Source organism: Thamnophis sirtalis, unplaced genomic scaffold (assembly GCF_051295495.1).
Source record: "Thamnophis sirtalis isolate CommonGarterSnake01/CBP01778 unplaced genomic scaffold, rThaSir2_p1.2 scaffold_12, whole genome shotgun sequence".
Lineage (NCBI taxonomy): Eukaryota > Metazoa > Chordata > Lepidosauria > Squamata > Natricidae > Thamnophis > Thamnophis sirtalis.
Window position 1 is genome coordinate 38,428,807 of NW_028261392.1, and position 72,089 is coordinate 38,500,895.

The window sequence follows — 72,089 nt, forward strand, 5'->3', positions numbered from 1 at the left end:
CGGTGGTGAGACCCCTCCTGAAGAAGCCATCATTGGACCCAGCTAGTTTGAACAACTACCGTCCAGTCTCCAACCTTCCCTTCATTGGGAAGGTTGTTGAGAAAGTGGTAGCCTCTCAACTCCAACGGTCCTTGGATGAAGCCGATTATCTGGACGCCTTTCAGTCTGGATTCAGGCCTGGCTACAGCACGGAAACCACTTTGGTCGCACTGACCGATGATCTCTGGAGAGCCAGGGATGGAGGTCATTCCTCCATCCTGATGCTCCTTGACCTCTCAGCGGCCTTCGATGCCATCGACCATGGTATCCTTCTGCGACGGTTACGAGAGGTGGGAGTGGGCGGCACCGTTTTTCGGTGGTTCTCCTCCTACCTCTCAGACAGGTCGCAGTCGGTGTTAGTTGGGGGAGAGAGGTCGACCCCTAGGCCCCTGAAATATGGGGTTCCTCAGGGTTCAGTCCTATCCCCCCTTCTGTTTAATATCTACATGAAGCCACTGGGTGAGATCATTCGACGGCACGGGATCAAATACCATCAATATGCGGATGATACTCAGCTGTATCTGTCCGCCCCGTGCCAACTCAGTGAAGTGGTTGACATGATGTGCCAGTGCCTGGAGGCTGTCAGGGTCTGGATGGGGGTTAACAAGCTTGTACTCAATCCAGACAAGACCGAGTGGCTGTTGTGTTTTCCTCCCAAGAATTTGGCCAGTATTCCATCACTCAGGCTGGGGGGTGAAAATTTACGCCCCTCAGACAGGGCGCACAACTTGGGAGTCCTCCTGGACCCACAGCTGACTTTAGAACATCACCTGTCGGCTGTGACCAGGGGGGCATTTGCCCAGGTTCGCCTGGTGCACCAGTTGCACCCCTACCTGAACCGGGAGGCACTCGCAACAGTCACTCACACCCTCGTGACCTCAAGACTGGACTACTGCAATGCGCTCTACATGGGGCAGCCTTTGAAGAGTATTCAGAGACTTCAACTCGTCCAGAATGCAGCCGCGCAAGCGATTGTGGGTGCACCTTGGTACACCCACGTTACACCTATCCTCCACGAGCTGCACTGGCTACCGATCGGTCTCTGGATACGCTTCAAAGTGCTAGTCGTAACTTATAAAGCCCTTCATGGTATTGGACCTGGGTACTTGAGAGACCGCCTGCTGCCAATTACCTCCCAAAGACCCGTCAGATCTCACAGGGTCGGCCTCCTCCGGGTTCCGTCCACCAGCCAATGCCATCTGGCTACTACCCGGGGGAGGGCCTTCTCTGTAGCAGCTCCGGCCCTTTGGAATGAACTCCCCGCGGAGATCCAGACCCTCATCTCTCTCCAGGCCTTCCGGAAACCCGTCAAAACCTGGCTGTGCCAGCAGGCCTGGGTGTTGATGAGTTCCCCTCCCCTCTCAACTGGCTGTGTGATTTTCGTGTATTTTAATTATGTGTACTGTTGTTTATGTTCCCTTTCCCCCCTGAGTTGTTCGTCGCCCTGAGTCCCTCCTGAAGAAGGGCGGCATACAAATAAACCAAATACAATACAATACAATACAATACAATCTATCCAGGAATTGGTACTTGTAGCTATTAAACACTTGGAGACCTTTGAAATAAAGCAGCTGTTTCTCTTATCTTAGTGACTCTAAACCACAATTGGCGAACCTTTTCGGCACTGAGTGCTGAAATTGGAGCACACCTCCGTGTGTGTCGGGGAAGGACCAGAAACTGGAAGAGCAGCTCCCCAGTGCCAGAAATTGGAAGAGCAGTTCCCTGGCACACAAGCTAAGCTTCCAGTTTTTGGTGTGTGCATGCATGCCAGTTACCTGGTCTTCTGATTTTTGGCATGCATCAGTGGTGGGTTTCAAAAAATTTTAGGACCTATTCTGTAGGTGTGGCCTGTTTTGTGGGAATGGCTTTGTGGTCATGTGACCAGGTGGGAGTGGCCAAGTCGATGTCACTGAATTCTTTGCCCCAAAGAATGACCTACAAAAAGAAGATATAAAAAAAGGAAATTTATTATTTTGTGCACTTACTACTTAAATAAGAATAAAATAAGTATACAAAGCAATAAAATAGCTACTTGCAGAGGAAATATGGCTGTCCTTGCCAGTCTTCAACATTACTGACCACCTTACACACACACTTCCAGCCCCTCTGCCTCTTCCCTCATCCTGGATTCACTCAGACATTTTTAAAACTCACAGCCTGTGCACAGCACATACACTTCTAGCCCCTCTGCCTCTTCCCTCTTTCTCAGATGTACCGGTTGAAACCCACCCCTGAGATAGATAGATAGAAAGATAGATAGATACACATACATTTCATTTCCTCCTTCTCTTAATTGAGGGTAACAGGTTTATATTTACTTCAGAGATTGTGACAGATGACACCATGAGTAGACATTTTCTGCTTGTTCTTTGCTCTTTGTTCCTACACATTTCAAGGTTCATAGAGGTGACGACAGCCACGAGTTACCTTGAAACTGTCTTTGATGATTTGGGGAGTGAAAATAGTGATGGTATGCCATGCATGCATGCACGAAGAGCAGCTGGCCAATGCACATGCACACGCCAGAAACTGGAAGCTCAGTTTTCCGGCATGCACATGCATGCCAGGGAACTGCTCTTCCGGTTTCTGGTGCTCCCTCGCACACAAAGACCAGCACATGTGCATTGGAACCCAGAAGAGCAATGGGTGACAGCTGACATGCCTGGAGAGATGGCTCTGTGTGCCACCTCTGGCACATGTGCCATAGGTTCACCATCACAGCTCTATACAGTTCATTCTTCATAGAATCCTAGAGACGAGTCACAATTTTTTCCTGTAAAATATTCATTGTTTTCTAGGAAATCTTGGAGACATGGATCTTAATGAGATATGAAGTTGGACAAAGTCCTTTATACATGAAAGAATGAGGGGGACTGCCTAGACGCAGCAGGCAGTCATTCATTGGAACCAACAGTTTTAATTAGACTTGAGTCGAGGATCAACTTGGATGAAAAGAATATCAAGAAACCAATGAAGTAGGCTGTTGCAGAGCCATCGGGTTACTCAAAGTTTATCAGTCACTGCTCTCAACTGAATCCTCCCCAATCTGTTACCAGACCCTGGGACCCACTACTTTCATTTTGCTAAAAGCATAGAAAAGGGCATCTGAAGAAAGGGGATGTCACAGCCTTAGCAACCCAATGGAAGATCTTGAGACACCGGCTTCTAGCCAAGGTCAGCTCAAAGCATCATAGCTAATCATAACTTCTCTATAAGGGAAGAGCTTGTATAAAGTGTACAACGAAAGGAAGTTGCTTCAGCTAGTTAATGAAATCCTGAATGGTCACATGTGAGCTTAGTGCAGATCAGATTCATCACTCTCTGAGATTTCCTCTTTTTTTTTTCTAGCATGCACTCAGCTATCTTCAATCTTCAATCTGCAAAGTGAAAATGATAATTGCTGTCATCCAGGGATCTTGTAATAATGGTTTTACAGCATTTTTAAAAGTAAAATTTAAATGGGAAACATCTGCCAGGCACTAAGCTTTGCTCCTGTGTAGTTCATAGGCAGGCAGTTATCTCTTGCTGCCTCCCTTTCCATGGCACGCACGCACATGCACACAGACACTCAGTATTTGCTTAATGTTTAGTAATTGCAAGAAAAGTTAATATTACAAAGCATCATTTGGATTTGAGGATTAAATACACCCCTCCAAAAAAAAGTTTTCCTCCTTTTTTTTTTGATACAATACTTTCATTATCATGGCTTAAATAATTTCTAGGACACAGTGGGAAACTGTAGTGAGCTGTTGCTGTGTCAATTTCACAGAGCTATATTTTTGCGCTCATTATTATTCTTGGATGTCTCTAATTTACATCTAAATGTAGTGACTAATTTTGATTCAATCATGTCAAAAGTGATAGGTAATGTGTGGGAGGAGATGACAGCCCTACCCATCAGGAATTGCCAGAATGTGAATTCCTTGGGGCAATGATTTAATGCCCAAGTCAGGCGCTGCTGTCAGAATTGGAGGCCAAATTATGACACATTATGCTGTACTATGGACTTGCACATACAATACATTCGAAAAAGTGATGGAGATTGGAGTCATTAAACTATGCTTTAACCATCACTACATTTTTCCCCTCCCTCTCTTTCTTTTTGCTCACCACATATGTTCGGCATCCCTAATCGCCCTACTGAAATCTCATCTGTAACAACCACCCTCCCAAAACCTTTGGAGAAAGCCCCATGTGATTAAAGCAGGTTGTAAAACTGTGGCAAACCTGATGTACATTTTTGCTTATCTCTTCCCTTTAAATCATTTACGTTTCTGAAAGCAAGCGACATGTCAGCGGGATATGCACAGGCAGACCAGGGATTCTTTTATTGTATTGTGTTTTCCTTCTCCACCTGGGTATTTTAGAAATCCTTTCCTCCAATAACTGGTAGCTATTTTGGATAACTCGTTCTAATTATTCCCTGTGCATTTCCTTATTTTTTTTTTAGCTTACGGGGAATTTGTCTGTCAAACTTTGGATTTACAGATTGGAAATGTATTATGCTCATAGATTTTTAAAAAGCAATAAGATGGGATAAGGTGCAAATGTATTTATTACAACTAATTTTGGGCATGGTGAATTGTTTTTAATATGATTTCTTTGTATTGGCAGGGAAACAGCTCCTTATGATACTCCCAAGCAGCATGTTTTTACTGTGAATGTATTTTAAAGGCAGATATTTTCAAAATGTGTAAATGTATGGTAAATATTTGATATGAATATTGCATTGCTTTGGGGACAATATGGGACTTTTTTTCCTTCTCTTTTTTCTTCTTTCTCTACCTCATTTTGCGTAGTTCCAGCTGATATAGTAACAGCCCGATCACACTGAGAAATGTTTTTCTTCCTTCTGACTTGCTCTACTGAATAATCTAATATGAAGAAAAATGAGCCCTTGTGGAAATGTTATTAATTTCTAGCGCTGACACTGTGAGAAATAAAGAAAGAAAATAGTCCTACCACTATAATAGTAAAAAATATTATGGTTGGATTGTGTGTAGTGTTAACATTTGCTCCTGAGTTTTAGAAATGTTAATTTAGTCTAGTTTTAATTTTATCTCCTGGAGTGCAGTTTATAAAATAAAAAGGGAAAGGATAAAACACAACTGTTTCAACTAAGGGTTTATTTTTTTCTTTGACTTTATCCATGCTGAACTGAAAGTATTTTAACTAACTTGACACCGTGCAAATATTTTTCTTTGATATTAAATCTTACATTCTGATAAAAGAGGAAAAAAAGAAAATATATATATTTGCAGCGTAATTGTAAAATCTTTATTATAATCTAGTCTAAATACATGAAGAGAGAAGTGGGACTAAGGATTCATATTCCACATTCTGGAAATCCCACATACTTAAAAGATGGTCTCTCCAGGAATATTGGCAAGTTACGAACTGGCTCTCATTAAACTTTGCCTCTATCCAATTTTGAATCTACCTCTTATCAAAACATGTTTAGTCTTCTTTAAAAACTTCTAAAGAAAAAGAGTAACCGACATATTACACATACATGTATGGGACAAAATGTGTGTTTTATTTTGATTAGTTGGAGACCTGCAGCTTTTCCTGACCAATTTTCTGCTAAAAATTTCCTCCTCAGGTAATTCAGTCCCTTGAATTATTCAGATTTTGGATAAGGGTCATTTGGGAACAGATTAGGAGTAAATTTAACTGGAAAATGGCCAGCAGGAAAAGTAAATGATTAAGCCTTGTACCTCAAAACTACTATGCCAGTTAAAAACAGAAACAAGAACTGGTTTGCCTCACAGCTATTTGCTTGTTGTGAGCTACTGCAAATAAATAAATATCACACCTCATATATAATTGATGCACTTTTGGAGAATATTATGAATGATTATTGGAAATTGCATCAAAGGAAAATGTTCTGCCTTTTGAATGGTTGCGCTCTTGGTTGATCACTCTTATTAAAAACACAACATATTCTTCCTTACATTATACTTTTAAGTTGCCTCCAATAAATAAATGGTTGCAAATCTGTAATATATGTTCTATTGTTTAGAGCTTTCTCACTGCTAAAAGAACATTACTGTTAATGTATTGCCCTGTATTCTTCACACACTAAGTAAATGCCTAAATGGGCACATTAATTGCATATTGGTCATAGGACCACATGGAATTTAGAGGTTTCCCCCCTTTAAATCTATATTTAACTCCTGCAGCACCATATGTAAGTAATCTGTTTTTTGGTATTTTAATATATAGCTGGAAACACCTCCAAAACATTTTTTATTAAGAAAATGGAAGCATCTGCTAATTCTAAGCTTTAAAAGATGAGCTAGTATCATTGGCTTGCTGTCTGTATCTTTATCAGCTTTTTTTCACAAACTGTTTCTGAAACATTGAAAGTATTTGATTATTACAATTGTGCAGGACTTCTGGAGGCAAGTCATTCCACTGATTAATTGTTCTTCTATAATTGCCAGGAAATTTCTCCTTAGTTCTAGGTTGGTTCTTTTCTTGGTTAGTTTCCACCCATTGCTCCTTGTCTTGCCTTCAATTGCTTTGAAGAATAGGTTGGCCCCTTCTTCTTTGTGGCAGTCCCTTAGATATTGGAACACTGCTATCATGTCACCCCAGTTCTTCTTTTAATTAAACTAGACATACCCAGTTCCTGAAACCATTCTTTATATGTTTTAGCCTTCAGTACCCTAATCACTTTGTTGCTCTTATTTTCACTCTTTCAAGCGTCTCAACATTTTTGTATATTGTGGCGACCAAAATTGGATGCGGTATTCCAAGTGTGATCTTACCAAGGCATTATAAAGTGGTATTAACACTTCATGTGACCTTGATTATATTTCTTGGTTAATGCAACCTAGGACTTTCAAAAAAAAAGTTGATGGAATTGAACACCGCCAGGCAAAGAAGTTGGTGAGTTGAAGGACACTAACAGTGACATAGACATGGCACTTTGAATAGATATCTTACAAATTCTCTTGCTGCATTTTTCAAAAGAACTTTTTACTTTCTACATTGTGGCTGTACCAGGCCAGATGTGTTTTGTATTCCAAACTAAAACTTATAACAGGCATTAATTTTGAGTGCTATCAAATAATTTGGCTCTGGTATAGCTTCTATCCAAAGCTATAGATTTGATTTATTGCATTTCCAAGAGTTGTACTAAGGGAAGGTAATCCCTTCTGAAAATGCTGCATGCTGGCAGAACAGGAAACCAATTAGAAATCAGTAGATGATAAATGGGCATTTGTAGCAGCAGTTTACTTAATATCCCCATTAAATAAGCCTCTTTGCATTGATCATTTAATTTCCTCCCAGTCTTTGTGGTTCTTTAATTGCTGTCTAAATGAGCCTTGTGCTGAAGTCCAAATATACTCTTGGATTGGAAGGGAGTGATCCTTTCCATTCTTCGTCTTCCTAGTTGCCAAGATCTGTCAGGAGTGATCATGTAAATTTCCACTTTTCTTATAGTTTCACTGGAGAAATGGAAAAATGATGGGCGAACAACTTCTCAAAAGAGATGAGCTTTATTGCAAGGACCCTTCTTCTCAATTGTGTTTCTTGATCTTTTTTTTCTCTTAACATCATCCTGTAAAATAAACTAAAGTTGTAATGTTGCATGGCACTTTTTTCATTTTGGAAAAGTTACTGGGGGTTGAACTAAATTTGCGGCTGTAGCAATGATGTGCTACCGAGATTTTGCAACAATTTCTGGATAGAGGTGACTGGAAGTATTATGGACAAAACATGAGATTGGGAGAGAGAATACAGCTATCAGAACTAAATAATGATAGCATAACATAAAGAACTCCAGAGGAATAGCTTTAGCTTTTCCTTTTATTTTTCTCTCTCTGTTAAACTAAAACTCTGAGACAGAGAACGGATCTCCAGAGACCAATAAGTGATTAAAAACTGTGTGTTTATTTTACTTTATTTTTATTTCCCCCAACTTGAACATCTGAATGTGAATAAAATTTTAATATTTTGAAAACAATAAAAAGAATAGGCATTTTGAAGCAGAATTGACAAATTCAATATGACATAATTTTAAAGTGATACAATAATATGTAAGTAATTTAAGGTAGCACTTATTTTTGCCTTTTAAAAATAAATTTGTAAACTATTTAATGCAAAGCCCCCCCCCAATATTGCTATGCTGCCTTATTGTGGCATATCTCTCTGTGTATTAATGGGAGAGATGAATGAGGAATGTCAGGAATACTGTATTTTTCCGAGTATAAGACGCACCAAGGTTTTGAAGAGGCAAATTAAAAAAAAATACAGGGTAGGTAGATACAGGGATAGAGAGGGAAAGAAAGAGAGAGAAATACAATAGGTAGGTAGGGAGAGAGAAAGAGTAATTAGGTAGAGGGATAGAGAGAGAAATAGAAAGAGATAGAGAAATACAGTAGATAGGTAGGGAGAGAGACAGAGAGTAGGTAGGTTGGTAGATAGAGGGATAGAGTGAGAGAAATAGAGAGAGGGAGAGAAATACAGTAGATAGGTAGGGAGAGAGAGAGATTAGGTAGATAGATTGAGGGAGGGAGGGAGAGAGAGAGAAATACAGTAGGTAGGTAGGGAGAGAGAGTAGGTAGGTAGGTAGATGTTTCCAAGTGTATTTATCTATGTGCTGGAGAAGGAAATCGCTGACTATCTGTAGCACCTAAGACTTTTTTTCTGCTGGCACAGCACTTGATCAATGTAATTCTCATCAATCAGTTAAAAAGGAAAAAAAAGTTTTTGCACTCTGCAAACCTCTGCAAAACAGCCAATTTTTCATGAAAACATGCTCATTTTTTCATTAAAAAAGGCATTACTAGACTTGCAGGGGCTTGCAGAGTGCTCCTTGGGGGATGGGCCCCCACAAAAGAGCAAAAAATGGCCCGTTTTTTTGCAAACATGGGCCTGTTTTTCATCAAAAAAATTGATGCATAACCTTATGGAGACTTATAGAGTGCTGCTGGGGGCTGGGGGGGACAAAAAACAGCGCATCTTTTGCTCATTTCTACCTTCCCTGTCCCCCAGGAGCTCTCTGAAAGCCTCCATAAGGGTATGCACAGCCATTTTGGTGAAGGGGGTAGTGCTTTAGGAAGCAAAAATGCTGTATTTGATGTATAAGACGCACCCAGATTTTCAGCTTCTTTTTTGAGGAACAAAAGGTGCGTCTTATACTCTGAAAAATACGGTATATGTCAATAGTGTATATTCCCAGCAGGATCACCCAATATATGAAGTTCATCCCAGCTACCCAGCTAAAAGAAGGAGGCATCTATACTAGGCAGCAACTATATAGGAAGATGCCAAAATTACTTTAATGACAGCGGTAAAAGCATCAATTCATACTGTGCAGGAGAAGCAATAGCAAAGAACTCCTGTTTGTAAAATATAAAGTGATTGATGACATAGAGTTGGATGGCCTTCAGGTTTGATGGCACTCAGTATGTAGCTAAGGAAGAGCTGAGGATCTTTAGGAATACTAATTATGATCAAAGACTTCAGGATATCAAGTTCCTGCTGTTACCATACTGGAAAAGAATATCAGAAGCTGCAAAGGTAGAATTATAGTAAAAGGTAGAATGTAAGAAGCATGAACATAAGAAAGCTCAACATACTCGAAGGTGAAAAAGAAATGACTAAAAAATGACTTCTTAGGCAGTGAATTGAGTGAATTGGGGTAGACTGGGACTGGACACTTTTAGTCAGAAGATCACACCACTTATTATTTGGAAAAATAAAAAACAAAGAATAAGTGTTGCTTTTATAGTTAGGAAATGCAATCAATGCATGAATAACATTGATTAGACTTCATGGCCTTTAATATGATGATAATTCAAGTTTATGCTCCAATCACTGATGCAGAAGAGGGAGTTGATAACTTCTATTAGCAGATTCAATTTGAAATGAATGGAAGATGTGAGGAAGACTGGAGTGCCCAATTTGGAAACATGAAAAAAGAAAATTTAGTTGGATTATTTGGTTTAGGAAACCAAAAGAAACCAGGAGAGCAATTTATTAATTTCTGCCACTCCAATGATTTCTTTGTAGGTAACACTATCTTCAAACAATAATGCCTCTATGCATGGACATCACCAGATGGGTATATAAAAATCAAATTGACTATATGATTGCTAAAAGGAGATAATGCTCAGTATTATCAAAGACATGGTATTGGAACAGATCATGAACAAATGATGGAAATTGCCAAGAAAAACAAAAATCTCAGAAAGGAGTTTCTGCTTGAAGAGAAAAGAAACAATAGTACAACATCTGTATAAATGTTGAATATGGAGACAGGCATGGAAAAACAAGGAAAGGTTTTCACAAGTTTATCTTAACTCAGAAGGAGTTTTCAGTCTCAAATAGGTATGCTGAAGAATGTCAATGGACAGATAGTAACTGATTCAAAGGAGATCAATGGAAGATGGAAGGAATATATAGTTAGGAGTATACTGAAACACAATACAATGAGTCACATACAAAATACCTTAAAAGATATTCCTTACTTAAAAGAACTTCTAGTACTTGGAAGATAAAGTTAGATTAGTACTGGTCATTATCCAGTCAGGAGGCTACAGGAACTGATTCAATAAAGGAAGAAAAATCAATCAAAGTTCTAACCATGTTATACCAACAAATCTGGAGAATGATACAGTGGCCAAGTGATTAGATGAGGTCAATGTACATTCCAATATCAAAACAATGAGACTTAACAGAGTGTGCAAACTATTGTACAATACCCTTAATTTCACATGCTAGCAAAATAATGCTTAGGATCATCCCTCACAGATTAGAGCCCTATAAGAAAAAAGAGATGCCAGATGTTCACAGTGGCTTTAGAAAAGGCTGAGGAACATGGGACGTTATTGCTGAGGTACACTGGATAATTGGGAAAGTCAAAGAATACCAAAAAGAAGTTGGTGTGTCCATTGATTGTGGTAATTACATCAAACTGTGGAAAGTACTCAGAAAATTGGGAATCTTAGAACATCTTGTGGTCTTCATGAGAAACCTAGAGTATATATAAGTCAGGAAGCCACACTATGATAGAACATGGAGAAACAAACTGACTCCAGGTTAGCGAGGGAGTACAACAAGATTGCATAATTCCCCCTTATTTATTCAACCTATATGTGGGATGTATATTAAAGGAAGCTGGACTAGAAGATGACTGTGGTTTTAAAATTGGAGGAAGAAACATCAACACCTTGCTATGCTGATGATACTGCCCTGATAGCCAGAAATACAATTTGGAAGTCCAAGTGCTAAAATACGATTTGAAAGTCCAAGTGCTAAAAGTAAAGCACAGTGAAAAAATGGCACTAAAATTAAATACGAAGAAGACAGAGGTGGGCTGCACATATCTTAACAACCGGTTTGCTGGTTGTGAGTGGGCATGCGCCTCTTTGGGGCTGAAACGGAGCTTCAAACATGATGTCAACTTGTAAAACATTGCCATGACTATTATCAGGTTGGCATTTGAGAGAAGGATTCCATGCATACCTTCTGCCAGAGTTGGATCTCATATTTCTACAACCTAGTTTGTGAATATGATTGCATGACAGAAGGGAGGAGATAGAGGGGTTAAGTTCAAACACAATTAAGTGGAAGCAAGTTTTGGCTCCACAGGAGTACATGCCAGAATGTTGATCCTAATAAATGAATGGATTTCTTTTGAACCTTGTCTCGAGGCTCATAGATTAATTAGGTCATCTTCTGGGAACTTCACAGAGAGCCAAAACTGACTTTTAAAATCTATCAGGATTTCCAGGCTTCCTGAATCCCAGGCTCTCTAGTCACTTCCTGATCTTTGGAGTGCTTGGAGGCAACCATGGCAGAAGGTAGATTATTGGAAGAAAGCCTGATTTCAACTGAAGGAAGTCGACCAGCCCCCGACTTCAGGGCTCCAGACTTCCACACAGCAATGTCTTTCCCAGCAGCAGAAACAAGGAAGGATGAGTACTGGAGGAAATTAGCCCCTAAGGCACCTGAAGTAGAGTTCCCTTACCCCAATTCACAGATACAGGGAAGGGTCTCAAACAAGCTGGGAAGGGTGGACTGGAGGTGGGACTGGAAACAAGCCAGGCTCCCAAAGCCCCAGATGGAATCCCTGGGGAGTGCAATAGAGCAACTGAGGGAGGATTTTGACTGGGGCCATCATGCCACCCAAAAGAGAGGGGAGGGACATCTTATCCTGTTGAAGGGAGGAGATGCAGACTGGAACACAGCCCCCTTCCCCACCTGATAGAAGGAGAAGAAGCCCAAAACGGCAACCAGTGCCTCTCCCACGCAGCAGGCAGGCTGCCAAGAACAGGCAACCCCCTCCCTCTCTCCAAACTAGGGTTGAAGAAGATGATCAGCCATATCAGGCACAAGCATACAGAGGCTGACAGGAGGTTGGAGAAGTAGGGCTGAATGACCCACCTCAATTCAGGGGAAAGTTTGACGGAGACTCAGACCAGCTAGCTTTATTCCTTGATTCAGCTGATATCGACCTAAAATGCTATGGGCACCTCTACCCATCCCCCAGGGCCATGGTGAATACCATTGCAGAGGGTCTAGAGGGAGAAGCAAGGGAATGGCTAGCAACCCTCCACAGGAGCAGAGGCCCCCAACTGCAAGACATAGATGACTTCCTGCAACTGCTAGAGGCCAGGTTTGAGGAGGGGGAGAAGGACCCATATGCAGAAGAGGAACTCAGCAACCTAAAGCAGAGGGGTCACCCCATCAAAGAGCACATCTGTGAATTTAGGATGGTCATAGGAAGGCTACTCCCTTTACCAGAGCGGCTCCTGGTGCATTTTTTCAGAACAAGCCTGGATAAGCAAATTGCCCAGGTAACCGCATACTGCGACATCCCAAATCGACTCTCTGAGTGGTTCCGAGTAGCGACAAGAATCGACTGCGGGTTACGCGCCAACAACATGAGAAAGCAACCGGACACAAAAGAGAGAGGTAAACCTGACCTGAAACCACCCAGCTGGCGGGGAACCACAGCACCACAGCAGGCCCTGAGACCAGCCCTTCCTTGAAGTCCACTGAAATACTACAGATGCGGGGGGATGGGCCACATGGCAGCTGCATGTCCAACCCCAGCCCCAAAACCAAGGCCAGATCCACCGCCCAGGGCATGACCAGAACGAGGCCCCAAACGGACCACCAACATGTCTGGGAAAGCCCTCCAGGCTGCAGAGGCCCCTTCCCCCTCAGGCGAAAGTGGTGGAACACCAGACAACGACAACCAGTCACCCGAATCATATGACAGTGAGGACGAGGGAGAAAATGACCCAATGGTGAGTGAACCAATTCCCCCTTTCCTTTTTCCAATATGCCTCACAGCCCCAAAAACAAGAAACCAGGGGGATTTCAAATCCTAATAGACTCAGGTTGCACAAGGTGCTTGATCAACCTAACTACAGTCCTGAAACTGGGGATCAGAGCAAAAAGACTTGCTCACCTGATCTGGTTCGAGCAGGTTGATGGGTCCCAATGGGGGGAGCCTATGCCACCCACCTGACTGAACCAGTGAGGCTAGAGCTAGCGGATCATTGGGAAGTAATTCAATTCATAATAGCCCCCAAAATGACAGACACAATCATACTGGGACTTTCCTGGCTAGACAAGTGGGGACTGACCATCTGGTGGAAAGGGGGTACCCACAGACTTAGGATATCAAGGGGGCCCCAACCCCTCCCATACCAGCTAGCAGAAACACGACCCACACAGAAACCCCTCAAAAGACCCCATAAGAACAACTGGCAACCACATCTGACAAAACCCCAGAGGCCAAACTGATTCCGATAGAATATCAGGACCTCGCAGAAGTATTCAGCGAGGCCGAGTGTGATGGTCTGCCTCCTCACCATGAGACAGACTGTGCCATCGAAATCATCCCCTGGGCAAAACTACCCAAGCCCAAACTGTATGCCATGATGCCCCGGGAAATGCAAGAGATGTGCAAATACATAGACAAAAACCTAGCAAGGGGGTTCATTGAGCCAGCCAAGCGATGAGTCACAGCACCAGTCCTCTTCAAAGAGAAAAAAGATGGGATTGTGTGTGGACTTTTGAGGGATAAATTGGGTGTCCGTACACAACCTACACCCTCTCCCCCTCATGAAGGACATACTATCCCATCTGGCCAAGGGAAAAGTCTTCACCAAACTAGACCTCAGAGAAGCATACTACCGAGTACGTATCAGAGAGGGAGATGAATAGAAAACAGCGTTCACCTGCCCTCTAGGGAGCTTTCAAAACAAAGTGATGCCTTTTGGACTGCAGGGGGCCACAGCGGTATTCATGCAGTTAATAAATGAGGTGCTGCACGAGCACCTCTACAAGGGGTCCTTGTCTACCTGGAGACATTTTTATCTACACTGAGACCATGGATGACCACATACCTCTGGTCTGCCAAGTATTGGAAAAACTTCCATCAGCCAACCTGTATGTCAAGGTATCAAAATGCGAATTCCACCGTGCATGGTTGGGTTACTGAGTGCCAAATGAGGGAATAGAGATGGACTCAGCCAAAGTACAAGCCGTCTTAGGCTGGCAACCTCCTCGCACCCGCAGACAGTTACAAAGCTTCCTAGGGTTCATGAACCTCTACAAGCAATTCATCCCCTCCTTTGTGAAAATTACCAACCCCCTAACAGACCTCCTGAAGACAGGGAGCCCAAGAACGAAACCTCATCTGGGACAACTGCTACAGTGGGACCTAACCTGTCAAGAGGTGTTCAAAACACTAAAAGAAATGTTTACAAAGAAGCCGGTGCTGAACCATCCTGACCTCGAGCAACCCTTCATTATCCAGGCACCTCAAGTACTGAGGAACCAAGGAAACGTACAACCCTGTGCCTACACCTCCCGCAAGCTCACAGACACAGAGAGACAATGGGCTGCATAGGAAAAGGAGGCTTTTGCAGTGAGATGGGCACTGCTAACCTGGAGACAGCTGTTGGAAGGGAGCCAAAAACTGTTCGAAGTCTGGACTGACCATAAAAATCTGGAGGTGCTTAGGACCCCACGGAAACTATCACCCAAACATGTCAGGTGGGCTCAATACTCCAACCATTTTGATTTTGTTTTAAAGCACATTCCAGGGGGGAGGAACTTTCTAGCTGATGCCCTCTCCTGCATGCCCCAGTACAAATGCGAACGGGAGCACGTAGTGGACCCCATCATTCCCTCTACTCAAACTGCTGCCCAAGTGACCACCAGGCGGCAACGCTGTGACCGGCAAAACCAACCTGCAAGCCACCTAACCACAAGGCTAAAAACCGAACTGCTAGCAGACCCCTGGTTCCAAAACAACCAACACATCCTGACGTAAAGAGATGACCTTTACGATCAATAGATTTTAGACTGTGTTAGTTAAAAATCCATACCGTGTACGGGTTCTGGGAAGTCAGGGGGGGGGAAGGAGGAGGGGGGTTGGGGGGGGTGGAGGAAGGGAGGGGCATACAAAAAAAATTGTACTTCAATGTTTTAATGATTGACGAATGATGAAATATTTGTGTTTTTTAAAAGAAATAAAACCTTTTACAAACTCAAAAAAAAAAAAAGAATTTGAAAAAAAAAAGAGATGACCTTGCATGGAAGGGGACAAAACAAAACTCTACATCCCAGAATCCCTATGTACCCTAATTCTCCAGAGGAGCCACAATGCCAAACCGGCAGGCCACTTTGGGTTCCTAAAGACTTTACACTTAGCCCGGAGGCAATTCTGGTAGCCGGGCATAAAGAAAGATGTGGATAGTTATGTGAAAAGTTGCACCATCTGTGCCACAATGAAGAGATTATTGTAACGTGTGGGTTGTTGTTGTGAGGGAATTGACACGCAGGAGCCATGTGCAAGACAGATCTTTATTATAACACAGGTGACAAGCGATTCAAACGTTCCCTGCAACTGTCAGGGTATTTATACTAGCACTCAGACCAACTGTCAAAACGACCAACCAATCAGGTCGCAGCTGGTATTTGCATATTGAATATGCAACACTCCTTCCCCCCAGGTCTAAAGACCAAATGACCAGCCAATCACGTCGCAGCTGGTATTTGCATATTCAATCTCTCGCCTTCCCCCCAGTTCTGCTGTTTCAAGATGGTGGTGAGTCCTTCGTAGCTAAATTTTAGAACCAGGAAAAAAAAACAGGTCCTTTGGAATCTTTGCAGCAGGGAGGCTCGAGAAGCAAGTGGTGGCCTTTGCAGCGGAAGGAGGCTCTCGTGCAGCAGGCAGGCTTCTGAGTGGCTAGAGGCTTCTGATCGGCTATAGTTGCTCTAGAGTTGCTCCTTGGGAGGCAGGCAGCTTTGTAAGGTAGAGCAGCGGTTGGGCTCCTTGGGAGGCACAGCGGAGGCAAGTGGATTGCACAGGAGCGGACGTGCTCATGGTGTAGAGGACAGTCTGGTGTATGTTGTGAGTGTGCTAGTGTTGGAGAGGCTTTAGACAGGCTGAGAGAGCGTAGCCGGTGGTGCTAGGTGGCAGCTTGGAGAATGAGGCTTTTGTTGAACGCAGCGGTTGGAACGAGGCGGTTGGAGTGCCGTAGGAACAGCTGGTGGCAGGCATGCCATAGGAACAGCTGGTGGCAGGCAGGCAGGCAGGCACAGCTGGCGCAGTTTAGCCATCACGGTCCATAGCTCGTCCCTGAGTAGCGGCGGCTGCTCCAGTCGAGGTTAAGCGTAGGAAGCCCGTCCCTCGGACGGATGGAGGCTGCGCCTGGAGCTTACTGAGGTTGGCTACAACCGGAGGCTGCTGTTGATGTCGCTTGCTGGCCATAGCGGCGGCCCTGACAGGCCCTCAATGTAGGAAAGAAATTTTTTCCTGCGTTCACTGCGTTCACGTTGGCTGATGTTGTTAGGCTCTGCGGGAATCGCATATCAATCCCATCCTCGTCGCCAGTATTGTAACGTGTGGGTTGTTGTTGTGAGGGAATTGACACGCAGGAGCCATGTGCAAGACAGATCTTTATTATAACACAGGTGACAAGCGATTCAAATGTTCCCTGCAACTGTCAGGGTATTTATACTAGCACTCAGACCAACTGTCAAAACGACCAACCAATCAGGTCGCAGCTGGTATTTGCATATTGAATATGCAACAGAGATGACCGGGAAAACCCCCCAGACTGCTGCAAACAGTAGCAGAACCAATGAGGCCGTGGGAGGAGATCGCAATGGACTTTATAGTAGAATTGCCAAAAAGTGGGAGAAACATGGTGATTTGGACTGTAATAGACCTGTTCTCCAAACAGGCACACTTCATATCCTCAGTTCACAAGCTGGCTAAACTGTTCGTGAAGCATATCTACTGACTGCATGGAGTACCTATTTCAGGCAGAGGGGTCCAGTTCATGGCTAAGTTCTGGAGGGAGTTCCTGCAGTCCATTAGGTCATCTCAGGGTCTTAGTTCAGCTTTTCATCTGAGCACCAATGGGGCAGCAGAGAGACTGAATGCCATGGTAGAACAGTACCTGAGGTGCTACGTGAACTATCAGCAGTCCAATTGGGCAGACCTTTTATCTTTTGCTGAGGTTGTGTACAATAATGCTGTTCACAGTAGCACAGGACTCACACCGTTCAAGTTAGTGAGCGGCATGGACTTCGTCCCAATGCCTGAGTATCCAAGGGACCTCCTCTCCTCAGTCAGCTTGACTGATTGGATGTCGATGCTGAAAGCAACCTGGAAAAATGTCAAAAAGGCGTTGGCTAAAGCAGCACAAACCTATAAGAAACAGGCAGATAAACACTGGGCTCTGCAATGGCCATTCTGGGTGGGAGAGAAGGTTTACCTGTCCACAAAATATTTGAGATTAAAACTACCTAACAAGGAACTGGGGCCAAAGTTTATGGGACCATTCCCCATAGTAAAGATCATCAATCCAGTCACAGTGCAATTGTAACTGCCTCGATTGCTTGGGAAGATACACCCGGCGTTTCATAGTAGCCTCTTAAAACATGTGATCAGATCCACTCTGAGATCACTACCCTGGGAGCCCCCAGGCCCTGTGGTGATAGGGGGCCAAACCCATTATGAAGTTCAACGAGTCCTTGATTCGAGGTGACACAGGAGACAACTCCAATACTTAATCAAGTGGAAGGGCTACCCTTTATCAGAGGCATCTTGGGTAAAAACTGGAATATCCAGGCTGATCGCCTTATAGCAAAATTCCATGCAGAAAATCCAGGCAAGCCTGAGGGAGGAACGCATCCCTAAATTCAAACACAATTAAGTGGAAGCCAGTTTTGGCTCCTCAGGAGTACATGCCAGAATGTTGATCTTAATAAATGAATGGATTTCTTTTGAACTTTGTCTTGAGGCTCATAAATTAATTAGGTCACCTTCTGGGAACTTCACACATGCAGCTTATCAACTCAGGCAGCTCCGGTGAGTACAGCAGATGCAGCAAGGAACTCAGCTGGGCAGAGTGGACACGGGGAATGAGCCAGAAAATTAGTTATAAATGGAAAGGATAGCGCAGGGGCGGGTGGGCAGACCCAGCCAGTGACCACAACTACCAGTTCACCTGAACTGGTCCAACCAGGCTGCGACCCACCACTGAAAGAAGACCAAGCTAATGGCAACAGGTAGAATAATCATACATAGAACTGACAATGAAGACACTGAAGTAATGTGTTTTTTTAGGATCAATTATCAAGTAGTCAACCAATATGCCACAGACTAATGCTTGGTAGAGCAACTATCAGGTCTTTGGAAAAGGTATTCAAATGCTCTGGCATGTCTATATAGAATCATGCAAACCACAGTATTCCATGTAGCACTCCATGGAAGCAATTATAAATATAAGGACAGACTAAAATTAAAAAGGATTAGGATTAGGAGCGGTCTTAAAAAAATGGAATGGAACAGCAGTGGTGCCTTCACTGTTACTGCACCAACCATCTTCAGCATGGATCTTTTCCTTCAGGGTCCCATGCCAGGTGGTATAGCCAGGTTTTAAGGCTTTTCCTTAAAGATCAGAAGAGAAAGGATGGATCTCACTTCCGGTGACAAAATGTTCCAAACTAAGGCAACAACTAAAGCAGAAAAGATTCTTTTAGATGCCACTAGCTGAAATTCCTTGGCTGATAGGATTCACAGGAGACCTCTTCTGCTAGAGTGAGCAGGGGAGGTTGATCCCTTTGGGTGAAGATTGCTCCTTAGATGTGTGGAAGGTAGAGGCATGTAGCCCCTTTTCATACATAAAGTGAAACTATTAATGGAAAAATAAATATAACTATCACGTGTTTTCCTCATGGAAGAATGAATAGTGACATAGTAAACCAATTCCATTGAGGGAATTCACTTGGATACTGAGCCAATGTCTATTGCTTTGTCATTGGAGTCTGGATGGAGGATTCGCTTTTGAGCAGATACTGAAAGATGCTTGAACAATTGGTAGAGTAGAAAGTGCTTGGTTGTCTTATGGTCTTAGAATTGGTGGTAATGGGAGCATCATGTTAATGTCAGCCCCACTTCTGATTTGCTGCTATTAATTACTGAAATTAAATAGCTATAGCATGAATGATAACAACAGTTAAATTGTACTAAAAATTGTTCAGACTTTGACTATTAGTGAAAAAGAAGTGCTCAGTTTTCAGATATTGCTATTCATGCTATCCTGATGGTTACTTTTATCAGAAGACTGATTTTAGATAATTAGGCCTATTTGAAGTTTATCCAATTTTAATGTTGCTTTAAAATTAAAGTTTAGATGGGAGACAGAAAGTTTCTGATTCTCCGTGTTATATAAATTTTCCATATCCTGCTTAATTTTTTCTTTTTTTTTGGTCTTGCTTTCTAAAATCTGCAGTTTGGAGACAATTTAAGAACATGAACTTTCTGTTGTAACTCTATTTAAAACTATATGACATAGTTGCTTGATGATTACAGACAGGATGGGTTCACACACCGATTAGTTATTTAATCCTGGTTTGTTCAATAAGCCACAATTCACTTTTTTTACTCATGCAACACATAAGCTAAAATCAGCAGTGTTGATTTAATAGATTTTAATTTTAAATTTTGTAGGGAAAATCAATGCAGTGTACATAGAACCCATTCTATTAATCCCCACAACTTGAAGTAGTTTGAACTAACAGAACTTGATTGTAGCTGAGAATGGAGTAGAATCTAGATCTTCCTGATACTAGCCCAATACCTTACTCAATATTACAGTTCAATACTGTTCAATACAGTTCAGTAAGATTTTCACTAAAGTCTCATAGCTAATTAGGTATGATTACCTAGCAATATTGCCTGTAAACTGCGTATGGTCCTCCAGATATTGCTTTCCTCCATGTCCTTAAGCTTTAATTGAAAGACCAGAAAGCAAAACATTTGGAATAAGACTTACTCCCAGTTGGGATGGATTGAGGAGAGCATATTGATTAATAACTAATTAACTATTTGATATCTACATACACACACACAGAGTGAGAGAGAGTGAGAGAGTGAGAGAGTGAGAGAGTGAGAGAGTGAGAGAGTGAGAGAGTGAGAGAGTGAGAGAGTGAGAGAGTGAGAGAGTGAGAGTGAGAGAGAGAGTGGGAGAGAGAGAGAGAGAGAGAGAGAGAGAGAGAGAGAGAGAGAGAGAGAGAGAGAGAGAGAGAGAGAGAGAGAGAGAGAGAGAGAGAGAGAGAGAGAGAGAGAGAGAGAGAGATGCCAATTCTCTCCTTAAGAGGAATATTGAAAATATTTGTAGGTAAGGATATTTCATCCAAAAAGTCCTAAGTGCTCAAAAATCCTACAGCCAGGATTGAAACTGATGGCAAATTGCATGGCTGCTATCTGAGCTACCATAGTCTTTGTCATTGATGGCAAATGCAAATTGTACAATGGTCTGAAATGCCTTAAGAGCTATTGCCTGAGTATGTCAGGTCTTTCCAGGTACAGGTTTACATGAATAACTGAGAATAACTTCCAAATATGACTTCATGAATAACCGTAACTCTTCTTTTGATCGATTTTCACTTGCCATAATTTGATGGTTTTCTTCTTGTTTTATGGTAAGGTAAAACAATAAAATGCTTGAATGTGCTAAATTTGATTTTAATGAAGTAAATAATACAAATTGTATTGATTGGCAAACTAATCATTCACTCTCTGAGTATAGGCTGATATTCAGAACTTCTAACATATGAAATTCCAGCAATTTTCTACTCAGATCCACCTTCTCATTTTATTCAAAAGTGACAGAATGCAGATTTTTTTGTTCAGTCGTGTATAATATATTGAAAGCAAATAAAATATGGTACAAATATATAATTCAGAGTCTTTACTAAAAGATGATTTTCTCCCCCACCCCCCTGCACATCAACCCAGGTTTTGAAGGCATAAAAGAATATTCAGTGAGGAGAGGAAAAATGGACAAAGTCTGCACGGATGGACTTTCTTTCTATGTAATTTTAGATTCCAACCAATGAGCAATCTGTAATGGGTCACTAAAAATACCAATTATTTCAGACACTGTGTGGAATGTGATTAGCATCTACAATCTTGCAAACCCAGAGCACTTCTTTTTCTTCACTAGCCATTTAATGTGCAAGCCAGTCTTCATTGTGTAGATGTAAAAATGATAACTTGGGTTGTCTTCTCTGTGGTTCCATTCTCTGTTAACACAATAGATGTCAGGATGCCAACATTTTCAGACCAACCTTTGGTTAAAATCAGATTAGTGACATAGCTGGTATATCCTGCCAGCTAGTGAGCTAAGGGAAGAATGTTTTCACATTTTTCTATTCACCAAGAGATCCCTGGAACAGGTTGTCCAATTTTGCCTCCTTAAAAAGGAGTGACGAAGCCTTATGGCTTTTGATCAGCTTCAGAAAGAACTTGTTGCTGTCAGGAGCAGAAAAGACTAGCTCAAGACTGTTTTCCTGGGCTTCAATTGGTTTAAGACCATTGTTTGGGCTGGAAGCAAGTTGCAATCAATACTCTGTGATCAAGGAGGCATCTTGGGGTTATGAATGTGTTGATGCAAACTGCAAGTGGGCCAACAGTTTAAAAGTTCTCAATTTTGCAAATATTTTATGCTGATTTATTCTTATGTCTTCTGAAGAAGTTCAGGAAGTTCATATAATTATCTGGTAATGAAGCCTTTACCTTTTAAAAATATAGAGAAGTCATAGTCTTTTAATCTTGCCTAAAAGCTACCCCCCCCCCCAGGTTTTCTGCTCTCACGTCCTCTTTTGCAGGCAGATCATCAGCAATGAAGGATGAAAGACTCTTGCACATCCTTCTTGCCAAATGAATAACACAATTAAGGTACATGTGGAAGTGGAGTGACAGTAGTATGTCCTGTAAGTACAAACCCCCTCAGGGGCTATGCTACAATAGGCAATGATTTATTTGGCATCTATTTGCATACAACCAATGTCTTGATGGTGAGGTGGTTGATGACTGTCCTGTGAATAAAGAGCAAGATTGTTTTAATGACTCAAATTGACATCACAGACAAGAGGACTATTTGGTATAAAACAAATTAATGCTTTCATTTTATAAGTATTCGTCTTTTATGAGGATTGAAATGTCCATTTTTCCCGACTTGATGTCCTCCATATGCATTAGGCCTGAATTCTATTATTCTCATCCAGGATAATATGATTCATGCTAGCAAGGGATGGTGGGAGTTATGATCAAAAGATACGTTTTAATTCTTTCTCTGTGTTTGTAGATTTTCTTTGCCCACTTCCCTTCAACTGTTTGAGAATGTCCCTTTCTGGAACAAATTTTGTCTCTGAATGAACTTACAGCTGAGTTGCCAGAAAGGAAATTCCCTTTAGGAAATCTTCCAAAATGCTATTTATTTCTCTATTCTCTATTCCTAATCTATATTGCTTGAAGTCATATGGAGAAATGAAGATGATGAGCACCATCAATTCTGCTATGTAAATGGCTACAAAATAAGAGATCTATTTTTAAAAAATTTATGACTGAGTTTATTTACAATAAATCAGTTCATACCTGTATTCAGGCGTTATCACTTGAGGCTATCTATAATGAACTTGTGCTGCCAAATGTTTCCAGTTCTCTCCCATTCCACAGGTCTTTTTTGTTTTCCATAGGAACTGCAAGCAATTCCATGCCCACTAAAGGATCAACTGAATCATGCAAAGAAGTCATATAAGCATTTGGATAGCTATCATCACCAAGAAGATCACCTCCATTAATATTGGAGACTAGTTTTTTTAATCAAATTTCAGCATGACATTTAAAAAGGTAGGTGCTAACTTTATTAGATCATTTCCTGCACATCCACTGATAGTTCTGTTGCCTTTCTTCTACCATGCTGAAAACATGGTTTTAATCATCCTTCAAGGTGTTGCATCTTGCATACCTTGCCACTCATGTGAAAGAATGCAAAGTGGAATGTATTTTAGATTCCTTGGGCAAGAAGAACAGAGGGGAGAATGTAATACATTGGAAGGTTCATGGGAAGCAACAAGTGATAGATAGCTTGACTTTGACTTGCAACCATAATCAAGCCCAAAATTTCTGTTATTAATCAAGACAGTTGTTAAGTGAGTTTTGTCCCATTTTACAACCTCTCTTATCACCATTGTTAAGTGAATCACTGCAGTTGTTAGGTTGGTAACATGATAGTTAAGTGAATCTGGCTTCCCCCCGTTTGTCAGAAAGTTGCAAAAGATTAATTTTGATCACGTGACCCTGGAGATACTGCAATGGTCATGAATGTGAAAAACGGTTGTAAATCACTCTTTTCAATACTGTTGTAATCTCAAACAGTTCCTATATCAACTGTTGTAAATTAGGACTATCTATACATTACCTTACCCTTTTTGACTGCACCATTTGTAATATCCTCATAAGCCAAAACCATTTGAGGGGGGGGGAGGGAGGGAGGGAGGGAATTGACTTCCATGCCCTATAGGAGGCAGATCTTTTGCACACTTCCAACTTCTCCCATTATAGTAACCAATCTAACAGGGTTGAGCCACTAAAGCTTCACGAATGATGAGTTCTGAATGGTTAACAACCATGCTTGGCTTAAAGATTGACATTGGGAAGGGGTCTCCTATGTGCTCAGTTCACATAGACTTTGTAACAGAAAGTACAGCTACATCATATAACTGAAACTAGGAAAATATTTGCTTGATGCTAAAGAAATGTCTTTCTTCTTGAAAGGTGTTTTCTATTCTCCCCTTCTAATCAAACATTTTTCTTTAGGCCTAGAGACATATCTTGTGCTTGACAATTGTCCCAATTGGACTTCTTCACTAAGGAACAAATAGGAAATTAATCTATCAATTAACTTTCTATTTTGATCTGTGTTATAAACCTTTCTGGATTGAACCATGTATAAAATCTTCAATACTAGGCCAGAGTTAATTTTAAGTGTTGTTTTGCTATTGATTTCACCAAAATAAAAACAAAACCAGTACTGAAACATGGTGGAAGTAGGAGAAGTGTATCTATATTTGTGTGTGGAGAGAGAAAGAATGAAATTAAAAGTGTAATGTTGAGATGGTAATGACATGTGTCCCTTAGAATGAATCTATTTTTCTTCTCAGAGTTCTGAATTAACTACTCTGTCCAAACAACAATTTAATTTCAGCCATTAAAGGTATCTGTTATGTTGTGCCTCTGAGAAGTGATTTTTTTCCTTCCATCTTAAGAAATATTAGAAGCCCATGGACTAGAAATGAAATTGGAGAAAATGTGCAACTTTTCAGTGTACTTGCAAAACAACCAAAAATAATAACAACATGTGGCTGAGTGTGTGACAAACCATAATACAGTAGAAGGTGGAAAGTTATTCATATAATGCTCCTCATGTAAAGGAAGACTCTACCCATGGAATCTTACCAGGATGGTCTGGGGTTGTCTTTCTGCTGTAAAATTTCCCAGATTGTATGGTATTCAGTGAGAGATAATGATTATGCTTTTATTGGCTTTTAGAATGAAGCAAGTAAGAGCACTACATCTTCATTAAAGATGCTTCAAAATGTTTGCATAATCCATTTTTCACAATCATGTGCCCTGAGTTACACCTGTGAACTGTCCTCTATTAGAAATTTTATGAACAAAGAGCCAGCAGAATCTACTTATCTTGAACCAAGTTGGAATACTTGGCATCACATTTGCTATATTATATATGAAGACTCAAGTAGCATATACTGCATTACATTCCTCCTCCTCCTCCTCCTCCTCCTCCTCCTCCTCCTCCTCCTCCTCCTCCTCCTCCTCCTCCATTCCTTGGACTTGAAGCAGTTTACAAGAGAACTTTCCTTAATGTCATCTCCACTACAACAATCTGGGAGAGCCTGAATGGCCAAGTCATCCAGTGAACTCCATTGTTGGATGGAAACTGAAGTCTTTCATGTAATTATGGCACTGAATAAAAGAATAATGGAGTTGAAAGGGACCTTCAAGGTCTTCTAGTCCCTGCTCAAACTGTAGATCCTATACCATTCCAAACAAATGGTTGTCCAATCTGTTCTTAAAAATCTTCAGTGATGGTGAAACCCCACTTTCTAAAAGCAACCCATTTCACTAGTTAATTGTTCTCACTGTCAGGACATTTCTCCTTAGTTCTGGGTTGGATCTCTCTTTGATAAGTTTCCATCTCTTACTTGCCCTCAGGTGAATTGGAGAATAGATTGACTCCTTTTTATGACAGCCCTTCATATGTTGGGAGACTGCTATCGTGTCACCCCAAGTCCTTCTCTTTGCCAGACTTATGCAGCTCCTGAAAACATTCAGCATATGTTTTAGCCTCCAGCTCCTAATCATCTTTGTTGCTCTTCTCTGAACACTTTCTAGAGTCTCAATATTTTTTGTATCCCAATGACCAAAATTGGATGCAGTATTCAAAGTGTCATCTTACTAAAGCAATACTAATACTTCATGTGATTTTGATACTGTTTTTTTGTTGTTGCAGCCTAGGACTGCATTGGCTTTTTTTGGCAGCTGCAGCACATTCATACTTAAGTGGTTGTCCTAGATATCTCTCACACTTACTATTGTGTTTATTCCTGATGACCACCCCAAATTTTCATTAAGTTATTGTGGGTATTTTGATTTCAGCAATAGCACTTAAACTTATATACCACTTTATAGCATTCTCTCAATGGTTTACAAAGCCAGCATATTGCCCACAAAAATCTGGGTCCTCATTTTACCATGGAAGAATGGAAGGCTGAGTCAACTTTGAACCTTGTCAACATTAAACTCCAGACTGTGGGCAGAGTTAGCCTGCAATATTGTATTATAACCATTGTGCCAGGGCAGAAGGAGAATATAAAGTTGTTTTCAGATACTGTGAGTTATTTCACTGAGAATGAAAAATGTGGTCGATAACAATATGACTGATTTGTTTATTATCTTTTCACACGTTTGCACCTTTTAAGTTGTAATTCATTAAAAACCTTTTTCACAAATATCTGGGTAAAAGACATCTAAAGCATTGTCAGTGGAATACTAAAAATAATAGTTTCATGAAATAACAATTTTGATAGAATTGTAATGCCCATGATTTTTCCTGAGGAAACTGGTTAAAATGATTTGTATGTGGAAAGTAAACACACACAGTTTTGGAACTAAATATCATATCCTTAATTCCTTTGTGAATTAAGTTTATCCTAGAATGTATCTCTGCTTCTCTTTACAGCTTATTTTTAAACTGTAGATTTAATCCCTGTTTAAAAGTATGAAAGTCTTTTTAAAGGAAAAATAATAATTTACATTCTTCAATTTTTCTTCTTTAAAACCTAATTGAACTATGTTTTTGACAGCTAAATAAATGGATTTTATTAAAAAGATTATTATAAACTCAGATTATTTAGTATTCCTTTTTTATTATCTACTGTAGACTCTACTGGGAACTGTGAGTTTCTTTTCTTCATTTCCAGCATTGATTCTTGCATTAGATGGTTACATTGAATAATTAATATACTTCAAGTGATTGATGATTTGCATGGCCTGAATATTAGGTTATCAATCACAGCCCACTTGTTCTAATGTAATCATATTGAAAATGTGTCCAACTCTGTTTATTCAATGATGACAAGAGAAGCAGGCGATACTCAGGGTATGCCAGACACTTCAGCAGGAAATAGCCTGGTTGAACATTCATAATGCAAAGATTATGAGCTCCTCAAATTGAAGTAACAAAAGCCTGGAGCTCTTGGTGAGAGTTATCAGTTCCAATAAAAAAAGCCCTTTTTTCAATTTGAAAATAGTCTTGATTCCTTTGCCTTTTATCAGCTGTTTAGTGACTCTGTTAGACTATGGTGGAAAGTAATTATGTTCAAAGCTCCACAGCACCAGTTAACTGCTTTAAAATATGAAATGCAACAGCAATGATTTGAAGTGGGGATGTTGCTACCATCCTTTCTCAACTGGTAAGCAACAAAAGCCCCATTGTGATTGCTTTGGTCTCCTTTCCTTTATATTAAGGGTTCCACCACAAAACCGCGAAGCCCTTATCCGCGCCGACATAAGTGCGGAGGCAAATCCACGGCGTCTAAAGTGCTAAGAAAAACACGACCCTACCGCCGCGACAACAGCGCAGCAACAGAAGGGCATTCTATATGCTTCATTCTTTGCCTCTGTACCTCCAAAGGTAGCCCTCCTCCTCCAGCTGACAGCGGCAGCGGGCACGGGGCAAAGCGGGCTGCCCAGCAGCAGCCGCCCGCAGGAAGGGTCCAGCTCAGCCACGGGGGGCAGCAGGAAGCCCGCGGGGGCCCCGAGCGGGGCCGCCGATGCCGCCAGCCCTGCCTCTTCCTCTGGGGAAGGCGCCGGCAGTGCCGGCGGACGCGGCGGCAGAGGACACGGCAGCGGCGGCGGCTGAGGCTCCCCCGGGGCCGACGAAGCGGGCTTGCCCGCCGGCGGCTGCCGCCCACTCAAGGAGATGTTGTTGAGGAAGAAGAGGGCGGCCTGCCTCCACCGGGCAAGCCCGCTTCGCCGGCCCCGGGAGAGCCTCTGCCGCATCCTCCTCTGCCGCTGGCGCCTCCTCCGGAGGAAGAGGCAGGGCGGGCGGTGTCGGCGGCCCCGCTCGGGCACCCCGCAGGCTTCCTGCTGCCCCCTGCAGCTGAGCTGGACCCTCCCCGCAGGCTGCTGCTGCTGGGCACCCCGCTTTGCCCCGTGCCCGCTGCCGCTGTCAGCTGGAGGAGGAGGGCTACCTTTGGAGGTACAGAGGCAAAGAATGAAGCATGTAGAACGCCCTTCTGTCGCCGCGCTGTTGTCACGGCGGTGATGACACGCGGTGATGACGTCGCGGCTTTAGCGACGCGGTTTAATCACCGCTATTTTGACGAGCGCGGTTTTGTCGTGCCACATATATTAAGACTAATAAAAACCTTCTAAATTGCAGAAAATCATCTCCATTTGCTCACATTTAAATGGCCTTTTCGTATCACTCAGCCCAAGATATTTTTCTGCCTAAGACAGGCAAGGGGAAGAAGACACCTCTTTACCCATAAAAAGAAATACAACAGGGCATGCAGCAAAATCTTATGCTATGACGAACAACATACAGTCTTCATTGGAGGGCAATAGGCTAACCTGAAGGATGCTGTACAGTAAGGCTGCCCCATCTCCCATCTACTTTTTAATTGTAATTAGAGTAGTTAATCTCAGCAAGCCTACAATGAAGAAAAACTGTTGCTTTAAAAAGTAAATACTCCCTTGAAACATACTGGGCTCCCAGTGACAACATGAGCATGTCTACGTAGTTTTCTTTGCAATAACGGAAAAGGTTTGCTATCAATTTCTAGGATGATTTTAACCTCCCAGTATAAACCATTCTTTAATTTCTTGGCAATTTTCCATCCAAGTAATAACCTGAACCAACCTAATTTTAGGACGATATTACGAATTTAGAAGAAAATCTAAATTCATATTAACCAAAAAGCATCATTAGACTAAGCTGAAACTGTAGGCTTTTGGTTCTAAGAAATTGCTCCTTTCTCCCTCAGACAAAATGGGAAAAAGTAGAAAGAAGAAAAAGGAAAAATATGGCTGCAGTCTCTGGGCATATTTGTAATACTGTCCTGTGTTGATTCTGGCTTAACTCTAAGCCATTTTAAGAATAAACTGTCTGGACCTATGTGCAAAAGATTCTTCCTTTTACAGGTTAGGTGCAAAAGATACTGTCATGGGGCGCGGGGGAGACTTCTACACAATTCCCAACTTTTAATAGGAGGAAGTCAATATCCAACAAGTTTCTGTGTTTCAGGCCTAACTAGACAAACATATTTTTGTGTGTGTATCTGTATGCCTACACATACTTCCACGGACATCATGGAAAGTAGTCAGAAAGGACTAGAAAGGACCATGTAAATGACCACCTTTTTGCATCTGGCTATTGACTAGGCAAGTTCTATTTAAATATAGATCTCATGATTCACATAGTTTCCTTACTTTGCTCCATTATAAATGACAATACATAGGCAACTGCTAATGCAATTATTTGGATCACTAACCAATGGATAATCAAACAAACCAACATCCTTTATTCTTAGACTGTTTTATGGATATTTTTCTTCAATTATGTAACCTGTTGTGATGGTTTGAATCTACTCATTTGATGCACAGTGACTGGAGCAGAAGTGGGTTGCATGTGCAGAAGCGTCGCGCATGGGCGGGAGTGTGCCCGAACCAGTAGTAAAGAAATGGGCAACCCACCTCTGGACTGGAGACAATACTTATTATATCAGGATGGAAGGTTCTAATTCTTTCCCCATAGCCTAAGGTCTCCAGTCTTTTTGGAGTTGGGAACATACGTGGAATGTTGAGAACATTTGTGAATATTGTCACAAAACAGATGTAGGGAATGTTTGCTAAATCATATGGCAGCATTAATAAAGACAGAACCCGTTACGAATTTGCTATAATCTATTTTGTTTTACTATATAATATTCTGTGCTACCTCTGTTAACATAGACATTTTTTCTAGATCTCTAATGTTCCTCCCAAGCCTATAATTTTGAAGAGCATGTCCAAACAAGGCCCTCGGAATCTTGTATGCTATAGTATCATGCTATTCTATAGTATATAGTATGAATGGTATCTATTTGTGGCCCAGATGCAGTCTTGGAAATAGGTATGATGCTGTGGATGGGTGCTTAGATTTGTAGCATGCAAGGTTCTCACGTTTTAAATTAAAATATTGATAAAAATATAAACGGTGGACCTTGATGAGCAATCAGATTGGAGATCAACATTCTAGTCAAATAAATATACCATTATACCAAGCTAAGGCTAGATGTTACTATATAATGGTTACTTGTCTAATAAATTTATTGCAATAAATTGATATAGCCAATGAATAGCTTGTTTTGAAATGGTAGCTTTATCTGTACTGCTAGCATGGACTACAAGCTCCAGGTCCAAAATAATGAGTGTAGTAGCTGTAACTTTTTATAATAATAAGAGAAGTACAACAGTTGGAGCTTTCCATACATTTTTAGAAAATTTTGAACATACTTTTAATATTGTGACTTTCAGAATGGATTCCATATCTCACAAAGTATTGTTTTCTCTACTAGGGTGAGGCTGATGCCATTAGGGATGTAGTTGGAAGCAAGTCACAGCCACCTGGACTTTGTTTATTGAATGCAGCTTTGACATGACCCTGGAGAGTTTGCCATTGTTTGTCTGCTGTTACCTACAATTTAAAGCTTTTTTAAAAAAATTGGAAGACTTTTATATAATAAACATTTTTCTTTGTGTATGTGTTCTAATGACTGACAGTACTGTAACTGGCAAAGCATACAACTTGACAGTGTCCTATATGGTCAGTAATGGTTGACTACTTCATGGAAACTATTCCTTTTTTTTTTTTACTCCAAACAAAAACTGCCTTCAGGATGCCTAATATAAAATAATTTTCCTCTTTTTTATAATGCTATAAAAATATTCTCTATATTATAGGATAAATACAGATATTGCTTTAAATACCAATAAATTCCTCCTACTAAACTTTGCTATTCTAGCATAGCACTGTTACCCTCCACTCCAGCATTTTAAATTGACTGGACTTAATTTGTGATTGAAAATTAAATTAAGCCTCCCCATTTCTCTTTCTCCAGAATTATCTAGGACGAACATTATTTAATAATACCCATTTTTTTCTTAAAGGGAAAGCATGCTTTATCAGTACATCCTAAAAAAGCAAGTTAAGAATTATAGTCATGTAAGATTAACAATAATTCATTGTAATAAGAATCTACTTTGATGCCTAAAGGCAGGATATTGCTAAATCAGAAAGCTCACCTGTTTAGTACAAAGTGTACCTTAGCAACTAAAATCTAGCCTATCTATATCCCTGGAGTTTCCTAACAGTCCCCAGTCCAGTTACTAACCAGATCTAACATATTTAACTTTCTGAAATTAACCAAGACTGGATGGGCATTTTCATAATCATAGCAAAGAAATGCTATGCTTTTATGAAACAATAATTTACAACTGCAGTAGTCAGCACTAAGCTGTTCCGTTAAAATGTATGCATCCACAATACATCCTGTACTGTCTGCATTTCACTTCATACTACTCTAGCTATGTTTTCATTCCACTATTATTATTATTCAATTACTAGTCCCAGGACTAGTATTATTATTATTATTATTATTATGCAATTGTATCACAACGGCCAGTTGTTTCGCCGGATTTCGCATTGGTTACTAGTCGGGCCCCACCCAGGGGCCTAGGACATCGTAACGTATTTTCGTAATATGCGTGCAGATCCAAGCAGTGCGGCTTTTTGCATTTGACTGATGGTGATTTTGTCAATTTTTAACTGTTTTAAATGTAATTCCAGTGCTTTTGGAATAGCACCCAGTGTGCCAATTACCACTGGAATTACCACTGCTGGTTTGTGCCATAGTCGTTGAATTTCAATTTTTAAGTCTTGGTATTTTGCGATTTTTTCATGTTCCTTCTCGGCGACCTGGTATTGCAATATCTATGATTGTAACCTTGTTTTTCTCAACCAGTGTGATGTCTGGTGTATTATGCGCCAGTATTTTGTCCGTTTGTATACGGAAGTCCCACAAGATCTTGACCATCTGATTTTCGGTGACTTTTTCAGGCTGATGTTCCCACCAGTTTGTTGCTGTTTTAATATTATAATTCTTGCACAAATTCCAATGGATCATTTGCGCTACTGAATTGTGCCGCAATTTATAATCAGTCTGTGCGATTTTTTTACAGCAGCTGAGTATGTGATCAACAGTTTCATCAGCTTCTTTGCAAAGTCTGCATTTGGCATCATCAGAGGATTTTTCGATTTTGGCCTTAATGGCATTTGTGCGGATAGCTTGTTCTTGCGCAGCCAGGATTAGTGACTCTGTTTCTTTCTTTAATGTACCTGTTGTTAACCATAACCAAGTCTGTTCACTGTCCACTTTATCTTTTATTTTTTCCAGAAATTGGCCATGCAGTGCTTTGTTCTGCCAACTCTCCATTCTTGATTTTATCACATCTTTTCTGTATTCTTGTTTCGTCTGTTGGGCCTTCAGTAGATTTTTGTTCTTTACTTCGATTAATAGATGTTCTTGACTTTCTTTTAAATAATCAGCCAGTGCATGTTTTTCTTCTTCAACTGTTTGCTTCACTTGTAATAATCCTCTGCCACCTGATTTTCGGGGCAGATATAGTCTATCAGTATCACCATGTGGATGTAAACTGTAGTGCATTGTCATTAGTTTCCTGGTTTTTCGGTCCAAAATGTCCAAATCAGCTTGTGTCCAGTTAACTATACCAGCTGTGTATCTTATAACTGGTATTGCCCAGATATTTATGGCCTTGATTGTATTTCCACCATTCAATTTAGATTTTAAAATTTTCCTAACTCTGTTGGTGTACTCTCGCCTGACAATAGTTTTTACTTCTCCATGCTTGATGTTATCCAACTGCAGAATGCCTAAGTATTTGTAGGCTTCATTTTCTTTGCATTTAATTAATTGGCCATTGGGCATTTCAATTCCCTCACATGCAGTGATTTTGCCCCTTTTTATGGATACAGTGGCGCATTTTTCCATGCCAAACTGCATTGAAATATCGGTGCTGAATACTCGGACTTTGTTTGTCAATGATTGGATTTCTATTTCTGACTTTCCATAGAGTTTCAAATCATCCATATATAGTAAATGCGAAATTTTTTCAGCTTCTTTGGCTGTTTGGTAGCCTAATTTCATTTTTTTTAAGATTACTGATAGTGGGATCATTGCGATGATGAAGAGAAGAGGTGAAAGTGAATCACCCTGGAAAATTCATCGCTTGATATTAACCATTCCGTAGATCTCATTCCCTACTGCCAACTCAGTTCTCCATTGTTTCATCGCCTTTTCAGTAAAGGATGTAATATTTTTGCTAATGCCAGTTGTTTCTAAGCATTTTATGATCCAACTATGTGGCAGTGAGTCAAATGCCTTTTTGTATCCAGACCATATTCAAGTTCATTTTTCTGTTCTTACAATTTTCTAATAGGAGCTGATCTTTTGTGCCCCTGCTCCTTCTTTTGTTGCCTTTTTGCTCTACTGGCAAGATGTTGTTTGTTTCCAAATAATCCATCATGTTATCTGCAATAATGCCTGTGAGTAATTTGAAGGTTGTTGGCAAGCATGTTATTGGTCTGTAGTTTTCAGGTGTTGTTCCTTTAGTTGCATCTTTCTGAATCAAGTATGTTTTTCCAGTTGTCAACCATTCATCAATTTGGCCTTTTTGTAAAATTTCATTCAGTTGCCTGGCCAATATTGCATGTAAACTGGTCAGATATTTGAGCCAGAAACCATGTAATTGGTCCTTTCCAGGTGATGTCCAATTCTTTACCTTTTTTACTCGATTTTTGACCATAGTTGTTATTTCTAATACTTGCATTTGTTTGTTGCCAATGCTTTTCTCAAAGTCATGTATCCACTTTGCTTCCTTGTTGTAGTCCTTTGCATTTTCCCACAATTCTTTCCAGAATTCAACTGTGGCCTGCTTTTCTGGTTTTTCACTTTTGGTGTCACCATTCCCATTAAGACTTTGATAAAAATGCCGTTGGTCTGATCGAAATTGCTGATTTTGTTTATATTGGATGATTCTTGCCTCATATCTTTCAATTTTTCTAGCTGTTGCTGTTATCCGCTGTTTTACAATCTCTACAGCTTCATTGATGTTTCTTGTATCCAATCTATATCTTCTGATTAGCTGATCTATTGTTTTGTTGTTTTTAAGCCGTTGCTCATGCATGTTCTTTAAGTTACTAGCATCTGCCCTTAATTTTTTGACTTTTTGTTCTAATCGGATTTTCCACTTTGGCTTTGATGCTTTTTCTGTTGTGTGACTAGGTACTTTGATTTTAATGCCTAGTTCATTAGTGACTATTACAGCTGCACTGTACATTAACTGGTTAGTTTCCAAGTTGGAATTATTATTATTACTATTACTATTACTACTATTATTATTATTATTATTATTATTATTATTATTATTATTATTATTATTATTATTATACAATTGTATCACAGCGGCCAGTTGTTTCGCCGGATTTGGCATTGGTTACTAGTCGGGCCCCACCCAGGGGCCTAGGACATCGTAACGTATTTTCGTAATATGCGTGCAGATCCAAGCAGTGTGGCTTTTTGCATTTGACTGATGGTGATTTTGTCAATTTTTAACTGTTTTAAATGTAATTCCAGTGCTTTTGGAATAGCACCCAGTGTGCCAATTACCACTGGAATTACCACTGCTGGTTTGTGCCATAGTCGTTGAATTTCGATTTTTAAGTCCTGGTATCTTGCGATTTTTTCATGTTCCTTCTCGGCGACCCTGCTATCACCTGGTATTGCGATGTCTATGATTGTGACCTTATTTTTCTCAACCAGTGTGATGTCTGGTGTATTATGCGCCAGTATTTTGTCGGTTTGTATACGGAAATCCCACAAGATCTTGACCATCTGATTTTTGGTGACTTTTTCAGGCTGATGTTCCCACCAGTTTGTTGCTGTTTTAATATTATAATTTTTGCACAAATTCCAATGGATCATTTGTGCTACTGAATTGTGCCGCAATTTATAATCAGTCTGTGCGATTTTTTTACAGCAGCTGAGTATGTGATCAACAGTTTCATCAGCTTCTTTGCAAAGTCTGCATTTGGCATCATCAGAGGATTTTTCGATTTTGGCCTTAATGGCATTTGTGCGGATAGCTTGTTCTTGCGCAGCCAGGATTAGTGACTCTGTTTCTTTCTTTAATGTACCTGTTGTTAACCATAACCAAGTCTGTTCACTGTCCACTTTATCTTTTATTTTTTCCAGAAATTGGCCATGCAGTGCTTTGTTCTGCCAACTCTCCATTCTTGATTTTATCACATCTTTTCTGTGTTCTTGTTTCGTCTGTTGGGCCTTCAGTAGATTTTTGTTCTTTACTTCGATTAATAGATGTTCTTGAGTGTCTTTTAAATAATCAGCCAGTGCATGTTTTTCTTCTTCAACTGTTTGCTTCACTTGTAATAATCCTCTGCCACCTGATTTTCGGGGCAGATATAGTCTATCAGTATCACCATGTGGATGTAAACTGTAGTGCATTGTCATTAGTTTCCTGGTTTTTCGGTCCAAAATGTCCAAATCAGCTTGTGTCCAGTTAACTATACCAGCTGTGTATCTTATAACTGGTATTGCCCAGATATTTATGGCCTTGATTGTATTTCCACCATTCAATTTAGATTTTAAAATTTTCCTAACTCTGTTGGTGTACTCTCGCCTGACAATAGTTTTTACTTCTCCATGCTTGATGTTATCCAACTGCAGAATGCCTAAGTATTTGTAGGCTTCATTTTCTTTGCATTTAATTAATTGGCCATTGGGCATTTCAATTCCCTCACATGCAGTGATTTTGCCCCTTTTTATGGATACAGTGGCGCATTTTTCCATGCCAAACTGCATTGAAATATCGGTGCTGAATACTCGGACTTTGTTTGTCAATGATTGGATTTCTATTTCTGACTTTCCATAGAGTTTCAAATCATCCATATATAGTAAATTCGAAATTTTTTCAGCTTCTTTGGCTGTTTGGTAGCCTAATTTCATTTTTTTTAAGATTACTGATAGTGGGATCATTGCGATGATGAAGAGAAGAGGTGAAAGTGAATCACCCTGGAAAATTCCTCGCTTGATATTAACCATTCCGTAGCTCTCATTCCCTACTGCCAACTCAGTTCTCCATTGTTTCATTGCCTTTTCAGTAAAGGATGTAATATTTTTGCTAATGCCAGTTGTTTCTAAGCATTTTATGATCCAACTATGTGGCAGTGAGTCAAATGCCTTTTTGTAATCAATCCAGACCATATTCAAGTTCGTTTTTCTGTTCTTACAATTTTCTAATATCATTTTATCAATTAGAAGCTGATCTTTTGTGCCCCTGCTCCTTCTTTTGTTGCCTTTTTGCTCTACTGGCAAGATGTTGTTTGTTTCCAAATAATCCATCATGTTATCTGCAATAATGCCTGTGAGTAATTTGAAGGTTGTTGGTAAGCATGTTATTGGTCTATAGTTTTCAGGTGTTGTTCCTTTAGTTGGATCTTTCTGAATCAAGTATGTTTTTCCAGTTGTCAACCATTCATCAATTTGGCCCTTTTGTAAAATTTCATTCAGTTGCCTGGCCAATATTGCATGTAAACTGGTCAGATATTTGAGCCAGAAACCATGTAATTGGTCCTTTCCAGGTGATGTCCAATTCTTTACCTTTTTAACTCGATTTTTGATCATCTCAGTTGTTATTTCTAATACTTGCATTTGTTTGTTGCCAATGCTTTTCCCAAAGTCATGTATCCACTTTGCTTCCTTGTTGTAGTCCTTTGCATTTTCCCACAATTCTTTCCAGAATTCAACTGTGGCCTGCTTTTCTGGTTTTTCACTTTTGGTGTCACCATTCACATTAAGACTTTGATAAAAACGCCGTTGGTCTGATCGAAATTGCTGATTTTGTTTATATTGGATGATTCGTGCCTCATATCTTTCAATTTTTCTAGCTGTTGCTGTTATCTGCTGTTTTACAATCTCTACAGCTTCATTGATGTTTCTTGTATCCAATCTATATCTTCTGATTAGCCGATCTATGATTTTGTTGTTTTTAAGCCGTTGCTCATGCATGTTCTTTAAGTTACTAGCATCTGCCCTTAATTTTTTGATTTTTTGTTCTAGACGGATTTTCCACTTTGGCTTTGATGCTTTTTCTGTTGCGTGACTAGGTACTTTAATTTTAATGCCTAGTTCATTAGTGACTATTACAGCTGCGCTGTACATTAACTGGTTTGTTTCCAAGATGGATCCCGGTTCAATTGTTGAAAACACTGCATTAACCATTTTCATGATAGGGGCCAAAATTTTCTTAGGCACAGTTTTTAGTGATGGTAAACGTTGCCTTTCCTCATTAAGCAGAAAATGCTCCATGATCTTATCCTTCAATTCTTTTTGTTTTTGAGTTAGTTCATCAGTTGGTTCAGTGATAACTGGTTCTAGTGGTGGTGATGTTATTTCCTCCCTGAGAGCTTCTTCTGGGAGTTCTACTATAGTGTCTTTAGTTGTGTCTTGAATATCAGTTATTTCCGCTTGTGATATTGTTTTTTGGGTTTTGCAATTTGCCTGAATTTCCTCATGTTCAACTTCACTAAACACTTTATTCCGTATAATAAATCGCCTTTGATCTGCTAGTCGTTGTTCACTAACATTTGAATCTGGATATTGTTGTTTCCATAATTCATACATTCGCTTTAAATATCCTCTTTTTTCTGGCTCTGAGTTGTAGTAACAGGCCATTATGGCACGGTTTTCATCTGCACTATATTTTTGTCGTTTTGTTGGCTGGTCCACTTGTAGCCCACTTGTTGACGGATGTCCAGGGACCCCAACATCCGCCGCGGCCCTTGTTAACCCGCGCGACGACCGATGCGGTATGGAATTCTTATTCGTTTTTTTCACCATATTGTATGGGTTGGCGGGGTTTTTTTTATGGGACCAGATGCCAACCTGATCCCAACCTTCCTCCTTTCTCATCCGGGCTTGGGACCGGCAACGGCGGAGTTATTATTATTATTATTGTTATTATTATTATTATTATTATTATTATTATTATTATTATTATTTTGTCTTCCTAGGGTTGTTTTCTTGATTTACACTGATGAGAGGAGATTGATGGCTTATAATAGGAGTGTGTATCACTGTCCCCTTCCCACCGCAAACCTTTCACAACTTTTCTTTATTTGTTCATAGCTGTGCATTCATGTTTCGGGCAAATTAGTGGTGAAGCATATGTGTTTTGTTTTTCTCATGTGATTTCCTTTTCCACCTAACCAGTCAACATGGATTATGCTCAATTAATTCCATCATTAAAGAGCTTCTCAACTACCCCCCTTCCTCTGTCCCAGCCTCATCTGTTCTCAGGCAAGATGACAAGTATTTCCGAATATACTGTTAACTGTATATGGACAAGGGCCAGTGCGTGCTTCATGTGGGAGATTTATTAAAATAAAAAGAAAAGCAATTTAATCTGTGCCAGAGGACTTTTTGAGGGCATGATTTACTTACTGAAACCCCTAAGAAAATTGTCATCCTCCTCCTTGCAAATTATACTACAGTTCCCTGATACCATTGACTATCAAGAGTTAACATGGTATAAAGAAAAGTGTACAAATCAATACTATGGAAAACCATTTTATGAATAAATTGCTATGTGTGTATCTATATTTATATCTGACTAAAAGAAGCATTGCTTTTTTAAGGTATAGTCACTCAAAAGTATAAAATACACTTTTGTGAAGAGAAGACATCTACCAAAAAATTCACAGCAAGCATGAGATTGCCGCTGCAGACAAGAAAGAAATTCACAATAGAATTTTGACACTGTAAAGGTAAAAGAGAATATAGTATTGTATACAATTCAGAATTATTCAGCTTTCTGAACATTATGCATTTGACATTCTGCTACCTGGGAAATAGCTGTGAAATAATGAAGCAAATACTTTTATTAAACAACGGATCTGTATTTTGAACAAACATTAAAAAGAAACAAGAATGTGTCTCTGTATCTATATTTGTGGTCCTGCTATGACAGGCAAAGGTTACATATATGAGTTATATGGGCGCATCCTTTCAGTCAACAAGGTCACTTGTGGCAATAATCTGCTCATTAGAGGTGTAATCCATCACTCATGTAATATCAATTTAACGCCAGGGTTTTAATGCAGGTTGAACTAATCATTAACGGCAGTTTGTCAACTGCATAATCCACAAGGGATTGTGGGTATGCATGATTTAGAAGATGACCCTTGGCTTCAGCTGAGTAAGAAGCTTGCCTCAGAGGCAAAATGAAGAGAGACAATAAACAGTATTCACTCATGAACAATTATTATACTTAATAGCATTGACAGTCTTTTTGGATCGAACTGCATGTATATCAGGGAACAGGATGTTTGTAAGACTGGATTAAAATGTATTTGAAACTTGGTTTATATAACAGAAAAAGTTACTACTGGGAATCTACATTCCTTCTCACTGAAACAAATCTCTCGAGCATTTAGAGAAACTTATCTCCAGCCCAAATAGTTTGCAAGATTTCCACAACAGAGTTATTTATTCATCATTGCTAAAAATTCAGGTTGATACTGTATCTACATAAAGTGCCAAATGCTTGGATTGACCTGTGACTGTCATAGGTGAAAAGTATTAGTTAGGAAAGTCTGCATTAGTGTCAAACTGATAGCAGATGTTCCCTCAGGCAGTTAATTCATTTGGAGGAAAGAGGAGAATAACTTGAAGTGAATTTTTGTGCCCACCTGAAATCTACTCAGAGAATTAAATGCATAGTTTGATTTACCAATCATTATAAATGTAGTATAGCAGCACGTTCTCTATTTCAACTGTTGAGAAAAATCCTTCATTTTCCAATTTCCAATTTCAGAAGTGATGGATGCCTTGCCTTGCTATGCACTTTACCGAAAGAATATGCCACCTGTTCTCTAGCTGTGAATAATACCAATCAGCAATCACACTACAATAAAGGAACTTTTAAAATACAATTAACCAGAATGAACTTTCCCATATGGGAAATGGAACATAAGGGTTTTGTTTAGTAGCGCGCGCTCTCCCCCCCTCTCTCTCTCCCTCCCTCCCTCTCTCTCTCCCTCCCTCCCTCTTAAAGGATGAAAACAATACAGACAGAAAAATAAACCATAATTATACCTTGTATTTTAATATTAAAAAACAGAATGATTCAGGCAGTGCTTTTTCCTGTGACAATAGAATCAAAATTTGGATTTTGAAGAAAAAGTATTTGATAGAAAATGTATCAATGCTTTTGAACATTGGTGTTTGAGAAGACCAAGAAGACCTGAGAATACCAAGAAAAAAAACGAAGAGCTTATCAGACAAATCAACCTACAGTTCTAACACTAGGAACAAAAGACCAGGCACAAATTATCCTACTTTTTGCTCATTGTGCAGAGTCACAGTTTTTCAGACTAGGCTGTAATGCTGGGAAAAGCAGAAGAGAAGAGGATAAGTAGAAGTTAGATGATCAACTCAATTACAGCAGTGATGGGTACATTGTTGGCAAACCTGAAGAACGAAGATGAGAACAGATTCTCCTGGAAAAGAAATCTATCTATGTGGTCACTAACAGTTGCCACCATAATCAGTCAACCAAACAATACATTAAATTTTAATGTGAATTTACCAAGTTCTGGAACTGTGTGAAATACAATGCAGTAAAACCTGCCTTTGTCTTATTTATTAAAGAATTCATAAAATGATTATTAAACTACTGATATGTTTTCATGAAGCATAAAGAAACCAAAGCTCAATGTATAAGCAGAATTATCTAAGTTTAACACACCATATCTCAAGTAAAGGATCTTCAGACATTTGTTTTGAAAAACTTGAATTGTCTTTATTAAACAGCATGGGTTAAAGGAAGCTCTTGTGGTGGCTACAGAAGAAAGAACAGAAATCAGTCCCTAATAAAAATGAATAAGGTAACAACAAAAACAACAGCAACAACAACAATAATAATAATAACTTATTATAATGAATAATTATAAACCTATAATTATAATTATTTATTAAAATCCAGTATAAAGGAACAATAGTATGCCATAATTGATTCTCAATTCTCAAATTTTAGCAATAATTATCATTGCAGGCTACACACTCTGATTCTTAACCTTATATATTACTTCCTGAGTCATATATGATGATTACATATTCCATTATTTTTAAAGGAGTTACAGGAACTTACTTTCCTGGAAACCGGTCCGTACTTTGTACAATATTACATGTTGGAACATTCAAATTAGAACTCATTTTAAAGACATTCTCAAAAATAAACACTCCAGCTGAAGACTGTAGAAAACCCTGGGGGAAAGGATCTTTTGCAGTCGACTTTGAAGGATCACTTGCAATAGTGTTAACTACAATAATTGCTTAAAAGAATGAGAAAGCCATAGCATATGGCAATGTTTTAGCAGACCAGTTCTTCATTTCAAAACCTTTAGGCCTAAGTTTGGGATATATGTAGGAATACTCAATTTAGCCCTTACAGCACAAGCCCTAATTTCTGACAGATATTGCAATATGGTATAGATCAAAAGAATTGGATTTACAGAGAGCTGTATGGTGAATGGTGAGGGTCTATTATAACATACCATTTGTATGTAGTATATGCTCTTGTTCTCATCTCAGTGTATAGATATCTTTTTAATAGTAAGTGAGGTAACTTTGTGTTATTTGTTTAGTGACCCAAGTTCAACTCCCCCCAACTAAATTGAACCCACAGTCTCTCTAAATTTAAAGCAATCTTTTCCATGAACATAAATTTTAGGCTTCTCTTATTCAAACATCATTTTATTCTCTAAGAATAATTCCTTAGTGTCTTGGGAAATTCAGCGTAGCTTGAACTGATAATTCATTAATTAACACAAATTATGGTTTTATTAATTTATCTGATTGTAAATTGATCACTGTACAGTCACGCCATACTGGAATCATATGAATTTTGAGTGTCTAAATATGTGTGTATGTTTGTGTGTGTGTGTGTATGTGTGTGTGTTTGAGAGAGACAAACTATATGTATGTGTAACACACACCATCCCAGTCTCCATCTCTCTGACACATAGAGTGGAAATCTCCTATTTTTTATTTTCAAATGTAGTGTTCCATTCAAGTGAATATAATGTTCTTTTCTACATTTTCAAGAGAAATTCTGCCATCCATAAATATGAATTTCTTGTGCCATTCAAGAAGAATGAATAGATTGTGCTTTTGCCCAGATTGTGTGCTTTTTGAGTGGTAATGGTTATCTGCATTGGCTTTTCTCCTCTTCTTGTTTTGAGTAAGTAGAATGAGTACTCATATCTAATGAATGCAAACTTTTGACATGTCCATGTGAACACTTCCAGGTTAGGAATTCATAGCACCATCCACCCATCAGGCACCAGCATCCAACTAATGAAGATAGATTTCATGTTGTAAGGGTTGGCTAAGAGATATTATCAATTGCTAGTGTGAAAATGCCAGAATTAAATATCTTCTGTCAGATTTTTGTTATGAGGCAACTCATAAACAATTCAATCAATAATGAAATATTGAAGCAATCCAAAAAGTTGGAATTTGATTGGAGGCCACATAGAAAGATTTGTAGCAACCTCCTGTTTTATTCAGTGTTTCTCATTTGCATCCCTTTATCTACCCCATTCACATTATATGCAGAACAGAAAGTTGATTTTGAGGTTCTGGAGGAAAAAAATCATAATGTTCAACAGCAAGCTAAAACAAATAATGTTTTTTTTCCCATTTTCAGTGCTAATGAGTGTATGTTTGTTTTCACATGAGGAACCATATATTTTAAATATATTTTCCTAAATCTAAAGAAGAATATAACATGTTAAGTAACTATTAATGCTAATTGTACAATCAGTCTAATTAATTTAAAATAGCTTTGTACACCCACTCTAAAAGAACCTGACTGCGGTTTAAGGATTTGGTTGGAGATAATAAGCTAATATTAAATATTCTGAGGTTTTCTATATATTTAGAATATTTACAACTATAGTAGATTATTGTGCAACAATACATTTGCTTGCTACACAGTGGATAATGGATGATGGACAAGACATATAAAAGGTAGTCAGTCAGTAAAATGTTTATTACAGTCAAAGACAAAAACAATTAAAATACTCAACTTTGTTTAACATTATTCTAGTTAAAATTCTAAAATAAAATAATAACTCTAGAAGGTTTAAGAAATGCCTATTGCTTTGTAGTAGAGCATCTCAGTGATCTAATATTTAAATATCCCAGACTTCATACTTAAAGACATCAAACTGGATAATTAGCTATGATTAGCGGCTTAAACAATGACCAGCATAAGGTTTACTGTTGGTTAGCACTGACAAAAGCATAAGGAAATATATTATTTCTTAATTCATTCTTGATTTGATGAATTATAGAAAACAGCTGGACAGTATGTGTGGTGTAATGTTAAAACAATTGGTTGTGAAAGGGAAATTCAAATCCAAATCTTTATGCAGTCATGTTGCATCTTGGATTGCATTTACTGTATATTACAAAGAATATACATACATGCATGCATGCATGCATGTATTTTGAGAGATGGTGATGAGTTCTTAAGGAGCAGCAGCAACAGAAGAAATAAATAGGTGGAATTTGTGCTGAATTAATTGGACTAATTCTTTTTCCAAATGAAACTCTTTGTTCTAATAAAGGAGAATATTTGTTAGATGAATATATAGCAGTACTATGGCTTCACCAATTTTATTCATTACAGAAGAAAAAAAGTAGGTAACATTTGAATGTCACAACTAATGTAATAAAATGGAACAGGTAGAAAGATCTTAATTTGAAACTTTTGTTTGATGTTGGTAATTCTGCAAAATCTACGTAATTTGAAAAAAAAAGTCTAGATAATTAGAAAGAGTATTGTGCCTTAGAAAATGTACTTACTCAGAAGGGACATTCATAGAGCTTAATTTCAAATTCAAACTCTTGATAAAGCTCTTCTGGTGCATTACGTCTTATATTTATCCCTGCATCAAAAGGAGAGGATAAACTAAAAAAATAAAAATAAAAGAGAGAGAGAGTGAGACTTGAAAAAAAGATAATACTTGAAAAGTGTTTTCCAGCAAACCCATACATCATTGTCAAGTGAAAAGATTAAACTTTATTGTTTCTTTTTGAACCAGGAACTCAAGGTGAGTGGAAATGTCTTGAAATGCAAAGTAGTTTCGCAGATAAAGTAAAATGGAGATGAAAACAGACAATAAAAAGACATCGGCAGTAATAGAAGAAACAGTCAAGAAGTTTACTCTTTTTAACTGTAGTCCAGAAGTTTTGTTTTATTGTTTGGACTTTCTTCCTTTCATCATGTTCAAGTATTCCAATTTTTATCTTTTTAAACAAAATGAAATCAGTTTAAGAATGGCACCAAAGTAATTATTGTAATTTGTTAGTTATGTGCTGTAGCTGCTGCCAAGATAAACCACACAATTCATTTAAAATATCTGGAAATTCCATTTAAGATGGTAGTTATAGACACATTGAGGATACAGTGTAGATCAGTTTTCCCTAGTGTTAATCCAGCCTCTTAACAATATAACTGCAATTGATCCAGACTGTCACAATTATTTGGAAGTAATGGATGTCAGGACCCAAATGATACCACAATGTTTAAACATTATTTTTCAAGTAGTAACTTTTGAAAAATTTCCAGCAACCAATTGCTACATACAAAACTACCTCCAACAAAAGTTTCCTCTTGATATCATGAATTATTGGATTTGGCATGAAGAGCCGTATAAATATTTCTATAATAATGTAACTTCCTCAATATATACTTAACATTTACTCAAGCCTGCTCAGCAGAGTTTTTTCCCTCCTGCCCCTCCCCAGTTTCTATCTTCTTGTCAGTCTACAATTCAAGAGCAGAAGGGCTTTGCATACATATAATTATTTAACTTTAATCCTTAATGCCTGGTCTCATATGTCTTCTTTTTATAACTATCAGTTGTAAATCTTCCATAACTATGGAAGAATAAGTAACCATTTTGCCTTTATTTAATATACTTTCCATAGAAAGCAATCTTAAAATATACCTGCTTCAGAAAGCTGTCTTTTTCACATTAAATAAATGGTGAGGCACCTTTACAGATGGGAACAGCTGACATTCTTGAACAGACAGTTAGGAGGGAATTGACAATAGAGAAGAGTTCCTTCCTTAGACCATCATCTTGATAGCTCAGTGTTAGAGTTGAGAAGAAAAGGTTGATCAGAGGCATCTGAGTAGGCTGAAGAATTATCTGAATGAGAAGCCAGGAGAAACATGTGTGTGTGTGGGGGGGGGGGATTGAGTTTTGCAAGTTTCCTAACGATAAGATGGTGACAGGTTGACCATTAGGAACTCCCTTGATTGCATTCCAAAACACTGTTGTGTCTTCTTTATCATTACAATTGCTGGGAAGAATCTAGAGGAGGGGCTGTAACCACAATTTATATGTAAGTTTTTTATCAACTAACACAAGGATAAAAGGAGGTGCTTCTATTATGGGGTTCTATGATTAGCTGATAAAGCATGACTATTTGAAGCTTTGTCACAAGACTGCTAACCCATGCTTGTAGATTATGTACTGCTTGTAAACCAACAAATCACCCATAATAATTTTCTATTTGGAGTAGCTTTATCTTTATTGTATAAGCTAATCTATTAATAAAAGTGTTTACACTAAAATATAATTTCAATAATTAGCTTCAATTTTTCTCTTGCTATAGGGTAGGTTTATTAACAAAATCTTTGAAATATTTAAACTCTCATCATTTGCAATACTTTAGATAACTGTGAATGTTATTACAAATAAGATTAGATGTATTTGAGATAATCATGAAAAGTAACTAGGTGATGCAATAAGAAGAAAAAGGAAAGGACATAGAAAATTGGAAAAATAGAAGAGGCAGCAAACAAACAATACTCCAATTAAACAAACACACTAAAAAATTTTGCAGACATCATTCCAAGTTTGGAGTATGACTATAAAAATTCATTGTTGTAATACCAGCTCATAACACTATTTAAGACAATGTAATCTTAAGGTATAAAAACCCAATCAGTGGGTACAGAAAGTCAGAGTCCTTCCCCTAAATTTAAAAGAAAACATAGTCAAATAGCCATCTGCTAGCATAAATTTTTGGAGGCAGGGATGCTGAGATCATTCTCTAATCTTTCTCTAGGTCTGTGTTAAACAGAGGCCAGTCCAAAAATCAGGTTAGAGGTCTGATCACAGGGAAGGACTAAGGAATAACTTGGAACAGGATGTCAGAGAAACATACATAACAAAGATAGTTTTCAACAATATGTTAGCTCTACTAAACTAAGAGTTACCAAAATGCCTCTCCTCAAAACAATGCTAACTACTGCTATTTGGGTCTTTTTTACTGGGAGGGCAATGGGGGGCTTGGCATCTTCCAAAGAACTAGGTTTGATTCCTTACTATTGGAATTAGTGATCAGCTGCTCAGAGCTATCGTTCACGGATGGTTGCTCTGGGACTGCAGGCTGAGAAGGCTTTAGGTTCTTTTTTGTTTCAGAGTCAGATGAATCCTTAATATTTAAGAAAGGATTCTCAGTTGAAATACAGGACATGTTCATTTGGCAGAGCTCTCCAGAATCTTTGGATTAATCCAACTCTGACTATAGAAAGGCAACTAGAGAAAGTGCAATAGGACACAAGTGGGAAAGAATATCTATCAGTACTCTTTCATTTCTTCCTCCTGCCATCTGCCTGTTTATTAGAAGCTTTGGATGAATCCATACAGTTGGACACTAAGAGAATATTACTACTTTCCAGAGAAAAGCATTACTGATACATTCAAAGGCTACTTTTATTCTGGAGAATCTGATCATTTAATAGTATTTATTTGGTATGGATTTATATATACAAATGTTATATAACAAGTATTTTTCCTATTTCACATGCAATTTCACTCTCTACCAAGGAGACAGATAAGGAGGAGATGAAGATGTTGAAATCATGGGGTTCTACCCTTTCCTTCTATTTGTGGTTATGACAAAGGAAAATTAAAATTCCAGTAAAAAGAAATGCTTCTTTGACTGTAGTGGAAAGAATAAATGCCCATCCTGCTCCTCCCTGATACTGTAGTTATGACAGGAAGAGATCAAGGGAGAGATGTGCAAAGAGGAAATGAACATTTCCCCCACTTCAAGCACAGACAATTCTCTCCCCCCTTCTCCCTCTCTCCCTGCTCTGTTATATTCTCTGTTCTATTCAACTAACAAATAAGAACAATGGATGGAGGAGTGTGAAATAAGAATATGGAGTAAGTGGTGTGAGAACTGGAGCTAGCCAGGTGGGAAAACAGAAGCTAGGCTATTTTGTAAACACAGCTCAATTGCCATCAATATCATAATGTGAGAAATGTTTGGCAAGGAGTCCATTATAGCTAAAGAGTGTGTGAAATTCATGATTTAAACTTTGGGATTTATTTATAAAGACATCTGGATTCCTTGAATATATAGAAATGATCTGAATTGAAATTAAGGCTGCTTGATATCTGAAATAAAGTTACTTATTTGTTTAAGTTTCATCTCTGAATACCTTCTGTTAAGCATCTAAGTGTATATATTTCCTTCTGATAAGTTCCATCATTTCACCATAAAATTGGTACATATGGGCAACAGGCATATTCCTATCTATCTATCTATCTATCTATCTATCTATCTATCTATCTATCTATCTATCTATCTATCTATCTATCTCTCTCTATCTATCTATCTATCTATCTATCTATCTATCTATCTATCATCTATCTATCCTTCTACCTACCTTCCTTCCTTCCTTCCTACCTACCTACCTACCTACCTACCTACCTACCTACCTACCTACCTACCTACCTACCTATCTATCTATCTATCTATCTATCTATCTATCTATCTATCTATCTATCTATCAATCAAAATATTAGGATAGGTAGATAGATAGATAGATAGATAGATAGATAGATAGATAGATAGATGATAGATAGATAGATAGATAGATAGATAGATAGATAGATAGATAGATAGATAGATAGATAGATAATCTATCCCAGGGGTCGGCAAGCTTAAACACTCAAAGAGACACAAATATCCTAACCAGAAGCCCTTCATTCAATTCTGGAGCCAACCAGAAATCTGGTTTCCCCACCATAGTGTCTCCTCCTAGTGTGGCGTCCTTTTTCCTCTACCTGTCCTAACCAAAAGTCCTATCAATTGTGGAGCTGACTGGAAAACCTGCCCCTTGCCATAAGATTTCCTCCTGGCATGCCCTGATCCTTCCGCAACCGGAAGCTTCTCTCAAAATTGTGGTTCAATTGGTGACAGGGAGCTGCAGCAGAGGGACAACTCCAGCCACATGCGGCTCCAGAGTCACGGGTTGCTGATCCTTGATCTAACCTTATCTTCTAATATTTTTCAATTCCTAGAAGATGGTAATGATGGCAGAAATAAAGCTGATGACTGCTTCTCATTGTCAAACGTTTTCTCTCCTTTCCCTAACAGTTCCATCCAAATTGTGACTGTTCTGGACTAAATAGGATAAGTACCAAGTATGGGAAAAAGGAACAATTAGAGTCAGCTGACTTTCACATGTCTTCTGTTTTTAATTTTCTATCTTAGCACTGAAATACATGAGAAAGTAGCAAAGGAAATGATTTTTTAAAAATCCCACTGAGACTTCCCAACCAACTTCTATATGTCTGGAAATACGTAGATATTACATGTCTAAATCTTGGTGAATAGTTTAAAGGTAAGTTTGGAACCTGGCATGGGAAAAAGGAGATTCATTTCAGGATAGAGCTTTTGAGCCTTAGTAGAAGAGATTTCCTTCCACTGCTGACTTGGGTAAAAAGCAATATATGTGAACACTGATTAAACTTTTCTCAAGCTTTCCAAGAAATTCCCCAATCTGGAAATAACTAAGTTGTTTGGAAAACCAGGCCTTTATTTCAGTAAATTTAAGGGCATGGTATTCTTTTGGAAAACTAACGCAACATTTGTACTAGAATTTACAGTAATATAATTTGGATTTGAGCTGCACTGCCATCTGCTCTTTATTTAAAGGGTTGCCTGTCTATTCCTGATGTCATTGCAATCAATGACTGTTTTGTTTTGGAAAACTCAAGGCTTCAACAGATAATGTTACATGGAGATTAACACTAATTGGGAAATGGCAACATTTAAATTCCAGTTAATATTATCTGGCCAAATGTAATTAAAAGGACAATATAGATGCCAGGGATTTACTAGGGCAATATAACACTTATTTAAGCAATATGTAACCTATAGCCACGAGGGATTTAAAAATGATTTGATATAATCTATACGGTGGAAATAGCAATATGCCTTTAGTGGTCCCATAACCCTGAGTAGATAACAGTGGTGTGCCACATGAATTTAATTCATCTGAGTAGTCCCACTGACTTTTATCGTCCACACGTGTAAACTGTAATGTGTTCAAGCAATATTGTGCAGATTTTGGGCCTTATGCCAAGAGATCTTGGCTGGGATCTTGCATGATATTTACAAAATGCCACCCAAAGCAAAAAATTAAGTAGCTTTCATATTTTTGCTTCATTAATCAAAAGCTTCTATATGCAACATAATGAAGAGTATTTGGCAGCAGAGAAGAAAAGCTGGCTCTCCCTGCCTCCCCTCTCTTTTTGCTAAAATACAACCAATGCTTTGATAGATAGCAAAACAGTTTGTGTGTCTTGGAAAAGCATTCAAGGTTTGTGAATTGCACACAAGTAAGTGACAACTTTACTCAGCCATTCCATCTTTTAAGGACAAATCATTATGCCAGAACCTTCAGCGCTATTTCAGTTATCCATTTAATCCACCTATTCATTTAGCAAGAGGGGTAATTATAGAAAAATTACTGCCAAACTATGAGACTCAATTAAAATTCAGGCTATTTTGTGTGATGCACCATCCCCCACCTTCTTCCCCCCTATCATCTTACAAATCCTCTGATAGAAAGTTTGTGGTTTTTTCTTTTTCCTCCCTCACACTCTCTTTTTAAACACAGCTTATAATAATAAGCCATCTGGCTGACTTTAACATGAAAGATTAAAATGATATACAGTATGAAGGCTTCCTATTCAATTGCTAATGTCCAAGAACCCAACTCCAGTAGTGAAAGCTGTCATTTGGGGGATAGGGGTGGGTGGATGGGGAGGAAGGGGTAATTAAAAGATATCCTTGCAGAAACAGTGAGCCTCGAACAAGAGGCTGGCACACACAAGAAGCAAAACTAATTTTTCCAAAAGAGGATGGTGTTGGCCAAATGTCCCACCAGCTAATCTTCTGTATCCTTTACTTCACTGTCAACTGCTTGAGTGGGACTAAAAGATGGGCAGGTGACTAAGAAGATAAAAGTGTGTGAACCTTGCTTTGTATAGCATGTCAACACAGCAAATGCTTTATTGCATGAGGTAGAAAGCATGATTAGAATTTGGTAGCAATGGGGAAATCAGAGAGATTAAAAAGTACCTTAAATTTCTTAGGAAATTAAAAAAAGAAGGCAGAAGCTTTTTCAGAAATTGGGGCATATAATGGAAAGCCTGTGAACAAAACTGACTTTCTTTCAAAGAGGCTTAGGGGAAAAAGTTAATTAGAAACCTGATTTGAAAAATTAAATAGAAAAATGACACTGTTATTTGAAGCTGAGGAAAACAACAACATTTTGGTCCCCCCCCCCCAATTTTAAGGAAATAGATGCCTAGATATCAAAGGTAATAGGGCTGCATGTGGTCACTAACGCCTTTAGGCTGTGTAGAATGTGAAATCACCTGCCTAGTGCAAAAACAATATACACATAGTTTATGGGATAAGTGTGCATATTTTCTGGCACATCAGAGTCTTGTCTGTGGCTCCCCATAAATTGCCATCAAATATAGAAAAGTGATGGACGGTGAAAATTACATAGAATTATAAACTGCAATTAATTTAGTTTCACTAAATTAATAAGTAAAAATATGCTTTGTCCTAGTCTTCACCCCAAGAGTTGACCCCTTCTCTATTTAAATAAAGCCTGTGTAGCAAAAAGGCTGTGTATTCTATTACAAAATATACTGCCACAGGTAATCCATTAATGGCTTTCATGAAGAATGAAAAAAAATGTGGATAGGTTATGTTAGTGGCTAACTGCCATGCATAGAGCTCTGTACATATTTTCAGAAATTCTATTATATTCTTTTAATGAAGCCATATTTAAAGTTTAGCCTCTTTCAGTCCCATGTAATTATTATGCACCAAGCTATGAAGTGATGTTTTCTGAAGTAGACCTATCTAAACAAGAATTTTTAGAAAAGTTATGAAACAATAATTGATGCATACATTGTACTTTATGATATGTTATAGATCTTCAGCCAGTTCAAAGGCTGGTTGTATCACTGAATGCATACAATGAGGGGATTAAAAATAAGGATTGAGTTCCAAACTTACAGTTCTAAACAGGATGATTTTTTGGTAAAATTATGAGGCAATTATTATTATGATAGCAATAGCAATAGCAGTTAGACTTATATACTGCTTCATAGGGCTTTCAGCCCTCTCTAAGCAGTTTACAGAGTCAGCATGTTGCCCCCAACAATCCGGGTCCTCATTTTACCCACCTCGGAAGGATGGAAAGCTGAGTCAACCCTGAGCCGATCAGATTTGAACAGCCGAACTGCTGAACTGCAGTCAGCTGAAGTAGCCTGCAGTGCTGCATTTAACCACTGTGCCACCCCGGCTTATGATTGTAGCATAATCAACCAGATGTTTAATATGGAGATTTAGCATTTATGTCCACCTTCTGAGTCCTTACCAAGGACCTAGAATAGGTAGATAGGCAATTTTTTTCAAAGTTTAAATCCAATATAGGAAAATTATCTATCTCACTGTACTGGTTTGTTATTTGTATATTCTTTTTAATTATTTAGACATCATCAGATTTCTGTAATATACCCTGTATAATACCTTTTTCTCTGACATTCATGTAGCCTGATATTTAAATCCATTTTCAAATAAGTCTTGATCTTGTTATGTAAAACTTGTCCTCTTCCATAACATCTTTTATACATGACCTATCTATAGCAGACAAATTAACTTAAATTTAACTTCTGAGTCCAGTGTTAAAAATATCCTTTAATGTGTCCAATGTTAAACTATTTTTGCTTCCTGCTGTATTAGTAAGCCAAATTTAAGTTTTTTCAGCACAGATGGTGGAATGACAAATTTATTCCACATAAATAAACCATGGTACTATATTCTTTCATTGTCTCTGCACTGCTTGCAGAGAATTACAGCTAATGGGACAGACTATTCAAAAAGGATGGGTGGCTGACTGACAAATGAATAACTCTGACTATCATCACTAGCAGTTTGGATGAAATGGTCTTTGATTTATTCCAAAACCTCAAACCAATGGTTGTGACTATTGGTGGTAGAATTCAGATGAAGTTATAAATCCCGCCATTACAAAATGTAGCTTCTGTTTTATTATTATACAATTGTATCACAGCGGCCAGTTGTTTCGCTGGATTTGGCATCGGTTACTAGTCGGGCCCCACCCAGTGGCCTAGGACGTCGTAACGTATTTTCGTAATATGCGTGCAGATCCAAGCAGTGCGGCTTTTTGCATTTGACTGATGGTGATTTTGTCAATTTTTAACTGTTTTAAATGTAATTCCAGTGCTTTTGGAATAGCACCCAGTGTGCCAATTACCACTGGAATTACCACTGCTGGTTTGTGCCATAGTCGTTGAATTTCAATTTTTAAGTCCTGGTATTTTGCAATTTTTTCATGTTCCTTCTCAGCGACCCTGCTATCACCTGGTATTGCTATGTCTATGATTGTGACCTTATTTTTCTCAACCAGTGTGATGTCTGGTGTATTATGCGCCAGTATTTTGTCCGTTTGTATACGGAAATCCCACAAGATCTTGACCATCTGATTTTCGGTGAGTTTTTCAGGCTGATGTTCCCACCAGTTTGTTGCTGTTTTAATATTATAATTTTTGCACAAATTCCAATGGATCATTTGTGCTATTGAATTGTGCCGCAATTTATAATCAGTCTGCGAGATTTTTTTTACAGCAGCTGAGTATGTGATCAACAGTTTCATCAGCTTCTTTGCAAAGTCTGCATTTGGCATCATCAGAGGATTTTTCGATTTTGGCCTTAATGGCATTTGTGCAGATAGCTTGTTCTTGCGCAGCCAGGATTAGTGACTCTGTTTCTTTCTTTAATGTACCTGTTGTTAACCATAACCAAGTTTGTTCGCTGTCCACTTTTATTTTATTTTTTCCAGAAATTGGCCATGCAATGCTTTGTTCTGCCATTTTCTGCGCATTTTTCCATGCCAAACTGCATTGAGATATTGGTGCTGAATACTCGGACTGTGTATCAATGATTCAATGATTGGATTTCTATTTCTGACTTTCCATAGAGTTTCAAATCATCCATATATAGTAAATGCAAAAAATTTTCAGCTTCTTTGGCTGTTTGGTAGCCTAATTTCATTTTTTTAAAGATTACTGATAGTGGGATCATTGCGATGATGAAGAGAAGAAGTGAAAGTGAATCACCCTGGAAAATTCCTCGCTTGATATTAACCACTCCGTAGATCTCATTCCCTACTGCCAACTCAGTTCTCCATTGTTTCATTGCCTTTTCAGTAAAAGTTGTAATACTTTTGCTAATGCCAGTTGTTTCTAAGCATTTTATGATCCAACTATGTGGCAGTGAGTCAAATGCCTTTTTGTAATCAATCCAGACCATATTCAAGTTCGTTTTTCTGTTCTTACAATTTTCTAATAGGAGCTGATCTTTTGTGCCCCTGCTCCTTCTTTTGTTGCCTTTTTGCTCTACTGGCAAGATATTGTTTGTTTCCAAATAATCCATCATGTTATCTGCAATAATGCCTGTGAGTAATTTGAAGGTTGTTGGCAAGCATGTTATTGGTCTGTAGTTTTCAGGTGTTGTTCCTTTAGTTGCATCTTTCTGAATCAAGTATGTTTTTCCAGTTGTCAACCATTCATCAATTTGGCCCTTTTGTAAAATTTCATTCAGTTGCCTGGCCAATATTGCATGTAAACTGGTCAGATATTTGAGCCAGAAACCATGTAATTGGTCCTTTCCAGGTGATGTCCAATTCTTTACCTTTTTTACTCGATTTTTGACCATCTCAGTTGTTATTTCTAATACTTGCATTTGTTTGTTGCCAATGCTTTTCTCAAAGTCATGTATCCACTTTGCTTCCTTATTGTAGTCTTTTGCATTTTCCCACAATTCTTTCCAGAATTCAACTGTGGCCTGCTTTTCTGGTTTTTCACTTTTGGTGTCACCATTCCCATTAAGATTTTGATAAAAATGCCGTTGGTCTGATTGAAATTGCTGATTTTGTTTATAATGGATGATTCTTGCCTCATATCTTTCAATTTTTCTAGCTGTTGCTGTTATCTGCTGTTTTACAATCTCTACAGCTTCATTGATGTTTCTTGTATCCAATCTATATCTCCTGATTAGCCGATCTATGATTTTGTTGTTTTTAAGCCGTTGCTCATGCATGTTCTTTAAGTTACTAGCATCTGCCCTTAATTTTTTGACTTTTTGTTCTAATCGGATTTTCCACTTTGGCTTTGATGCTTTTTCTGTTGTGTGACTAGGTACTTTGATTTTAATGCCTAGTTCATTAGTGACTATTACAGCTGCGCTGTACATTAACTGGTTCGTTTCCAAGATGGATCCCAAGTCAATTGTTGAAAACACTGCATTAACCATTTTCATGATAGGGGCCAAATTTTTCTTAGGCACAGTTTTTAGTGTTGGTAAACGTTGCCTTTCCTCATTAAGCAGAAAATGCTCCATGATCTTATCCTTCAATTCTTTTTGTTTTTGAGTTAGTTCATCAGTTGGTTCAGTGATAACTGGTTCTAGTGGTGGTGGTGGTGTTATTTCCTCCCCGAGAGCTTCTTCTGGGAGTTCTACTATAGTGTCTTTAGTTGTGTCTTGAATATCAGTTATTTCCACTTGTGATATTGTTTTTTTGGTTTTGCAATTTGCCTGAATTTCCTGAGGTTCAACTTCACTAAACACTTTATTCTGTATAATAAATTGCCTTTGATCTGCTAGTCGTTGTTCACTAACATTTGAATCTGGATATTGTTGTTTCCATAATTCATACATTCACTTTAAATAACCTCTTTTTTCTGGCTCTGAGTTGTAATAACAGGCCATTTTGGCACGGTTTTCATCTGCACTATATTTTTGTCATTTTGTTGGCTGGTCCACTTGTAGCCCACTTGTCGATGGATGTCCAGGGACCCCAACATCCGCCGCGGCCCTTGTTAACCCGCACGATGACCGATGCGGTATAAAATTTTTATTCGTTTCTTTCACCATATTGTATGGGTTGGCGGATTTTTTTTTATGGGGCCAAGTTGCCAACCTGACCCCAACCCTCCTCCTTTCTCATCCGGGCTTGGTACCGGCAACGGCGAAGTTGTTGTTGTTGTTGTTGTTATTATTATTATTATTATTGAATATGTGAAAGGCACTCTATAACTCTATAACTCTATAACTTTATGTCCTTGCAAACAATTACAGTATATCCACAATTCTTGCTGAAGCTTGTTCTTTAATCTTTTCATCTCTTTTTTTGGAGGATTATCTCAGTTTCAACTACTACAACTTTCTTGGTGTCCCCTTCCCCTCTTGATACATCTGTGCTTTATTTATAGATTTGTTTGGCAAGTCACAAATGTTTTTTTCAGAAAGCTACTTCACACATAACATTGAATTATAATACGATTGCCTCTTGCTTAGGGTGATATTTGAATCTACCACCGGACCAATGGTTTTATTTTATTTTTTAAATGAAGAGCTGAATTATGGTTTGGCACAATGTAATTTTGCTTTATAATTAGGCCATTATTTTTATACTTTTGAACTAGTTCTGAACAAAGAATACATAAAAATTCATTGATATTATATAATTTTTAATCAAGTCATTCTATGACTGCCTTGGTCCACCTGCCATCAGTTCTTCTTGCTATGTGACCAGTCCATTTGAATTTCAATTCTTTTTCTTTCTTGATGATATCGTACACTTTTTTCTCTAATCCATGTGCACATTTTTCTATATTGTCTTGTAATGCCAAGGATATATCTTTCTGTGGTTCCTTGTCCCACTCATATGGTTGCCTTTGCATCGATTGTGAGGTTAGTGTCTATGTTTCACTGACATCTATTAGAACCAGTAGCACACATGTGTCCCTGAAAGAAACCTAAAACAAGATGAATCAATGAGATTAGCAAGTATTGTGGGCCCAATTGGCAAAAGAAAGCTCAGGACCATCTTTAGTTTTTAGTTTTATTTTTATTAAACATTTATATCTTGGTTGGAAACATGTGGAAGAGGCCTTAATCCAACAGTGGATAGACAATGGCTAAAATGATAATATAATTGTATTATACAGACATTATTCTTAAAAAGTTGTTAAAGCATTATGATTCCGCATGGTTATGGTATGGAGTCAAAATTATCCTAAGGACATTACAAGGACTGAAAACAAGGTCATTTAAATTAATTTTGATGAACCAGCTAGAGTTTGGCAAAATATTATGTCTACTGGATTTTGTACATGTAACTTGAAATTTCAAGGTGAAGAAAATTTAAAAAATAAAACTAAATTCCATATTTGTATCATTTCATTGAGGTTTACAGAATCCATTTAGATTTTTTCAATTTTCCTAAAATGTTACATTCACAATTTCCTTATTAAGATTTACAAAGATGTAGAATATGATTCTTTATAATGTCAACCAGCCATATGTAATCATAAATGTGTATAATACAAGTTGCTGCCTTTAGTAATGGCCTCGTGCTTTCTTTTTGAATGCATTGATTTATATATAGTCTATATCTATCATTTGTCTATTCCGAATTAATTGCAATGTAAAGAAAGAGTTCCTGGCCAAGGGGTAAGCTGTCAGTTATTGCAAAATATTTTCAGTACATTCTCTGTTGTGCATATCTGCAAGTGTGCACCTATATTTGGGTACTTCTTTCAAGATTAATTCATACAGTGGTTATTCAACAGTAGTCATTACCTTAACTTTCTTTTGAGCACTTGGCATCATTCCAGATTAATTCCTCTGGGCTAGCCACACTTTCAGACCAGGTTAAATGAATTCTCAGAGAAGTCCCCTTAACAAATAGAATAAGTGATCTCTTCACCCCACTTCATTGTTCCCTTCAAAACTGTAAGGAACACTTTTTATTACAGAAACCCATCTGGAAAAAGAAAGTGCTTATTCTGCACTAGTTACTCTAACTGGCTAACAGGTACAACATGATTTGCTCTACTGAAAAGTGAGAAGAAAGAGGCAGGGTTGAGGGGACTGATTCTACTGTATTTGCTTCTCTTAAGCAGCTCTTTTGCCTTCAGCACCGTTTCTTATCAACTGAATTTCTGACACTTCTGCCTTTTACTTTCTGTAATTCTGTCTGGCAAATTGATGGAAATTGACGTGCCCCTTTCATGTTCAAGGAGAGTCAATCTTCTTATACTTACAAGCACAAACAGCTGTAAGTATGCATTGTGAATCCATCTCATACAAGTCTCTTCTCAAAGGAGAAGGAGAGAACAGACTGATTTTACTTGGAGCCACACTTTCATTTTATTGAGTTGGCTAACAAAGTTAAAATGCCACCAAAGTTAACAGAGAGGACAAAATCTATTAGTGAGCAAAATACTACCACATATTTTCCTGGCAGCTCAGGAACAAGTGATTTTTTTTTTAAAAAAAAGAAGTTTCTTATTCTATCCATTTTCATAATTTTTCATTGTGAGCAGATAAATAGTCTATGCCTTAGTGTAATCGTCTGTAAGATGTAATCGCCATGAGTAGAAGACCTGTGATGCTATTGAATTGTCATTCCTATTTGCTCCAACAACATGGTCAGTATTCAGCAACATCTGATGGGCCACAGGCTTCCTGTTTCTGCATTAATCATCAACTTGGCATAGGTTACATAATGAACTGCATTTGAAACTATAAATACGCACCTTATTACTACACATCAGCCACAAAGATATTTGGAAAATGATTGACTCAAATGGTTGAATCAAGAGCTGCAATACTACTGGAAGCACTGAAACAGTTTCAACTATACTTTAGTAGCAAGGACATATAACTTTTATAATGCAGTAGTAATTTGTCCAAAGTCAAATAAAATGGCACAAAGTTTTACAAAGGACTTTGGCAAGACTACTAACCTATAAAAAAAATCAATGTGAGGTTTAATTAGTAGCCAGCTGGATAGTCACTCTAGAGATGTTCACCTGCACCCAAGTAACAAGTTAGGTATATAAACTGTTAAGCCTGCATAATTCATTACCTAAACATCAGGTAAGAATAGATGAGTGGGTCATTTGTCATCTAACCCCTAATTTAAAAGTTCAAAATTTTGCAGAGGTTACTAAATTATACTCCTAGCACCTGTTTGCCATCAACTCTCACTGCTCAAGCTGCTGGGAATTCAATCAGAAATAACTGGGGGTCAACAGGTTTCCCATTCCTATTGTAACTTATCATATGGGTGATGTAGGAGTAAAGGCCAAAAACCCAGTTCAGTAAAGTGTAACTCTTAATTTAGTGAGATAATTATTTAGATAAAATAAGAGCAAATCTTGTTTGCAAGCTATGTATTAACTAAGGAGTAAAAGGTTTATACTGGGGAAATTATATTTCATGCTAAAGTAAAAAGGCAGTTCTTAAGGTAACATCCTATAGCCATTTTTCCAATTCATGCCCAATTTCTATCTACTTTATCACAGTAGTTTTCAAAAATAGTTTCTCTTACCCCTCAGTGACATACAGAGCCCATCCCAATTTCATTCTGACAATATTTCTAGAAATGGGATGTGTGAATTCTTCATTGCCTAAGCCAGAAATGCATAACATATTACCCTCATGCTTTGAAATACCTCTGGCTGCTTTGTATATAGTTTATCACTAAAGTTGGCTAGTCTCCAATAGTTTCTGGCCACCATGATTGTTAACATCTTTTGTTCTGTTACGTCTTGTTCACGACGGAAATGATGAACCAATGTGTAAATGGTTGGATGGTGGCATGCTACAGACGACTGGAACGCGTTATGCCAACCCTCAACTGAGTTATTTGTTCGCAGCAAGCCATCAGCAACACGACCTCGCATGTTCCACATGGTGATAGGAAACAATGGCTTAGCTCATCGATTGCGTCTCAAACGACCAATGTAATTGTCTTCCCAGTAATCATAAACATTCTGAAGATTGTCTGGTCTACTATCATTCAGTTCGTCGAAGGCGGACCCAACATCTTCCGGAGGAACGAAACTCAGTGCAATTAGCATTTTTGAGTACAGTTTAATGTTCTCGTCATCGCAATACAAATTAGATAAGCCTTCATTTTGTATACGATGCCATAATGACTGACCAAGGTGAAACAGACAACCAAGTATGGTAGCATGTGGAAATACAGTTGCCAGTGCATTTATAGTTCCTTGTTCAAAATCAATCAGAATGCTGTCAGGCGTGAGAGATGGTCGCAGTTCAATCACTTTGCAGAAAACCCTCTCATAGTCAGCCTGTGTTTTTGTTCTCATGAGCACATATATTAATGGAATTGAGCGATTGTCAATTAATGTATCGTAAATACCTGTAGAAATATTTCAGGAGCTACCTTGAATGTTCTGTCCATAAACCAGTGAGGATATTGCTCCAACAATTGCAAATTTGCTGCAATGCCAAACATGAACATTCTGTTTGTGTCTTGATCACCCGAATCCCACAGAAGAAAATTTTCACAACGTGTTGTTACCTTCATAGTGTCCGGAACAATTATGTCTTGAACAGAATGTGGCCTAGGATTGTTGACATCAGGCCTCTTCCGTTTCCTCTTGACAGTCCATTGGCTTGCTGAATACGACGGCAAAAGATGGGCTGCTTCCAGCGAGACTCCTGCTGTGCTGTTCACAATAATTTGATGAGGTTTTTCCACACCATTTTCAGCTCGTTCGCATATAGTCGCTTTTATTTTTTCACTTTCATTTTTTGCGGTATCTGGAGCGTGCATGTGTTCAGTACTTGTTTGTAATGTCCTGTCTGTTTTCTTCTTAAATCTGCCAGCACACTCTCTTTTAATGCAGCTCCACCAAGACGATCCATCTTGATTTAACTTGTTGCGTCGATATCGATATCCTTCATACATCAGTTGTTGTTTTCCTTTCTGTGACTTAATAATATCCATGGCTTCAGTATAACTAAAACGTATTATTCAACTGGTGTGTGCTGACTGCATTATAACGTATGTTATAACGTACATATACGCGTTCCACTATGTTAAAGGCCCAGCACGTGATTTTGTCATCGTGCATTTGTCGGCACACTATTGTCAAAAATCAATTAGCGATTTTGACGGCACTCATTTGTTCGTCGCGGTTTTGTTGGCGCGCATATGTCTATCACGCATTTGTCGGTGAACCAAGGAATGTTATCACTTCTGAAAATGACACATCATTCAATGGGATAGAAATAGACAGAAATAAGATTAAAAATGATTTTGATGAGGTAGAGGATGGACTGAGGATAAAAGTGTAATTTCCTCACTTAAGAAGCAAAAGTCTAATGCATAAGTTTAGAATGGCTCATTAATAGTAGTTGGAAATAAATTATTGTTTTTTTATTATAATTTGAATATAAGTCAGCAGAGTAATGTGGTTGAGGAAAAGAAGGCTGCATCAACTGAAGGATAATTTCCAAATCACTGGAAGTAATAATGCTACTTTATTCTGTTCAGTGATATGCCATGTCAGGCAGTGTGTCTAGTTTTGATTACTATATATATATTCAGAAAGATTCAGAAAAATGTGATAGGTTTAGAGAAGAGCAATGGGTATAGTTGGGGACTAGAAACTAATTTCTATGATGAGACAGTGAAAGAGATGGATATATTTTGCCTTGAGAAAAGACAGCTTCAGGGCAGGATGATGGATATGATAGCTTTCTTTTAAAATGATGTCACTTAGAAGAAGGTCAAGATATGTTCTCTCTTGTTCCTGAATGCAGGATATAGAATAATGGATGCATTATTTTAAAATATATCATTTCTACAGAATCTTAATGTAACTTTCATGGAATTTTCCTTTCCCTTTCCCTCTACAGTATAGCAATGTTGTAATGTAGGCTTGTCTGAGAATGAATAAGAAGTCCAAAATAACCCAAGGAACTCTCATGGCTGTGAGAAAAATTAAATTTGTATCTCTGGAGTCATAATCCAACCTCACTGCATTATGCTGAGTAATAGAATTTATAATAGTAGTTGATATTAATTATGGGAGTTTTATATCAAAATGTTTGAAAATTACCAGATTATAGAAAGCTGCTCTATGGATTAATTTTAGGGAAGCAAAACTTTTCTGTAATGAACAGAGACAGTTTAACTTAAATTAAACATATGATTCCTGTTTAATCTGTAAACACAATTAGCCCATGTTATTTTTGAAAATATATACAAAATAGGCTAGGCCAAGAGACAGACAATATTATTGGGAAGTAGAACTATTCATTTCAAATGTATTTATTCTAAAAGTAGTCTTCAACTTTTCCCAACTAAGAGCTTAGTTTACTAAGTAAAGATGAGACCCAATTATAGATTTTATGTCCTGGATGTCGATTGGGTTTTAAAAGGTAGAAAATTTGTATGATTTGAAGAAAATTTTATGTATTATCAAACATATGGGAAATTATCATATCAAATATAATTAATTATCATCACATTGCATTAAGCTGAGAGTAATTTTTGGTATTGACCTTAGCAACTTTTACAGTGTGGTCAATTCTATTCTATTCTGTTACATGTAGTTGTTGACCCACAAAAGGTTGGCATATCATTTGCTCTACTCTGGCCAGGAATGGTAGAATAGGTCTATAGCCTTTTTTGTTACCACACTGTCTCCTCCCCCCCCCATTTTAACCCTTTCTCACCTCTTATTTTTTATTTTCAAAATTCTGTTCTGTCAGACAATGTCGTCTAGTAGATGATTAGCATTCTTGGCCATTATTTGCTCTGATTTTCAGAATCCACGTGCCTTTTAATTTAGGTCCTTCTAAAATGATAAAATGAAGAGTGAACAGTCTCTTGGGATTTCATAATCCTGTATGAAGCAACCTGGGTTTCATTTTCAAAACTGAATGCTTTTGTTAATGAGGTCCAAAAGCATAATTCTACATCTGTTACCATTGTTAAAAAATTACTCTCATGTACCAGTATTTTGAATACTGTAAATATAAGTTTCTATTCCTTGAATATATTCCAGAATATTTTCTGTTTTAAGTAGTAGTAAAAGAGATAATAAAGAGTGTTTAAATTTAAGCATGATGAAGGAAAGATAAAACCACAGGGCTGTGTTGAAGCGGTTCCTAACTATACATATATGCATAAATATGTTCAAGACTTGGCAAATTTGCTTTTCAGGCCTTTTTATGGAAATGTTAATGAGGAAAACTTTTAACAAGGCAAGCCCTGGAAGTGACCCTCTTGGATCTAAGCACTGTTGAAAACTCAGGCAAGGGCAGATTTGACGGAGACCATCTTGCTGAATTTCAACAGTCTTCTCTTCAGCCAGCACTAGGCATGGAGAAACAATTCACTTAATGAGGTAAGATCAATCCCAACAGGAAAATCCTGTGATAGTTCAGATTTACATTCTTGTATGTGGAACACACATTGCAACTAGCATTTATAAATCTTTGAAAAATAAAAATAGTGTCATTCTCTTTTAAAAACCACTGTTTGCTTTGTGAAGTATTTAACTACGGGCTTTTGAAGCAGCAGCTTAGTTCTTTTGTAGACAAGTTGTTTAATGTTACCCAGACAAGGTAAATCAAAGTCTAACAGAGTAGAAAAACAGCAAAGGCAGAAAAATAAGTAAAAAGATAAATCACACAGGAAGTTTTGCTCTCTTTTTTTGGTTATTATATTCATTCAGATCAAAGTGCTTGTTTCAGCTCTAATTAACAAAAGCTAATGCAGATTGGAGACCTTCTGGCACAGAGTGGAGCCTTGGAGGATACATCTGAAATTTTCTGAAGATTTAAATAATTAATATGACACTTTGCGCTTTGAATGGGAAAAATAAAATAATAATAATAACAACAACAATAAATCCACCCCTGTGCTGAAGTTTGACAACCAATGTCATTGCCATGTTGGATATAATTTGTTCCAAGGAAAATGAAGCAAGGAGACTGCCTGGACTGTATTGTTTAATAGGATGGTCGTTCAGTGGATTGGTTTATCTTTTGTTATGCTAAGGGGGGTCTTTTGTGTGTCACTCCAGCCCCTCCCCAAATCTGCCCTGGTTGAAGAAAGATATGGGGGGGAAGACAAATCTGCTTTAGGAGTTAGAGGATGGTCATTTAATGGTTTTTAATCCTCTTAATCCAAGTAAGAATGGAGATCTCTAAGTGAAAATCCTATCCCAGAAGTCCTTTTGATTCAAATGCCTGGCTCATGAGACTGAAATGAGAGAGAGGGGGGGGGGGGTTGAAGAAAAAAATATAGTAACATGATCTCTGGACTTGTGACATTATTCCATACTATTCTTTGTTTTTTCCATAAGAGATCAAATCAGATATAAACATAAATCCGACTTCTACAAAAGCACAAGTTGTTTTTTCCCCAAGCAACTTATTCCTTCAGTGGGAAACTCTCTTGTTCTAATTGTCTCAACTGTATGCAAATTATCCCTAGCTTTGCCCATGCACTAATGCCCTTTCCAAGCTGTTTCTTAAACTTGCATATTTTTTAAGAGACTGAAACCCTCTATTGAGTTTTTGATCCAGATTAGTGCTAAATTATTGACATAATCATAGTTAAGCCTTTGGCGTAGTTCATTACTACTCCATAAAGGCAAGATTGCTCCTCACACTATCTTTAAAAAAAATCACACAGACCCATCGGAGCTAATTTGATACCTTAGTCTAAGTTTACTATATGGCATTATCTCTTAAACACAGCAGCTGAATGAATAACACAATAAGATTGGTTGTTTTTCCCTGAAAAATTAGCCTATTTTTAAAGAATATTATGTAGCTCATCAGTAATTCAGTAGACATGGGAAGATAAACCCTGTCTTTCTGCTCAAAGCAGGAATCTCAAAACAGAAAATATTATCATCATAAAATGAATTGTTTAATGTGGAGATAAATTGCTAAATTACTTGGATTGGAGCAAAAAATGAATTTTTCAAGATTTTTTTTTGTAAGTGGAGGTGTGGGGACCAAATAGCATTGTGGGAGGAGTACATTCCATAGGGCTACCAGATGTGGATTGCCCCTTTTGTTGCTGGGTAGTGAACATCTGGATTTTCTTGTAGCTCAGCTCTGATAGTTCTGTAGTTTAGAAGCAGTGCAAGAGAAAGTATCGGTCCTTATAGGTCTTTTAAAAGCAAAAGTATCTTCTGCCGATTTTCATGGTTTGATAGAATTGTAACAGGAAAGAACTTCAAATATCAGACCTAAGGCACATAGGATTTTAAAGGTAAATAACAACATGTAAAATTGTGGCTACTAAGCAGTGCTAAATGTAGGTCTTTCCATTCAGACATCACAACATCATTCTACTTTGATTTGGCGAGCAGCTTAGCATTTTGCACCAAAGGCAACTTCAAAGATATCTCTGCATATAGCATCACAATGCAATTTATCACAAGTCTCAGTAAAGTTTGAAATATAATTTTAACAGGGACTATTAATTGTTTTTAAAGTTCAAAGTCTCATTTGTGTTCATTTGTACTTTTTTAATTATACAATCCCAGAAATCTTAGACAAAATACACTTTATGTGCTAAACACCTTACTTTCTCTCTTGGGTTATTTTTATGCAGTATTTATTAATTTATCTTATAAACATTATTACAATTAGTGTTAATAATAATAACTCTAATAAGAAAAATAATGGAAAAGACTCCTTGAATACAGAAAACAAGATTGTTAGTTCACAACCAAGAATTTGCTCCTGTACCTTGATAGTCACACAAGAATATTTGAGGAATTGGGTGGCAATGACTTCTCTTTTTTATTTTCTCAAGTTTATGGATCTGTCTTCCTTCTATCTATCACTAATTAACAAAGGACAGTTGGTTGGATGGCCTAATTAATAAGGCAGAGCCCTAAGTTTGAAAGATCTTGACACTAAATCACAAAGACTTCAATCATCTTTTGCCACACTTCCTCCATTTAGGGAGATGTATTGTGTATTCATACAAGTCAAAATAATAATTCCCAAGCTCTACACATACAATAACACATACATTCATTATTAGAAACCAGACAATCGCTACCAAACAAATAGATAATAGGGGGGGGGCGACATTTTTGTTGCTTTCCAGGTGCTACTTTTGTCTTGTGTTCAATGATCTAGTTATGTAACCTTTATGAACTTTTATCTCTCTAAATGAGTTACATTCATCTGGTTTTTCAACAACAAAAGAGGTCACTTGGAGACAAAATAAAACCAATCTATCAAAGTCATAAAAGGAGAGATGACTGGGAAGCACTTTCCTTTGTGGTTCTCCAGTCTATCAAAAAGCTGACATTTTTGAAATTGATTTTTTGAGTTTTGTCAACTATTCCCAATGTCAGTAAAGTACATTACGGGCTTCAGAAAATTCATGCTGAATTTCATAGAGTTTGTCAGGTCTAAAAGAAATGGCACAGTCATACAGTTTTCACTGACATAGATTTAACCCCCTCATTACATAGCATGCATTTATTCAAAGAAAATGAACAGCAGAAGCAAAGGAAACTATCCACATGCACATAGTTATATAGTCATGTGCACACAGCAAATAGACTTCAGCTGGTAAGCACTACACATATGACACTACAATACAAGAAATGTAGATTGCTTCAAACATTTTCAAGGACAGAGAGTATACCCCTATTATCAGACAACAAAGATTCCAATAACTTGAGATCCCCAGGGGTAGCATAGTGATCAAGGAAAACACCCCTAGTCAAACCTTCACTTGAATATCTTTTGAAGGAAAACACTGAGTTCTAAAAGGGATATGAAACAATAAGGTCCCTTGAGACACAGCCTAATGAAATTTGCCACTCTCAAAATTAAAATCACCTTGAATATGGCAAAGTTTATTAGGACCACAATAACAGCATTGATTTTTAAGGACTCCAACCTAGTCTGTTCAAGAAAAAAAGCATAGTTTCTTGAAAAGATAATAAGAATAAAGCTTTCCCTCCCAGTTGAATAGTTCTGAAAACTGGTGTGTATATATTTGTACACGGAGGGTGAATTTCAATGTTGGTTTACCTGCAGGGGAAGGAATAATAGTTCAAATGCATTTTTGTTTTTGTTAAAGTTGTGTTAAATCAATAGCTGATAGCACTTTGAAGACTTTCTTTTTATCCTTTCAAACTATCTATTCCACTTCAAATAGATTTAGGCTGGATCATATCAGACTGCTACATCAGAAATTTTAATCTGATTGGTTTTGATACATGTTTTGAAAATATGACCTAGCTGGTCATATTGTTAGGAAGAATGAAGCAATTGCCTCAATGATCAGATGTTTGAAGGCAATAAACTAGATCCCTCAGATGTTCCTCCTGAACACTACACATATCATCTCTCAGATGAGAGGCCTGTATTTGTGTGTACCTTGGTATATACAATTGGTGTGCACCTCCAAAATTATAATGTTGTCCACATTCTGTTCTCTTTCCAGTATTGTTAAATTCTACTCCATTCCAGTTTGCTTCTGTAGGTAATGTACAATGGAAGGTTTACCAAATTGGCTGGGCCTTCTTGTTCTATTGTGTAACTATTATCTTTTGCAATAGTACACATGGTTTACTGATCAGATGACCCAATCTACATGACAAAACTAAAACATTGCAATATAAACTAGAAGATTTATGTCAATGATTTGTGCTGCAGGTCTACATGCACTTAATTTGGAATGTTCCAGATGAAAATTTGTAACTGTCCTTCCTGTAAATATTCATCTAAAGTAATTTTTAGTGGAAGCTGGTTTTGCACATACAGTATAGCATGGATCTCCATATGTATACTTCCGTGAAGTGTCTGATCATACTGGTTTTGCAACTTTTCTGAGTTCCTTGTGTTGCATTCCTAAAAACTGGGATCTAGTTAATATGATAGGAAGGCTCTCTTCACAGTGATGAATAAGATCATCCTTCCGCAAATTAGTGGTCTCTGAATTTTGTATCTTCGATTTCCCAATCACTAGTAGCTAAATTGGTGTGGAATTCTGGAATTTGTGGACCAACATACCTAGGAACTGGTTAAGTTAGTTAGACTGTTGTTAGACTCCAAGTGTATTCATCCCATGCGCAACTCCTCAATGGACTTGTATAGGCCTTTTCAAAAATTACTAAGACTTTTGTGCATTGATACTCTTTAGTTCAAGAAGATTTTCTTGGACCGAGTACAATAGAAGATTTACCACATTGACTGGATTATTGTGGGCAGAATATTTACTTTGGATGGGACCACATGAATCTTCTTCCAATTTCTCTCTTAGTGATGAAAAAGTGAATGCATTTAAAATATTCTAATGCCAATACTTGTAATGATCTAAGAAATGGATTGCTAATTATATACTCTTTTTTCCTAATGACTTTTATTTCCCAGGCCTTAAAATATGGAACATTTCTCCATAGAATAGAAGCAGGCAATGATCATAACAATTTCTTGAAATAAAAATATATTTTGTCTAGGTTTTTCCCCATATATGAAATCTTGCTAGAATTCAATGCAATATTTAACATAGTGATAACATTAATTAATCTCAAATGGTATATTTCAAAAGATTAGTTATGGGATTATTCCATCCTATACAATGACTAGTTACATATTCTGTCCCATTTTAGCTAAGAAGCTGTTTCTGACCAATTCTGCACAATAGTTGTAACTTGAAAAACTGGTTTCCATGCAGGAAGGTGTAAATATAATGTACTGCAGCAATAATTACTGCCTTCATTGTTAAAATAATTAACTGAGCATTTTACAATGACTGCCAATAATAAGGGAGGGAGAGAGGAAGGGAGGTAGGCTGGTTGTTCAGTCACAACACTCATAAATATATAGACACATATGCATTCACACATACACAACCACTTGTAAATTTAAATTTAATGATAGTAACTAAAATTCTTTGTTATAAGGGCACATATACTGTTTTGAATATATCTATATTCTTTAACTTTCCATATTAATTTAACACATCCATGTTTCATCCTATTTCTTCTAATTTTACTACAACTATCTCCTAATCTATTTCTACTGCATTCAGCATTCTTTGATGTTTCTGACATATCCAATATTTACTTCCATATAATGGATTATAAGGAAGACCTGAAGGAAAAGCTGGAGAAAGTCTATCTAGTGTGGTCATATTTGGTGTTAGTACCAACTTAACGGCACTCAATTAATCAATCATTAAAAAAATGGGTAGAATCCTGCAAAGCCTTTGTGTATTTCCAGACACCTATTCTCCTGATACCCCTGACCAATACTTTGTCATTTATAGTACTCAATATTATAACTAATTCTATTAGATTCATATTCATTCTTTTCCTATGTATGTATGTATGTATGTATGTATGTATGTATGTATGTATGTATGTATGTATGTGTGCCGAGCTCTGGAACGGGATCTGGAACCCGCCACTCTCTCTCTCTCTCTCTCTTTCTCTCTCTCTCTCTCTCACACACACACACCGTGTTTCTCTGAGAACACGACCCACTCCAATAATAAGCCCAACCCTAATTATCGCTGGGTGGGTCTAATATTACTCCTACCCCAAAAAATAAGCCCAGGGGTATGGGCATGGCCAGCACAGGTGGCAGCGCAGGCGGGGGGGGGGGGAACTGTCCAGCTGCAGCTGCAGCCCGCTGGCCTCTTGGGACAGCACAAATACTGCTTTTGCACTTTAGTATACATTTAACCTCTTGGGATTGGGGCGATTCTATGATCTCATGCTAGGTTTAATAAAAAGCATCAAACTAACCTAATATTGTCAAGTTTATCTTTCATTAAGAAAACTTAACAATGAATGACATTATTTGCTTTAAATAGGTGCTTGAAGATCTCTTTCTTTTCAAAACCAATTAGGATCATCTGATGTGTTTGGAAAGCTATGTCCTAACATAGATGATCTTTATGCCAGGTATATATGTTTGGATATGTAGATATCATTTGTCCATAGCTCTTTGAGGTTTTCTTTCTTCCTTCCTTCCTTCCTTCCTTCCTTCCTTCCTTCCTTCCTTCCTTCCTTCCTTCCTTCCTTTCTTTCTTTCTTTCTTTCTTTCTTTCTTTCTTTCTTTCTTTCTCTTTGAATGGCCAAGAAAGGGTCACTATAATATATAAACTATAATACAAAATTTTCTCAATACTAATTTCTCAAGTATGCAAGCTTTTTATTAGTTAGCCGAAGATCTTCATTTATGAAGCTATTATCCTTTACCAAAGGAAGTTTTTCTCAGAGGACGGAATGAGAAGGTATCCAAACTGGAACAAACAAGAAGGCAGATTTTTAAAAGGACCCTTTTTCTTTTAGGTATGTATTCTTTCTATCTCATGTAATTATTCAGCTTATGACACAGCTGCTACTATATCTGTATTTTATGGTTGCTGCTTTTTACTGCTGTCATCAGAGATCTATGAGGTGTGGTCCAAAGAGTCAAGATGGAGGCCTATTAACTGGATGATGTAAGCTCCATCTGTTTTCTAGGTAAACTGCATGGTCAATCTTGACTTTTTACTATTGTATCCTGTGGGACCGCTGCATACAAGTAGTACTTAACTTAACAACTTTTCAAAATTACAATAGACTCAGAATAGTTACTTAAGAAACAACCTTGAAGTTACAACTTGTAAGAACCTGCCATGGTCATGTGATCATGCTTTGGGCACATTGGTAACCACCTCATATTTATGACTAGTTGCACTGTCCCACAGTTACATGATTGGGTTTTGTGACACCCATTGGATAAGCTGGATTCAAGTTTATGACCATGTCTTTTGCTTAACAACTTTCATTAAAGTTGCTGCTAAATTGGAGTGTGGTCATTCAATAAAAAGTCAATGACTAATGACCAAAATTTCAGGCTCAGCTGTGGCTGTTAATCAAAGAGTTTCTCTACTATAAAGCATATTTTACAAAGTAACCAGTCTTTATTGTAGCTATCGTGAGGTTGTAGATTGTTTTAGCTCTAAGCCTGGCATTACAAAAGTTAGAAGTGCATTCTGTCATTGTTTGGATTTTACTTCTATCCTGCAACTTATCTGAGATTTAGTGAAAAATAAAAAAAAAGTAGAAGTGAGGAAGTTCCTTCAGCTGCTTTAAGAAGAAAAAAACTCCTTAAATAGGTGATTGTGCCCAATTTATGGATCTTTCTGTTCTCTTGAGGATTGGTATCATTGAATTTAATTGTCAATTACCTGCTTGTCCCTGTACTGGTGTTATTTAATACGTTTTTACAGAATATTTTGCAATCTATGAATCATTTTGGGTGGGATGGAATTTATACTCACAATTCACATTCTGTGCTTATTGTAGGACATTTCTGACTGCCAGGGTGAGCAGAAGTGCTGCTCCTGAGAAAAGGTGAATAGGTGCTTTCTTATAGTTTAACCAGAAATGGTTCTCTTAATTTCACTACAACTTGTCAAATTATTTTAAAGTTGAGGCAGTATGGAGGTGAATTCTTACAGCAGTTTATTTTTATCACTTATTTTGCAAATTGATTTGAAAAGAGAGGAAAATATATTAATTTATTTCTCTACAATGCTACTTTACAACATTTTTTAAAAAAATGCATAAACTTTGATTGTTTTGAGTAAATTGCAAGTCACAATTTATGCAATGAACTGATAAAGTCCATGACTAGCATTTCTAGGTGCATCACTTAATGCTTTCATCTATAAATCCTCTAGTATACAAAAACAAAATTGTAAACTTCTTCAGGAAAATAACTTATTGACATGTTGTGCTTCCTCAGTACTGTCTTCTAGAGGGAGAAAATGCATTTTTTGCAGAATTTGTGGCATGCTTAAGAGAGTAGGAAGTTAGGTTCTGTGGAGCTCACAATCATTAGTATCTATTTCTCTCCATATTAAACTCACAACAAGCTTTCTTTTTTTCTGTTGCCTGCTCTTTCATGCAGCTGTTGAAGCTGGAAGTGTTTTTTGTCAAATTACTGTATTTCAAATCTCTAACATCAATAGGATCTAAAAATCCTGATTGCATTTCTGCCCCCCATCTTTAGTCTGACACAGAGTGTAGTCTGACAGCCATAAACAAATGTAGACATTTCCAAGAGCTGGATTTGTTAATTGTCTTACTGTAAAATTCATCTTTCCTAACAAACAAACAAAATCAAGGGTGCTTTCAGACAGAGGGCAGCTGGAACATGATATTGAATAGAGCCCTCTACTGATCAGTTAATGCTATCACAGTGGAATTACCTTCATCTTGCTCCAGGATCTATCTGTTGCATTAACTAAAGTTTGTAACTCCATTCTTCAAGAAGCAGGAAAGTTTACAATGTCACCTAGAATGACCTGCATGATAGCTGAAGTATATTTATCCACCCTTTCAACTTCTGATATTCTGTTACAGCAAGGAGCAGAAAAAAGTCCAAATACAAAGTCATCCGAACAGGGAGTATAGTGTAGTATAGTATAGTCACTGTAGTGATCAGATGGCAGGTTTGCAATTTACTTCCTTTCACTTTTTTGAGAGTGAGGGTGGGGTGAGTGGGTATTTTTGTTTTGATGAACAAGGCAAAAAGACCACTGTTTATCTACTGGTCCAGCTTGGATTTTTCCAAGAGCACTATAGTTTCAAAAACAACTAAACATGCCTATTCCAGCTATAGTCTTAACCTTAAATGTTCAGAAGAACTTGCTGAGGACCTTCCCTCCATTTACT